General features: G+C 41.8%; 1 protein-coding gene across 1 annotated transcript; it reads left to right on the forward strand.

The window, feature by feature from the left end:
• The first annotated feature begins 3,060 nt into the window (after nt 1-3,060).
• NUAK1 (NUAK family kinase 1) lies at nt 3,061-59,805 on the forward strand. Its single transcript, XM_050926459.1, has 7 exons — nt 3,061-4,113; nt 32,610-32,730; nt 45,449-45,600; nt 47,206-47,271; nt 55,936-56,055; nt 56,718-56,850; nt 57,997-59,805. Exons 1-7 carry the CDS (start codon nt 3,760-3,762, stop codon nt 59,148-59,150), a joined length of 2,100 nt encoding a protein of 699 aa, XP_050782416.1. The 5' UTR covers nt 3,061-3,759; the 3' UTR covers nt 59,151-59,805.
• The last annotated feature ends 12,284 nt before the right edge of the window (nt 59,806-72,089 follow it).

The following is a 72,089-nucleotide window of genomic DNA, read 5'->3' on the forward strand; positions in this document are numbered from 1 at the left end:
CTCTTATGAAGAGAGTTTGAAAAGACTGGAATTGTTCACCTTGGAAAGGAAAGAAATAAGAGGGGACATAATAAAAATCTACACAATGACTCATCTGCAGAAGGTAGATCAGGGACTTCTGTTCTCCCTGTCTCATAGCACAGGAACAAAGGGCTGTTGAATTAAATAAAAGGTAGGAAATTTAAAAAATGAGAAAAAGAAATACATTTTGTGTAATGTGTGATTAGACTCATTACCACCTGAAGTTGATGAGGCCAAGAATTTAAGATTCCAAAAGGGACTGGGCATTTATATGGATATCAAGAACATACGATTATTGTTGTCAATGATAAATTTTGTGGAAGAGAAATTAAACCTCATGTGTCAGGGCTTAAACCAGTCTCTAACCATTAGAGATGAGGCTGAGACCCAATGAGAAGGGGCACATTATTCCACATCTGCCTGCTGTGGGGTTCTTACACTTTCCTCTGAAGCATCTGGTACAGGCTATTGTCAGAGACAGGATACTGAACTAGGTGGACCTCAGGTCTGATCCACTCTGGTAAGTCCTTTGCTCCTAAGATGAAACTGCAGCACCAATACTTGAATTAAAAGACTGCATAAGTAGCCTGACTAGCTCAGTTGGTAGACCATGAAACTTGTAATCTCAAGGTTGTGGATTTGAGCCCCACATTGGGAAAAGCCAAGCTACTTTTGGGGAGGGATAGCTCACTGGTTTGAGCATTAGCCTGCTAAACCAAGGGTTGTGAGCTCAACCCTTGAGGGGGCCACTTAGGGATCTGGGGCAAAATCAGTACTTGGCCCTGCTAGTGAAGGCAGGGGGCTGGACTCAATGACCCTTCAGGGTCCTTTCCATTTCTAGGTGATGGATATATCTCCATTATTATTAAATAACCTCATAGAGACCTGTGCTTTCACATCAGTCCATTAAACTATGGGTGCAGTCATTAACATCACCAAGACCCATTTCTTGTCATTATCTCGGCAAGCTAGAGGTGTGTCGGCAGACTTCACAGAAAGCTAAGCTCTCACATAAGCCCGGCAAGATGGAGGTGCTGATCAATAAACCTCACAGAGCCCTTGCCTAGACATCATCCCAGCATTCTAACACTGCTGAGCGAGCATCCTGAGCTTTTGCATTAGCCCAGCCAATTACACAAGTGGAGCCAGTGCATGCACAGAGAGCTGTGCCTTAACATCATCCCAGCAAGCAAGAAGAGTTGAGTTAGTGACCTCACAAAGGTACAGACATTGACACCAGTTTAGCAAGACAATGCTACTGAACCAGCAAATTCAAAAGGCCTGTGCCTTGTGACTATTCTAGCAAAGTAGAGGTACCTAGTAGCCAGTAACCTCAAAAAGGCCTGTGCCTTATTGTCAGCCAGCAAGATGAAAATGCAGAGCCAGTAACCTCGGAGAGACCTGGGTCTTTGCATGTGCCCAGCAAACGAGTCATGCTGAACAGAGGATAAAATAAGGGGGCAACACAGCTCCCACTCCTCTGCTAAAAGCAGGAGGTGCCCCGAACTTGCTCCTGGGCTTCAGGGGACATGCAATTTTTAGGAAAGATAAGTGATAAAATTTCAACCCTGGCAATCAGTTGACATATCTATTTTGATTTAAGTGTTCTAGACTATCTTTGCAAGGGAAAGGACTAGAAACTTACTTGAAAAGAAAAGAAAAGAAAAGAAAAGTTTATTTTCTCCTTTACATTTCTAGGTGCCCCAAACCAGGGATGATGGCTCTGCAGGCCCAAAGGTTGGCTCTGGGTTGCATGGAAAATTTGGGCACAGAAACCAAAGATTTTTCTTAAAGTTGAAAAACACCAGCCTGGATCATAAAAGGGATTATATGTGCTGCACGATGCCAATGCAGAAAGCTGATGGGTGTGCCCAGTGTTTTTCTAAAAGTTCTAATTACACAGAAACCTTACAGAGCTGTTAGGATACTGGGGAATATAATAGTTTTTTGGAAACACTTTCCAGACATAAATGGGTACATTTTCTTCTGGGCCTCTACCCAGCCTGTGTGTGTGCATTTGTGCACACAAAATTGTTGCATGCACACCTTTATGCCTGCACTTTGCAGATGCAAACACTAACACATGCTATAAAAATTCTGACACTGGTGTGCACATTTTAAATAACCCAATACCTGTGCACGCACGAGTTTTTGCAGTGTCAAATTTGAACACATATGCATGCTTTTGTGTAAGTCTGTTTAAATCGGGGTTCTCAAACTAGGGGCTGGGACCCCTCAGGGGGTTGCGAGGTTATTTCGGGGGGGGGCATGAGCTGTCAGCTTCCACCCCAAACCCTGCTTTGCCTCCAGCATTTATAATAGTGTTAAATATATACAAACATGTTTTTAATGTATAAAAGGGGTGGTCACACTCAGAGGCTTGCTATGTGAAAGAGGTCACTAGTACAAAAGTCTGAGAACCACTGGTTTAAATTGTATGTGCAAGCGTTTGCACCTGTAAAACACAGGCTATCTTCAAATGCCTTTTGTTTGAAATTGTGGGCTATAGCATTCTGCCTAATCTTCCTAGCTCTCTTACTATAACCCAATCTGTAAATGCTTAGAGATCCTTATACGAAAGTGAAAATAAAAGCATCCTGTCTATCCACCTTTATGATATCTCTCTGTCCATGGGATTTTCTATTGTCCCACTCTCCGCCCGTGGCATCTGTGTGTTCCTCCGTTGTCCAATCTGCCTGTCCTGGTATCCGTCCACCTGCCCCCTCATCTCAGTTTCCTTAACAGCAGGTTGCAGCTGAGTCCCTTTTGTGCCATGCTTTTTTCCTTGCCTCGCTGCACGCCGGCTGCTGGGCTGTGAGCTGAGTGGCTGGCTGGGCATTGCCAACCGCACCCTGCAAGCAGCGTGAGTCCCGCTTTGTGACCTGCAGGGCTGGGCACCGCCTCCCACTCCTGGCTGCCTGGTTCCCGCCTCCCAGTTCAGCGCCTGCACTGGAGAGGGGCGGCTCCCGGCTGCAGATCCGCTAGGCGCTGCCTGCCCCCCCTTCCCAAGCCAAGCCGAGCCCGCAGGGAGGCTAGCGAGGCAGGCGGCGGGCTGCCCGGGGCATGAGCGGGGCTGGGGCGGAGGGAGGGACTGTGGCTTCCGCTCACGGCCGCGGCAAAGCGGCTGCTCGCCACAGCCGGGGCTGGGCTGAAGGGAACATGAGGAGGCGGCTCAGGCGCCTGTTCCGCACCGAGAGAGCGGCTCGGCCGCCTAGCCCCGCCGCTGGCTCCAGCCCCAGCCCGGGCACCCTCCGCCACCAAATATAGCCTGCAGCAGAAGGGCCCCTTCCAGCCGCACATGTGCGGCGGGGCCGGCGGCAGGGGCAGCCAGCGCCGGGCCAGCGGGCTGTAAATACCGACCCCCCCCAGGGCCGGGCAGCCTGGCTGAGTGAGGGGCCAGGCGGGGCAGTCTGCTCGGCGGCCGCTGCTGTAGCACAAAGACGGAACTCGGCTCCCCGCCACCCCCAGAGCCGCTTCCCAGCCCGGGGCCACCGGCCAGGAGGGGGCTGCCCAGAGCGGCTGTAGCCGGGGCGGAGCGGGGTAGCTTCGGGTCGCTGGCTCCTGGGCGTCGCTTCTTCCCGGGGGGCGGAGTGGGGTGTGGGGGGGGGGACTTGCCAAGCGGGGCTGCAGCGGCCCCTGTTCCCCGAGTGCCAAATGTGCCTCAGCAGCCGGCGAGTGGGGTGAGGGGGGGGCGCTGCGGATCCCCACCCCAGTGGCGCAAGGGCTGGTGCACAGCAGATGTGGGCAGAGCGGAGAGGCGGCAGCTGCGCTCCCGCGAGTGCCCCCCGCGCCTTGCAGCCGCCGGAGATGGAGGGCGCGGAGCTGGATGCTGGCCGCGGCCCCTCTCCCCAGCGCTGCCTCTCCTGCGGCTCCCAGCCGGGCGCCGGCAAGGGAGCCGCGGCCCTGGAGGAGCCCGCGGAAGAGGCTCCATCCTCCGAGGTGACAGCGGCGCCGGAGCTGAGGAAACAGCAAGGGGTGAAGAGGCATCATCACAAGCACAACCTGAAGCACCGCTACGAGCTGCAGGAGACCCTGGGCAAGGGCACCTATGGCAAAGTCAAGAGGGCCATCGAGAGGTTTTCTGGCAGAGTGGTAAGGCAGCCTGAGCTGTTTTCCTTATAGCTTCCCAGGGGAAACCCCGCTCCTCGGGTGCATCTTCCCAGGAGCTCCTTAGAGACCAGTCCTCTGACCATTAACTCAGAGGAGCTAGAAAGGAAAATGTGGCATTCAAGAGGTGCCCAAGCCACAAAGCTTCGAGCTGAAATTTCCCCATTGGATGGGAGAATATGAACCCAGCTCTTTGGGGTTCTACATTATACAGCTAGTTATGGAGTTTAAAACTAGATCTGAATAGCCTTCAAATGCCTTTGGAACCAGTGTTTTGACTCCAGCCAAATACTCATGATGAAGCATGTGGGGTATTTATATAGTGGGGCATATTTACCTGGTGCCAAATGATATTTATGATTGGAATAAAATGCGTGTTTTTGTTGGCCTTCACAGATGTGGCCATCATCACCAGCAACCTTATCTTTATTTCTAAGGGTGGAAATTTATAGTGAAGTAAAGCTTGCTGTGTTCTCTAGCTAATTGAATTGACCTTCAGAATGGTGTCGGAATATTAATTGCTATTTTTAAGTGATACATTGCAGTGATTTGTTACAGTTAACTTTTGTGATCTGAACTTGGCTGACACCTTCAAAATGCTGGAACTGCAATCCAGCCCCATTGAATTTTACAGTTCAGTTCATGGCTCAGTTTTGTGGGATGGCTCAAGACCTAACACAGCCTTAAGGCCACCCTGTAATAACTGGAATCCAGCAAGACCTTCAGCATCTCCTTCAGCATCATACAGATGGGCTCTTGTAATGCATCTGAAGTAATACACACATTGCCATTTGTTTTCAATTGAAATACATCTCCAGTAGTAGGGTGATGGTACAAGATGCAGTGAGTACCTTAGGGATTGACTGCTGAGAGACATAGATGCTTTTCTGAAGACATCTTAACATATATTTCATTTGAGGTAGACTGATTTTCAGCAGACATTGTACAAAAGCAAGACATTACCCTAGTGAGATACAAATTTTGTTTAATTGCTGTTTTTATTTTGGTTGTCTGCAAACCTAGCACATACCTGAAGGAAGAAACAAAAACTGCCAGTGAGGTGGCTTTAACAAGGGACATTTACTTTACAACTAGATCTGTGTGTCAACAGTTAAAATGAGAGTTTCAACCAAGCTGTACAATTACATTATGTGTTCTTTCATTTTAGTAGCTCATTTGGAGGCTAGCTAAAAGAAACCAGAGATGAACATCTCTGCACATGCTCACTTCAAGTACAAGATTTTTAATGTTTGCTGTCTTGGCTGGTCTAAAATTTCAGACTAACAGAAGCTAATGATCTCTATTATGGAGACTGATTTATTTAAAGTCTGATGTTTTTTAGTTGCAAAAAGTAACAAACATCTGTTTTTTAAACTTGAATAACTTAAAGAAAGATGTTGAATGAGCTTTAATCCAATTTGTTTAGGGAAAATCCTCTTCTGAAAAGAGATGTAGTTTTTCAAATTTCAGTCTGAACTGAATCTATGTGGCTGAGGTAGCAGAACTTGGGGAAATAGGGAGAAAGGGTGAAAATCACAATACAGCTGGATTCTTAAATGAAATAAAAATGTTGCATGCAATCTGTTTACTGGTATCTAGAATACTTACTGGAGTATATTATAGCTTAATTTTATATTGTAAAACTTAATCCTTGCCACAATGCATTTATTTTTTATTAAGATACATTCAATTATAATGTAATATTTTTGCTTGAACTCTCCTGTTTGAGCACATGTGAAATACCTGCATTTTGTCTGTTCTAAAGAATTAGAGCTAGTGGCCCTGAACCCAACCAGACATGAAGTTAATAGAAATGACCTTTTTTTTTTCCAGTTTTGCCCCCTGACTCCAGTCCTTCGAGCACCAATTTCTCTCACAGACCACTTCACCCACAAGAGGAGAATGCAGCAAAAGGGGGCTGGGTCAGGAGAGGCACAGGGTTTTCATTCAACTTTTTTTCATTCTCTTTTCTTTCTTCCCTTCTATTCTCATTAGTCATCAGCATTTATGGCATCATTGAAAAGGCTTGAATAGATTCATACTGTGACCAGCAGGGGATGCACAGAGAGCAGTGTGGCAGGCACCATTCCATTATGTCTTAAGCACAAATTGTCCAATAACCAGAAGCTAGGTTTCAGGAGTCCCAAGGTCACTCTCTAACCTGGCTGTTTGCTTCCAATCATCTTTTTTCACTCAGCAGTATGTAAATAGTTCAAGCTGTATGGCAGCAGATTGCAAACCTGAACCTTGGAAACAACATTACATTCCCAGTTATTAGCCCTGTCCAAGTGATCTGCGCTAACATATTTGGCCTTTAAAATTTTTTATTACCCAACAAGCAATTTAGCTATACAATGTTTTGCTAAGGATTATTGCATGAGGAGCCAGACTATCATATAAAATGTAAGCTTTGAATTTTGCATTCAGTTGTTTCTAACTGTAATAAACAACTTAAGAACAAAGTCAGTCGACAGGTTTGACGGGCTGAGTCTGATTCTGATCTCACATTGCTGTAAATGAGAATTAACACCATAGAGGGCAATGGAGTAACATCAGTACAAAACCAGCATGAGAGGAGAATTGAGTCCTGTATACATAAATGGGCTCAGTCCTGCCCCAACTGAAGTCAACAGCAAGTCTGGATTGACTTCAGTGGGAATAGTATTTGGCTTTGGTTTAACAGATTATGTGTATTTAGTTTATCATTTTGGTTTTGGTTTTTTTTTTTTACCATTTTGCATTGAAACATCTTCACAAAGAGTTCTGAAAGTAAAACTGCTAGGTGGATTGTATGATATCTTTAGTTTGTTGCTGAAAACAATTTATTTGAATGTATACTACTTACTACATACAATGTTGTGTGTTGCATGAAACAGAAATTAATACCCCAATATGATATTTTGGGGCACCCTGTTTTCCAAACAAGATTTCCTTATTTAGTACAGATTGGGTATAAAATTCACATCTTATGATATCTTAAGTGAATGTTCCTATAAGTATAAGGGTGAAAAGAGGATATAGAAAGTCTGTGAAGTAGCATGTACATTGAAATTCCTGTAGGTGTTTTCTCCACTTGTCCTCTTGCACATGAAAGCAGTAGAACAAAGCTTTGCTCATGTATTATAATCAGTACTGGTTAGCCAAGGAATCCATAGTTACAATCATATAAGTGCAAGATGTGCTAGGTAGTGGTCATACGTGCCTGTACAGTGCACAGTGCATAATGAAAGGAAATGCTGCAAGATGCTCATGCTAGGAAATGCTTGGTTTTGGGGTAATTACCCTAAATTGCTGATAGGTCCTTTCAACTTTATTTCCATCTTTATGTAATTTTATTCTGGGATTACATATAAGCCAGTAAATGATATTCCGCTGATACAGTGCATGCTTTGGTTAATATCAGCACAAGAAGGTTTAGTATTGTGAAAATTGGCAAGAATCCAGATGAAAGCCTCTTACATTGCATGATGCACTCAAAGCAGAGCAGAACTGGATTTTTTTAAAGGAGGCACATCCAGAGCCCCCTGCAGGTCCACTCATTTAGAGGTTCCCTCTTGTGTCCTCATTCAATCCCCAATATCCCAATTATTAATAACACTGTATATTATATGTAACAATTTTTCACGTGCCCACTCTCCAAGCACCCAGTCTCTGTCCCCCTCAACATTCACTCACTGGACAGATTTTTCTTTCTGCAGGGTCCAGGAGTGGGCTAGGGGAGTGGGTGCAGCAGCAGGGAATTTTTTTCTCTGGTTCCTTCCTGAAAGTCAGGGCTTTTATCTTCCTCCTGGCCAACAGAGGGCAAACAACATTATTCTTCTCTCCCTACCCCTAAGACAGGCATATTATTCTCAGAACTGATGACAAGTTGTAGCACAACATAAAACACAGGCATTTCACGCATATTGGTACAGGTGTTTACATCTTATTTACTCTTCTATGTAGAAGTGCACTATGCAGCTCTCAGTCACAGGGACACTGCCAAATTAAATTTGGCCGCAACTTTACATTGTATAAAAGCAATCTCTTGCAAAATATTAGATCAATAGAAACATTTGCACAGTTGAAAAAATTCCAATGAAAAAACCTTGTTTCAAAACAAATCAGCATTTCCCTGTAGTGCTGGAAACTCAAACATTGCTTTTGAGAACCTGAAAGTGAAATGGTGTAAACAAAGGGAAATTGGCTTCATTGATTGTCATTGCCCTGACAGAGAGAAGTAGAAAACATAATTACAGTAGTGACAAGTAAATTGGATTTTTTTTAAGTTTGGTCATTTTAATAATTAGGGTCTTATTTGTAATGCATACATACGTTTGTTTACAACAAGATTTTTTAAGTGGAGTTTGACCCAATTAACAAGATAAGAGCAGTTGTGCAGATCACAAGGAGTAGTGCCCCAATTCTCCATTCTGCTGAGTTGATCTCAGTGTTGGAATGGACGGGTGGGAGTAATGGGGTTGTGCACCACTTTAAAGCCTTTCAGTATTCTTGGCCCAGTCAACATTCTGCCCAGTCCTGAGGGCTGCTCTAACGGACAATATGCTCTGGTTGCAGTGGCTGCAGGCCAAGAATAGCAGCACCCACTCTTCCTTCTGTCTTCCGGCATGCCCCATGCATGGAGAACCGAGAAGGGTCTGGTGCAGAGCAGTTCCAGTAGAGAGCTGTGCAAGTGAGGAACCACTTTATGGCAGGTCCAGTTTATGTAACTTTTACATCAGCAAATTACATAAAGTGTCTGTCAGACAACCCATAATTGAGCCCTTTAGGGGTAGATCAGTAATCCATTACAGCCAGAGGGGAAAAAATCTACATTAAAAGCGAGTTAATGTTGAAAAGTCAAGCACTCAAAAGTTAAGAAATGTCAGGGGTAAAGTTGTCTGTGGAACCTTAATTCAACTCTCTTGTTTGCTTTATTTTAATTATGTGATCACTTCCCGTTTTATCCACAGGACTCCTCCCTCATACAGTGAATGGGCAGTTGTTCAATATTTATTTTTATTCTCATTGTTTGTGTGTGGCCCCATGCATTATTTACTACACATTATTCAAACCAAATACAGAATTATAAATTTCCTTATAACTTTTCTATAGTGATCTCATTGTAGTAACTTAGTTCATGACAAACATTAATTAATGTGTCTTTGGAACACTGCTGTGATGTGAAGTGATATGATTATTATTCCCATTTTATGCATGGGGAAATGAGGAGCAGAGGTTAAATCCAAAATTGTCGAAAGTTTCAACATACTTTGGGTGCCCACTTTGAGATGCCGGGACTTGACTTTTTCAGAGTACTTAGCATTTTGTAGCACTTTGTATGTTCAGAGTAGAGCTCCTGCAGATTTCTGTTGCTGTTGTGAGTGCTCAGCACTTCTACAAATCAGACCCTAACACCTCAAGTCAAGCACTCAGAAAATGAGGAATACACAGTGGCCACCTATAACTTTTTTGGCTTAATTGACTTGCCCAGCATCACACAGGAACTCTGTGGCAGAGACAGGGATAGAATCTAGTTCTCCAAGGCAGCATTCAAGTGCCTTAGCTGTGAGATCATCTTTTATTTTCTTGCAGTTCCCTGTCTCTTTCACTACATACCTTTCAACTTCTGCAACAAATGAGGCATGGGTCCAACAGACAGCCCCCTTTGCTACTCAACCTTGACTCGTTCCTAGAGCAGTCTTTCTCCCACTTGGCTCTGGGCTTTAGCAAGGCTGATCTTACGGGCCCCATGATAAAGAGGCAAGGAGCGGGATGAACCTGGGGTGTGAGGCCACAGAAGGGAGCTTGGGGCAATGCGGGGTGGGTGGATGAGGAGAAGCAGCAGGGGCCAGGGACATCCGGGGGGGTGGGAGGGGCAGCGAGGGCCAAGGGCATCAAAATACAATTGTACTTTATTGAATCTGCAAAAAAAAAACCTGCATAAACAAATTATAGTGATTTGGACAAGTATATGTGCATATTAATTTGTTTTTCCTAAAGTTAATTAAGTATTTTAGGAAAATTTGTCAGAGCGGCCACCAGCAAGAGTTGGTGGCCGTACTTAGAGACCACCAAAAATTTTGTTGTGAAAACTCCCTATCTGCATTCGAGTCAAGCTGCATTCTCCTCTTCTGTACTGGCAGGGAACAAGCAGGGTGAGCATTGAGAGTACAGGAGAGAGTGTCTTCCTGCTCTCAGTTCCTGTGCCTGGTGCCATAGTGGGACCCAACAGTTGCATGAAGCAATTGCAGGGAAGATCTGAGCTCCTGCGGTGTCAGGATGGCGCATGCTCAGTCTTTTTGTGGAGACAGTGCATACAAGCTCCAGTCATTACACAGGAGCTGAGAGGGTTGCAGCATAATCTGTGAAGATGGAATCTTTGGCGAATTTAGCTCCAAACTCTAACAACACTGTATTGAGCATATGCAAACTGAGATTTTTCAGAGGCTTATGACTTTTGATAAATTTGGGCAAGTTTCCATACAGATGAGAGAAGGTGCATTCCTGACACCAGGGAGACCCCCTGCTAAATTTCAAGTTCCTGCTCCAAAGCATGGAGGCATTAGAACTTAGTGAAAAAGTTATAAGATTTTTTTTTTTAACATGGGCAAAACAACATTGTTCATAACCTCCTTCTTGGAAATGGCTGAACCGCTAAAACTTTCCAGCAATACTCATCCTGAGGCAGATACCTAGCATGGAAAATTGGCAGTCCAAACAATTAAAATTTGTCAAAAATATAAGCAACTGAAAACAGAGCCTTATAACAGAAAGTGTCAGACAACCTTAACTATGGGAATTGCTACCTGCACTGCCTATAATAAGCCTAAGTAAATTGGATTTGGGGACTGATTTTTGTTGTTTTGTTCCATCCCTACTTATTATGTAACTTTGTTCTAAAACAGTGGTGTAAATATTTCCTAATTAAATCCAATGTTGTATAATTTATTTTTATGTAAAGTCCTTCTTAGAAAGTACCACACATTTATTACAGTGGGAAGTATCATGAGGTAAGTGTCAAGTGGCTACATCCAACTCTCACATACATACTTGAGTATCTGAAATGTGCAGGAAGGGGTTGAGTTTCAGGGATTGAAATAGAAATTGATTGGCCTGTATTCTGCCATCCTTCCTAAAGCACAGCTCTCCAGATCCTCAAATTAGAGAGTGATTAGATCAAAAGAGGTGCTCCTAGCTAAAAATAACTTAAACGAATGGCTGAAAAATGTAGAAGCAAGTTAGTTTGGTGAAATAAATATTCTGTAAAAGTCTGCATCAATGAGTTGCCAGTAAGGACTCATAGTTGTCTGAATATGATAGTTTTCACAAATCTTTTAGTTCTTTTAGCTCAGTTGGAGCCAGACGCTAACTCTGACTCTTGGGTGGATATCGAGTGGGTGGCATTTACTGGAGGACTTTGGATCTATAAACAAGTGAATGGATTTCTAGGCTCTGGGATCCTATTTCTGGCTCTTCTACTGACTTGCTGTGTGATTTAGGGCAGTTCAGTTAACTTCTCCGTGCCTCAGCTTGTCCATCTATAAAATAGGGATACTGCTACTTTGCCACACAGAGAAGTTGTGTTAATTTATGGGTCAAATTCGGCCTTGATTTACACCCTATGCAATCTCACTGAAGTGAAAGTCATGATAGAATTTGTCCTAGTGTTTATAAAGCAGCTCTGAGTTAAAAAATGCTATAAGTGCTAAGTTTTTTTTACAAATGGTTTCTGTTGTGTATGAGAACACAACAGAATGGAAACTGTACAAAATATCTCTTGGTACCTATTGATCAAATGTATTATGGTGTTAGGGTGTGTGTGATTTTATTTTTGCCTAAGAATCACAATATGACATGTGGAGAGCACTTTCATACATATTCTAGTTTAAGCTCATCTGTGTTGGATAAAGCTTTTTGGAACTTACAGTTCCTGATATATATTGTTTATTCATTATAGAATTCTAATCACAATTACTATGTGAGTCAATTTTTGTTGTTGTTGTTGTAAATAAATAACTAGAAGGTCTTTGCTGGATTGGAGAACCAATAAGCAGCAGGTGGTAGCCACAAAATACCAGAGGAGAAAGCCATACATGGGTTAAAAACACTGACAGTATTTGGTAAACCTTGGCCACAGCGAGATCCACATGCACAGATCCATGAAAATCAAAGGAGAGAATGCTGGAAACATTCTAGTGCCCTTATAGCACACACAGATCTGCTGACATTTTTCTCTTGTTCTTTCCCCCCAGAAAGCAGAATTTGGCCCTACATTGTCAGGGCATGCACCTGACTCTAAAAAAATATTCTTGTTATATTTTTTTGTTTGAGACACACCTCTTTGCAACTCCAACTATATCCCATGTATGGACCAATCAGAAGTGTAATACTAGATATGCAAATTATTGGTTGATGCATCTTTTAGCTATCTTTTAACAGACAGGGATACCATGTGTCTCTATTTAACAAACGAAACCAAAAACTGTTTCCACATTTTGCTAGATATGTGAAAAAACTACAGAGCAAGGTAAAAACTGCATCTGTGTGTTGTTATATTTGATGACCAATTCACTAAAGCCATAAGTGTATCCAGGCTTTCAATAGTGTTCTCCTGCTGTTGCTTCCTGTACTCCCTGGCTATAGAATCAGGCACTGTGGCTCTCATTTGTCTTACCCACATGAAAGCCTTTAAGCATCTGTGAGTTATGATTTGAGAAGTATCTGCTTTTTAAACAGATTATATTTATCACCATGTCTGCACAGACAACATTGTACATTGTATAAATTAGAAGATCCTAGACCTCTGGACACTAGGGGGCTGGGTGAGGTATTCCATGAGAGTATAGCGTCTGGCCATACTGATCAAACATCCTGGACTCACACCAAAAATACCAGATGTTTAATTCATGTAGAGGCCCTTCCATCACCTTTAACTACATGTTCAAATGGGGAAAAAATGCCTGAATGCAGTTGTCCCTTGCTGTGGTGCTGTCTAATTTCTGATTGCAGCTAAATATAATTTTATACCTATCACCATGTGTACAAATTAAACAATCCCCAAGTTACACCATTAAACTAATATGGATTATTCATATTTGTAATATCCCTGCTCTCCAAGGACAGATAGCACTGCCACTAGCTTTGATTGTTCCCAAGATATCAGACCTTGTAACTGCCATTGGTCCAGGATGGAATACAAGTCCTGGATCTTGCTTGAGTGCGATTTTTCAAGTCCTGTTCTGAACACAGAGGAAAGGAATAAAATATTTTTATGGTTAGTTCCTTTTATTTTTAAAAAAATGGCTGATGTGGGAAAAGTGCTTGACAGGATTGGAATGTTAGGAGCAGACCCAGTGGAATTAGATTTGTGAGCCAACCGTAGGTAAACTCGAAATTCATTCCATGGGTTGTAGCTTATTTCATGGCCACAGTCCATTCCTTGGTGAAAATGATCACATGACTGTCATCCTTCTGTCCAAGACCAAAAGCTTTTTAAATAAAGAGTTAATCTTCCATCAGTACAACAATTAATCCGTAGGTAATTCCCCAATCATCCCTCACAACCTACAACAGTTGTTCCTTGTCCACATGACTTCAGCAACATCCACACCACAGCACTCTTCCCTCCACAACCCCATTGCCCACTGCACACCTCACATTTTGTTCACCTTCCATGTTCTCTTCCACATCCCTGCTTAGCCTCTCATGGTCTCCTTAAATGCACCATTCACCACCTCCTCAGTCCCAGTGTGGCAGTTTTATGGTGCACCAGGGAACCAAGGAGGACATGAGGTAGGATGTGGGGGAGCTTGATGGTGATTGGAGATTCAGTGGGGGGCAGGAGGGTGACTAGGGATCTCACTGTCTCTGTGACAAGGCATCAGTGCTTAAAGGGCTCCTTCAGGCCTGTTGCCTTGGCTATCTGGTACACCAAGTCAGCAGCACTGGATAAGCCCTTGATGTGTTGGTATTTTGGCATAGAAGCCCTTAGTTACCTTGGCACTGCTGCTGGCATATTGGAGAGCTCAGGCAGGAGCACTGGAGGAACCAAGTGTCTGAGCTGAGGCACTGGTGCTTGAAAGACTCCCCATGGTGTGAGTGTTTCAGTGTGTTGGAGAGCTGAGTCAGCAGTGTTTGTGGGGTGGAGGGGGCAGGGTGGCTTTAAGCACCAATGCCTTGGCACAGACACAGTGATTTGTACATACTTGACTGAAAAAAATAGAACATTTGTTTGTCTCACGAAAGATTATTATGCCAAAGTTGGAGTCATTAAGATACAGAGCAGAGAGATTTTTGGTCATGCTTTAGGTGGAAGTCACAGTGCAGTTTTGACAATGGAGTTGCTACTGATGCCTCCAGAATATATTTCCCCTACACAGAAAAGGGATCTAATCCCTAATATAACTATCAATCTTGACACAGTCCTAATGATGGACATGCTAGAGGACACCTCCATAATATTCACTGTACTTGGAAGATATTTGTTTAATTTAAAAATGAGTCTGAATATTTTCCTTGTAGAACCTGCTTCATAATCTAGCAATGAGGATTAGATAAAAACATCTCTGCAAGGCAGCATGAACTTTAGGATCAGTGTTTGCTAATGATCATAATTGAAAATAACTGGTTTGCTTATTATTCATACAAATGATTATCCATATTAAGCAAAAGATTAACAAAGAAAAATGACTGTGCATCATTTGTTTAAAAAAAACAACCCACTATCATACACATTTGGAATTTCTGTTTTGTTTTTGCTAGGCTTTGCAGACAAAGTCATAATACATTTTGGTTCCCTATTGGGGCTTTTAATTATGTTTGTCACAAGGAATGACATGCTTTAAATAGTGTAGTCCTGGAATTTAGAACCCTTGCATCTGTAGTTAAATCTGAAATGAAGACTTACCTCATAATCACCTTAGCAGTGTTCTGCGGTTTGTTGTTCCAAGTGGAACATTTTGGCATAGGAAAAAGTGACCATCAGGAGAATACTGAAGAGTGAAACCTCCTTGGTAGCTGAATGCTCAGCAAGAGGGTAGGTTAACTAAGACTGCACTCCCTGAGGCTTGAAGTAGTTGCATACCGATATGAAAGATTATAGCCTGTAAAAATACCAGCTAAAATACAGTACTGCTGCCTTACCACAAGAGTATTTAAAATACATTAGAAAGCAGTACAGCTGGGCCTACACCAATGGGTAAAAACATTTGATAACTCTATTGTGATAGTAGTGGTTAGCTAAACATGTGTTTGTTTGATGTTAGGTCTATTTTTATGGATTGTTGGTCCCAGTCATCTGAGAATGAGCTTTAGTTGGCTTTAATTAACCCAGATAAGGGTGTACATGAGGGGGGTACTCACCTCCCTCCCACAAGCAAGGAATATTTGAACCTTGTCTACATATGAGTAATAGGATGTTTATCCATTGCTTTATCCTGAGCTGCCTTTTCTTTATATAACTCAACTTTTCCTCATTCATTTTTATTTATAGGCTTTTTCTGTGCTTGTCATCACTATAATGTCGGAGCACCCCGCAGCCATTGACATAGCCTTGCTACATCCCTTTGAGATAGGAAGAATTATTTCTCCCATGTTACAGAAGGGGAAATGAGGTCTGGTTTATACTGAAAAGTTTTGCCAGCATAGCTATATCAGTTAGGATTATGAAAAAATAAAATCATACCCTTAACCAACACAGCTTATGCCAGCAAAAGCCCTACTGTAAACACAGTTATACTGGCAAAAAAGTCTATTTGCTGGTACAGCTTATTTCATTTGCGGGAACTGGACTGAGCTATACTGTTGAGTTTTTTTATTTTATTTGCTGGAATAAGCTGTGTCTCCATTAGGAGGATTTGACGGTATAGCAATACTGGTTTAACTATACTGACAAACCCTTCCTAGTGAAGACAAGGCCTCAGGCAATGCAGGATTAAGTGACTTGCCCAAGGTCACACATGAAATCTGTAGCAGAATCAGAAACAGAAGCCCAATCTCCCAAGTGTCACTCCAGTGCCTTAAACATAAGCCTAGCCGCCTTCTACTTGACTATATGTGGCAGCTTCATACATCCCAGGAAAAGGCTGCACTTCCTCTGTGACTAGTAAAGTGAACATCTTCATTTGAGACTGTAGTTGTAGCCCATGAGTGCTGTAGATGTTATCTTTTCTTCCACCCACGGACTGTCTCCTCTTCTTCATGCCCAGTCCCTACCCCATTATCAGCTTAAGTAGTTAAGACTCATAATGAACAAGGGCCTTCAGCAAAAAATTGTGCAACACATTGGCAGCCAAGTGATTGGCTGGCCCTCTTTTTCAGCAACAGTCTTATTCTGAGTATAATCCAAGAGTTTTCTATGCATCTCTTTATTTCAGTGAAATAAGTATAGTCTCAGTTCCTTCTGTCTAGCATTTCATTATAAAAATGTGTTCTAACAGGACCATGGAATGCTTCATTGTGGAGTGAATATTACCATGGAGGAATTCATTAGAGAAAAGAATTTAATTATGTACTTTAACCTCCCTCCTTCCAGCCTTCCTCACACGCGAATAAAACTGTAGCCATGAATGTTACTGGCGATCATTATTCACTCTCCCTGAATGTAAAACAGAAAATCACATTCCTTTGTGACGTCTTTGGGCCAAATTCTGCTCTTGGTTACACTAGCACTGTTGTAAGTTGAAGAATTTTGGCCCTTTGTTTCAGTTGATGTATTTGTTTAATGCAGGCAAGGGCTAAACTACACACTTGAAAAACAATCTGTGTTACTGTCTGTAGGACAGAGCTTGTGTTTTATGAACTGGCTGATCATAAAGGCAGAATAAATCATGTAAAGCATTCTCATTTGCTTTTTCTCTTTTTTTGCAGATGGGGCTCATAGAGTAGAATTGCAGTCAAATGTCTGCTCCAGGATATTTTAGTTGAACTGTATGAGTCCATTAAACAAATGTAATGGCTTTTTGGAAAGAATTGCTCTGTGTTTCAAACCAAATGTTTTACATAGAGAACATCTGGGTATTACTGGTGTTTGTGTGTACAGCACATCAGACTGCAGCCTTAGTGAGCTCAGCTGGGAGGTTGCCTGGGATGTGGTTGTAGGATATGACAGTTCAGTTGTTATAGGGAATAATTTGTATGAAGTATTGCCATAGACTGGATGTTTGGCACAGGCAGCTGTGTCTTTGTTTCACTGTACACCCAAATTCTTCTCATTATCTGCCCAACAAAGCCCTCTATGACACTTTAACAGCCTATTATATAAGCTAATTTAAATGTTGGCTCATTCTGAGCTAAGGCATGCACATTAAAGCACACTTCAGAAAGCAGTCACAGTAAAAGGAGGGCTAAGATTGCTTCATTTTCAACAAGGCAGCTCTGTTAATCCTTGTCATGGATTATCTGATACAATTGAGAGGTTAATGCAGTGCTTGCACAAGTTAATATAGGATTGAGCTGGAAGTTATCAGTATTCCAGTGGTAGCCATGTGCATTCTTGTTTTTAGGAATGTAAAAATGCAAAACCAGGAAAACACATAATTTAATACAATGCACGGTTTTATCCAGAGGCTAAAAAAAGGACTTAATTGCTGGTGTAATTCCACTGAATGTAATGTATTTGGTTTTATTTTAGCTAAGTCAGGATTAGTATCTTTCTAGGACATGGAGCCAATAATTTATGTAGAAAATGTCACAAATGTTTTTATTTAGACTCTGTTTTAAAAATTAAATTATTTCTGCCACTTAGCAAAGGAATGCCTGGCTCAAATGAGATAGAAGTGGTTCTGAGTTCCAGAGTAGCAATGCAACCTCCTCCTTCAGGGTAGTTTAAGGAAAAAGTTAAATAAAATGGGTTAGGCAGTGGCTAGCTCAGTCCCTCATGGACAGCAATTCACAGTGCACAGCACCTCTTAAATAGTTCTACGCAGCATGACATGATTTGTGGTATTTGCTGGGATGAAATTCTGGACCAAGTAGCATGAGAGGGAATTGTTCTCCACTCTGGGGACGGTGGTACATCCAAGTCTGTGTTAAGGTCACTGGCAGGGTGAAGTGGGAAGCCTGTGTTGCTGCTGGTGCTCTACCTAACTTTTTGGCAAAAGGATCTCAGAAATCTGAGCACTGACTCTCCCTTGTTCAGTTGACTCTGGCTAAGGCAGCTGCCAGGAAAAGGGGGTGTGCGTGTGATGGGGGTGGGGGCTACAGTCTGAGTGAAATTACACAGTCCAAGTGAGTTCAGTGCCAAAGGCTTTTTTACCCATTCCTTTGTTCTGGGTTGCCTCTTTTTCAAACTTAATTCTCCCTCAACTGTTCAGAACAACCCCCTTGATTTCTGAACAGGGAGAATAGGTACCCTTCTCTGTGGCTGCAAAATTGCTTGGTATCCAGCTGCTAGATCTTGTGATAGGACAATTCATTCTTCACCCTCCCTGTCACATCTTTGTCCAGTCCAGCCCTACTGGCCCAGGAGAACCTGAGCATGGTTGTTTCTGTATTACCCTTTCCACCAAGCCATTAGGGTGGCCCCTCTCATTTACTTTTGATAAATAGAAAGGAGCAGCAGCAGGTCCCTCACTTTCAGGGATACAGACATTTCTTAGAAATCAGAGATGGATGGAAAAAAAATGTTAGCAATTCCCTTCTTCCCTCTGTAATAATTCCATGGAACTCTGTAATAATTTCCAGGATGGTCCATAACCAAAAAGGGCAATTAAATTAATACCATTCAGGCTGAACAAGATGAAACCGAAGTAGAATTATTACAAAAACGAGAGGAGAGTTTAGTATTACAGAATGATCTGGAGACCTAGAACAAAAGGAAACTGAGTGAGGTTTAACTGACAAAGTTGCCAACATTTGAAAATATTTTCCAGGGTCAGTTCTCCAAACAGGATGGGGGACTGTGGGTTACTAGGCCCCCAATAGAGGATTGTATTTGCAGCCTGGTCCATTTTAGAAAATTACTATAATTTAGCCAACAGGGCCTCAGAGTTGATACTCCTGTGTGATAAACTGAAGCTCCTGCTCCTCCCTCTCCATTACATACCTTTGTGCACTTTATATCATATTCCCTGTATAGTACAGCACTCCTTGTATCATCATTGCTGCCCACAATTGGCAACCCTAAAAACTGAATTTCCTACCCACCCAAAACTCCCATTGACCTAACTGGAAATGTTAGATGCTCAAGAAATACAGATCTGGGCCTTGATTAACACAATCATAACCCAGGAATATGGATTCTTTAAAAATAAACTTTTCAAAGAAAACTTCTTCATGCTGTGGCGCTCAGACTGAAATAATCTCATTTCCCTTTTAATTAACTCTCATCCTGCTTCTACGACCACCAGTACTGGGAGAATAAAACAAAATCTACATAAAACCCAGGATGAGCACTGTAAAAGTGTATGCATGAGCACATAACTCCTTCACCCCCCCCCCATGTTTATACTATAAAATTACCTCTCGTTAATGATGGAGAAGAGAACCCCCAAAAGTCTGTGGTTTGATGAGCATACAGCAGTCCTGATGCTTCTCTGAATCTATAGGGGCCCTGTGAGCTGGTGCCCCCTTGTGTCAGCACCACCCTTTGGTCAGACAGAGTGTTGTACAGAGTCTGTTCAGTTCAGCAGAGCAGTCAGTCCACCCTTTGTGTCTGAATCTCTGAAGTCCTACTCTGCAGGCAAAGACGATAAATTCTGTCTCACTGGAGTGTATGGGCTTCCCCTTATGTTTGGCAGTGGTTAGCTGTTTCTTGTCCTCAAGAGGTCTGGAACCCCCTTTGGTTCTTAAGTTTCTGTTAAGGGATAGGTTGGAGAACCCAAGCCCACCCATCAATTGGTTTCCAGCTCAGGGCCCTCAACCCTGGCAGGCAGAATCAACCCTCAACAATTCTTCTGCTGTACCCTGAGCTCCATCCTACCTCGCTTGGTTCTGTCAGTTTCTGCAGTCTGGGGTGTTGTCCCTCTGGAACAGCTTCTCACCAGCTTGCTGGCAGGACCTACTTTCTCTAGTCTGCTTCTTCCTCTGGCAGCCACCCCACCCCTGTGCTTCTCAGCTCTTTTATTCTCCCAGCTGCTGTGAGGTTGCCAATCAGTGTTGGCTGGTAGTTCCTGCATTAACTCATTGGTTGCTAGGCCAGCATGTTGTCTATACACCCCATGAAACCACTTTACCTGTAGTGGAGCCTTATGGAAAACCTAGGTTGCTGCGGGCCATCTTTAGTGCATTAAGGGTGTGGCCAATAGACATTTTCCCTTCTCTGTGACATACTGAGAAGAGGATGGCAGACCTCTTCCCTCAGTAGTGTCTTCAGGGAGTACCATTTTCCTCTCACAGAGGGTTGGTCCTGCTCCCATTGAAGTCAAGGGCAGAACTCCTACTGGCTTCAATGGAAGCTAGATTTTGATTGTTTAGAGGAGCATGCAGTGCTTCTCCCATACTGTCTTTATTTTGAGAGAATGCTTTGTAGATTACTCCTTTGTTATAGCTCTGTTAGAGAAAGCCAAGTATTTTTATTTGCATGCATGTGCCCATGTAATGGGCCTTATTATTAAGATAGGTTTAATTATCTTAGTGGCAGTATACAGTAGAGAGAGAAAATAGGGTGAAGAGTTCCCTTAATGTAGGCAGTGTTAAACTTGTCGATCCATATCATCATCAGCTGGACCTTATGCTTGAAAAGAAAATGTACCTGCAGGTAGGTCCTTGGAAACTTCTAGTTAATTGTAAGAAAGAGTTTTAAAATCATCCAAACCGCGTCTTTTGTTTTATGTGTCATTTATCTAGCGTCTTTCACCTTAAACATATGCCAATATGTTACAGACTTTTCTAACTGATGAAGCACATTGTTGCAACTCTTTAACACACACAACAGAATGCAAGTTTCTAAGAGGATGTGAATAATATTTACCAGTTTAAATTTGGGGTGGGGGGAACAGTAGACAAGGAGAATATATTCAAACTGGAGTTTTGCCAAAACACCAAGGCAAGGACCCTTATGTTTGAGAAAAGTGTAAGGGATTTTTTAAATGACCACAAGTGACCAGCATCTTGCTTTTACATTTCATCCCAATTCAGCACCTCCAGAGGCAGAGTGCCTTCTAACATTGTATTTCAAGACCGATTCACAATGAAGATATTGCCTACTGAATCACTAAAGATCCTTTCCACTGCTTCAGTTTGCCATTTTTCACTGTATCATTGGCTATGGCAGGTGAGAAATCAAACCACAAAATAAATTTTGAAAACTGTCTTCCAGTATTTGGAGGAGGAATCTTTAGTAACCATGCAAAACTGAGCGCAGTGATCATGGGACTTGTGAATTATTTCACTCTCCTTTTCTCTGATTTGACAGTATTTTAAATTAGTAATAAACATTCTGCACGTGGACTCACAGACCTTAAAGGACTGGCACATGAGACACTTGCAGTAAGTTTTCCTCCCTTGCACATGTTCTGGATGGTGCTGTGCTGTGTTTGGAAGCTGATCAATAACAAAGATTTCACAATTGTAACCTTATTCAAACTATGATATAAACAGACATAGAAACAGATGCTACTAGGTTTTTTTCCTACTTATAAGTAAAGTCAGCTTTTTTTTGTTCCAACAAAATTGTAACCTGGAAGGAAAGCAGTTAGACATTGTGGAATCCCAATTCCTTGTTGCATTTGGCTTTAGTAAATGTGGAAGCCAAAAACAAACATCTGCTTGGCAACTTCACCAGAAGTTAATATAAATGCAGTTTTTATCCTTTCAGTGAAAATGGCGTTCAGTATTGTTTAACATTTCTTAAGGAAGAGTGACTGTGTAGTTAAGTTTGTAAGACAGTTTTTATTTTAATTCCAATTATGGACCTGTGGATCTCTACTCTTCAGTAGCTCCCCACACAATTCCACTTTGAGAAAGTAACAGCAATCTTCTTCCCTATTTTCTGAACTATCATTGCTCTCCACCACTCCCTCCTGGGGAGATGGAGTTTTTGTGAATGAGGTGAGATGGACATTGGAGTTCAAGGGAAAAAAAGGAAAATGACTGGAACTGTGTATTCTGTAGATACCATGGCAAACTTGCTTCACTGTTGATTGTGCCAGAGTGGAGTGTTTCTGGAACTGCAGTGGTATATTATAACTGATATAACGTGGGTGGATATCGAGAGGATGGATTAATGTTGATCCAGTGTTTGCAAAATTGGATAACACTTAAGTCCTAAGAATGTTTGATATATTTATTCTTTTGAACATAACTACTGCAATATGGAATTGTATTATTGCTGTATTTAAATGGGGAAGGTGGCTTTCTTTAGAGTTGTAAGGTCCATCAATTTATGTGTTGGTTTTGGGATGTGAAGTCTTCTGTGGCAACTGGATTGAGACTATCAAATGTAAGAGCTATCAGATGGTAACTGATTTAGGCTGGATTTGAACCAGCAATAATCTAGAAGTAGAAGGTTTTATTACTCATTGACTGAGCCCTCCAGTTGCCCCTTTCCAAGATCCACTGCACAGAGATGGAACATGAGTAACCAAACTGCTAACCCATATTTTAAGTCCTGTTGGGAAGAAGATTTATGCCAGACCATATGAATTGCCCTTTATTTCTGAGGGTAAATCAATCTTGAAATGGTTAATGCAGAGCTGTCATTTCCAACTGGAAATAATGAAAAGACAAGGCAGAGCTCCTTCCGAATGCCAAAAGAATGGGGCTGTCCATGGAATTTTATTAGAGGATGCACAGTAAAAAGATGCCAAGCTGCATTTACACAGCAGATTGAGGACAACAGATACCAAACAATGAAGGGATATAAATTTTCCAGCAGGGCATTACTCAGGAAATACACACATAAATCCTGTTAACATATACCATGGACAAGGATGAGGGCAGAAGGGGAGGAAGGGTGTTGCACAATATGCCTCCTGTCACCCACTTTGTATATGTGCAGCATAAATCTTGTGGTCTGATTGCTTCTAGTGCTCATACCTGGTTACACAGGCATTTTTCTGAGTCTGTGAATAAAGGAGGCATGATAAAGGCGATGAAAATCAACCTAATATTTCAGAATCACTAATTCCTCTTCTACTGCTGAGTCACCACTCATGATATGATAATGGCATTTACAGCCAACAAAATTGGAAAGGAAGAAGTAAAACACAGATAAAAGTATCCTGGTTCTCTCTAAAGGCACAGGCACACAATGTCTCATCTTATGCAAATCAAAGTTTGATTTGACATTTATCATCTAGACCCAGGACTTCCAGTGCCTGAGCAGGAGAGAGTTTCTCGACAAGCAGAGATATGGTGGCAGTAAATCAACTTCAGATTTGGAAAACAGAATCTTTTTTATATGACACATTGGGATGTAGAAGATGTTCTGTTTTTACTGAATGAGTTTGCTGTAAAAGTTACCTCACCTTTTAAGAGAGAAAAATCAAAGGTGCCTACATAACCTTTGGTTGGCATGTGCATGCTTGCCCTTATGTGCTTGTTGATGCAGCTGCTGGCTCTCAAACAACAGAATTCATCTTTGGAAACATCCATGTAATGACATGAACAAACATGCAAATAAAAAAAAAAGCAAAATCTCTGAGGTTTAAATCAGCAGGGTTCCATTGGGTACAGATTGCACCATTGCTTGCTTAGAGAAAAGCATTTAAGCAACTTCCCTGATTATGCCACAGTTTGCCAATCTACTAAACAATGGAGTTGGGTAGTTTATAAATAACTAATTAGGATTTTGCCGCATGATTGTCTCCCAGGCAGTATCTCCATGGAGATGATTTAGCTTGTGGGATCTGAAAAGTAACATTCTCCAAGATGATGGTACTGTGATGGCCTGATTCTCTCTGCCCCACAAAAGGAGAACACTCTGAGATGTATCAGTCCAACGTACAAGGCCAGGCACTAATTTTACAGCAACTCATATAATGCCTTTTTATTTGACTTTCCACTCAGCACATGAAGTGTTTTCTATGTCTCTGCAGAAGCCTCTTGTAAACAGTTTTCTGTTTATATTGAATATGGCTTGAAGTCAGATTGCCAAGAGAGCTGTACTTCTCCATCTCCAGCTAAGAACAGGAGTATGGCCCAAGACTATGGGAAGAAACACAGGAGGGGGCTCTAGGAGAGGAAATCTCCACAAGGATGCCCTTGTGGAGTACTTTCCTGATTGTTCACCTTCCCCATGGAATAACCCATGGGATCTGCCCCAAAACCCAGCAGATCCAGAAGAGCCCTTTACCTAGCTCTGATTCCTGGTGCCTCCCTGGACCCTGGCAGAGCAATTCCAATGGAATCACACTTGCGAGGAGCCCTTCCACTCCAATCGACTGCAGCTGTCCCAGAGTGCCTGGGGAAGGGGGGAGGCTCCATGAAAAATGTAATACAGTCCCAACCTTTATTATTTTTTCTGACTATGCTCCATAGGGTTGGAGGAGGAACATGTCTCCTTCTCCCTCCCCCTCACACACACACTGGCTCTACTCCTGGTCTGCCTCATCCTTCCACTCCTTGCATTTGGTCCACCCAATCTCTAACTCCACACATAGAACACAAGAACAGCCATACTGGGTCAGACCAATGGTCCAACCTAATACTCCTGGGGGGATTCTGTGCCAAAAATTTAAAAAATCTGCAACAAAAATTTAAAAATTATGCACACAATATTTTCAGATTCTACAAAATTCTGCATATTTTATTTGTCAAAATAACACAGTATAATCACACCAGTTTCAACTATTTTTGGTCATTTATTTCAAAATACCTGTCAGCAAGTATGTCTGTAACAATACAGACAACAAAAAAGAGTCAGGAAATGTTTTTTGATAAACAGATTCCTTACTAGGCATATTAATACAGAACTCTGAGTAATAATTCATTTAAACTATAATACAGAACCGTATTTTCCACACCCCTCAGAAGCAGTGCAAAGGCTTGGGGGAGTGAGGGGTAACAGAGAAGCTCAGGGAGAGGGAAGTAAATTGCTGGGAAGGAGCCTGGGTGTGAACTTGGAGGGCTGTTGGGTATGGGTGGGAAAAGTATGGAATAAGTTTGGGGGTGCAGGGAGGGATTATTAGGGGGCTTTCCCCATGCAGACCCTGGCTGAGCCCTAGCCTCTCCCATTCAGTCAGGCACTTCTTCTTCTTTACCTCGTCCCCATGTGTCCCTGCACCCCATCTGTCCTTGCACCCCTGTCTACAAGTGTCCCTCCACCCACAGTAATACACCTACTTGCCCCATCCCCATGTGGCCCTGCACCCCTCCCTCTGTCCCCATGTGCCTTTGTGCTCCCATTCAGCCATCCCATCCCCATGTGTCCCTTTGCCCCCGCCCCGTCCCCCATATGCATCTGTGCCCCACCTAGTCACTCCCTTGTCCCTGTGTGTCCCTGTACCCCTTCACCCATCCCCATGGGTTTCTGTGCCACGACTCAGACACTTTCTATCCCTATGTTGTTCTGCACCCTCTCCTCAATCACCATGTGGCCCTGCACCTCCCTCCTCCTTGAGGCTCTGTGCCTCCACTCCCTTTCAGCTCCTGTCCCAGTCTGTCCTCCCCCACTAGCCCTTATGAGCCCCTGTCTGACATCCCCCACCCCTGGCAGTCCCACACTGTCTATCTCCCCATAGCCCCTGTCTCCTGACCTGGCCTGACAGGAGCTACAAATAGGGCAGGCATTTTCTCTTTCCTAGCTGGCTGGAAGCTGCTGCTGTGTTCTATCACCATAGCGCCCTCTGGTGGGCAAAAGGCAGAACTGCACTAATATTTCAGCAGAAGTTTTTTTCTCTGCAAAAATTTAAAAATATGCATAGCTTATTAATTATGTGCACACACAGTAGCACAGAATTCCCCAAGGAGTAAACTAGCCCACTATCCTGTAATCTGACAGTGGCTAATGCCAGGGGCTTCCAAGGGAGTGAACAGAACAGGGCAATCATCAAATGATGCATCCCCTGTAATCCAGTCCCAGCATCTGGCAGTCGGCACTGGCTCCTGACCTACATCTTCCATGAAGTCCAGAGGAGGGGAAACAGAGCCACAGACCTAGCTGGACCTACTTTCCATCACACAGTGATGATCCCCTCTGGTCACAGATTTGAGGAAGTGGTGGCCTGTGAATGCTTTAAAACACTCCACACACACAGACCCAAAAAAAGAAGCAAACCCTATTCTGCTTTAAATAACTTTTTTTAAGCTGCATTTTTAACATATTTCCTAGTGACAGTAGTTGGTCTTCCTCCCTCAGGAGACTGCATTCTCTCCTGATGTCATTTTCTCTGCACTCTTAGAATGCTGTTGCAGTAACAAATTGGAATTTGCGCCACAGCCTAACTGGTACGCCTAAGGTTGAATCAACTTAAAATTTCCAGCCTCCACAATGAAATGGAACAGCTTGTGAGCACACAGATGGATCTTTCTTTGTTTATTTTTCAAACATAAAAATATTCTACAGAATAGACGATAGTTTTCTTATCAGCCAAACTGAACATATTGTATACAGAAATTATTGGGGGAGATTCTATGGCCTGTTATGCAGGAGGACAGGCTAGATAATCATAATGGCTCCTTCTGGCCTTAAAAATCTATAAATCTATGCCATAGAACAAATTCTGCCTTTGTTTACATTCGTGCAATCCCAGGGGGAAATGAGTCAGAATTTGGCACATTGTCTTTAAAAATCAGTTAGAAACAGCCAAAAGGAACTGTTTTATTCTTTCCTGAAAATATTGCTTTATTTTTCAAGATTAAGTCTGTATGGCTTAATCTCCACCCTCACCTGCCAATAACCTGATGGCCAGATTGGTCCCACAAACATACATATCTAATGGGAACTGAATGAGTGGCCAGGAGGTGGACATCTACTACCTACTTGTACACTTTACCAAATGTTTATAATATGTCATTTTTTGCTGTGCACAATGCTTTTACTGTATCTTTATGGAAAATTTCAACCATTTTGCTTTGCCCAGAAGTCTGGAAGAAGTGAAACATTTCTCATGAAGATAGCACTGAATGTACAGAAACCTTTGTAACTGTCATGAACCATCTATGAAATAATAACTTGATACAAAGTATTTGCAACAAATAAAAGCCAAATAAGTATGAAACATACTTGGGAAATTCTCCACGATACCTCCAGGTGGGCCCAGAGAATGAGTATAAATCCTCTTTCCAGCAAAATCAGACAGGTAATTTATTGTAGCCCTGCAAAGGGAGTAACTTACTTCCCCACACTTCATCCAACTCTGCTAGCCATTGCATGGAGGAGTGCCTCCACGGCTCTGCCCCATCTTTGCGTGTTTATTGGAGGGGGAACAATGGGTGACAGGACTCAGTGTCATGATGTGATCACCGGTGGCACAATTGCACTGGACCGTTGAGACCATATGGCCTTGCAGGGCCATGTGAGGGTTAGTGACAATCTAAACCAAAATGTTTAAACAGTAAAGTGTGGCATTGTGGGATTTTTTTAACTGAAAGCTTCATTTCCAAATGCACCTCACCCACGCGGCTTCACTCTTAACATTGCACATCACTGAACTGAGTCAGAGTGGGTGGAGCTCCACAGTGCAGAAGTTTCTACTTTAAAGTTATACTTTTAGGTACATTTTCTTTTCCTGTCAGTAGATCAGCAGATAGTGGGATTCACTCTTAAGATTGGAGTTAGCTACTTCCCTGAAAAAAGGTTCACTGTTGCTTAGATGTTTTTGTCTCTGTTGTTACTTTGTGTCTCTGAAGATTGCAGGTTTTATTCTGTTTACTTCTGGCTATCCTCAGAAGAGGGGAGTGGAGATTTTCCCAGCTGCTCCTCACGAATGAACTCAATCCTGACCAATTGTAGGACTGAAAGGGAAGTTCACATTCTATGCCCATATAATCCTTGGCCTCAGTATGTGACTGACAAAGATTCTAGTTAGTGCTACTTGTGATCCTTCTGTGTGCACATGTGCAACGGACACCTGTCCTCTAGGAAATGAATTGAGACCAACTCTTCCTATTGTGGTCCCCAAAGAAGCCATCTTGTGGCTACTACTTTTGGACCCAGTTCTGAAAATGCACATGCTTAACTTTGCACGTGTGAATAGTTCCACTAAAATCAGTGGGATCACTTATGTGCATAAAGTTAACTATATGCAGAGTCGTCGCTTGGGTATGGCGAATTGGGGCGACCGCTCCAGATCCACGCTTTCGGGGAGGCACATGGGCCAGTGAGATTGGCTGGTGCAGTCGGTCCCAGAAGTGACAGATCAGTCCTGGAAGTGACAAATTCGTCACTTCCACCATGGGCCCCGCACTCTCCTAGGGACGGCCCTGACCATATGCTTAAGTGTTTGCAAGGTCAGGGCCTTTGTCTCTATTGATCTTGAACCTGTAACATAGGAATGAAAGACTTATCTCTCTATTATGAACCAGATATGTTATTCTGTCTGCAACTAGGGTTCTTAGTTACCTGACGCATCTCATCCGTTCAGAAGGCTGAGAAAAACTAAACTGCTCTGCTAGTAAAGTTACCAAAAATACCATAATTACATATTCTGAGATATAACGCTAGAGGTGTTTTAAAATCAGCAAAACACAAAGAAAAAGTTTGGTAAGAATCATGTACTGTTTTCTGGAATTACCGTAGGGGCTAATCACACTTCCTCTGCAGTCAGATCTGGAACTGGGTTGTCATGAGCTGTTGATAAGGTTGGCATAAAATGCATATTGTATTTTATCCTACCAAATTTCATGTACTTTGACACTTAATATGTTGTGATGATGAACAGAACAGATCTCTTGCTTTCAAAGAAGGGCACCTGCAGGATGAACAAATTAGTGCTTTTTAAAATGTATTTTTCAATTAAGATAACTTCTTAGGTCTAAATTGTTCGGGTTCCTCATGTATTGTCTCTGGCATCAGTCTCATAATTAAGATTCTGACAAATGAAGCCTACAATACCTCTAGTGCTAAAAGAGTAAACACATTTTAGAAAGGCTGCTTTTTTCCTGAACGTATTTTTATATAAAATAAATGTCATAAACAGAAATCCATTAGCAGCATTTAGAGTACTTAGAAGAGACTTGTTTTACATTTTGATACTGTAACAAGCAGATAGAGATCTTGTTTTGTTCAATGAGACCAAAACAGTGACATGTACAATAATTTCCTAAAATGCCCCCATGGCACTTTAGAGAAACCATTGAACATGTTTCAATAAAATACTTCAAAAGCAATACAACTGAAAGATGCTGGGCCAGATCCTCATCTGTGTTGATTCTTTCAAGTCAGTGGAACTGTTCCAGTTCATACTAACTGACAATCTGACCCTATCTGTGTGAATTTGGTACTGGTGAAAGTGACAGTTTTGGAGAGTGAAGTTTCCTCTATCCACAAAAAAGCAACACCATGGATTCCAATGTAAGCTTCTGAACACTGTAAGTCTGAAGTGTGCAGTCTAGACTTGGGTACCACCTCTGTAGGGGAAAGATCAGTATCCAGGCCCAATACTTGGTCTTTAATATGAGATTGCCGACAGGATTGCTAGTCTTTGTGGATGTTGAGTCTATCCATTCCCATTTTCAAAAGTGACAGGTACTTAGGAAAGAAAGAAAGTGATATTCAATGAGACAGGCTCCTAAGTGCCTAAGACTCTTTTGGAAATTGGATTTAGGTTTCTAAGTCACTTAGGTGCTTATGAAAAATTTAGCCACAGGCAGCACATCTCCAAGACAAGTTCAAAGATACATTCTAATGTCTATATGCGGCCATAATACTTAGGCTTGGTCTACACTGGGGTGTGTGTGTGTCAATCTAAGTTATGCAACTTCAGCTACATTATTCATGTAGCTGAAGTCGACTTACTTAGATCTACTTACCGTGGTGTCTTCACTACGGTTGGATTGGCTGCTGCTGCTCCGCCATTGACTCTGTCTGCACCTCTCACCGAGCTGGAGTACAGGAGTCGACAGGAGAGCACTTGGGGATTGATTTATCGTGTCTAGACTAGATGTGATAAATCAATCCCCGCTGGATTGATCGCTGCCTGCCGATCTGGCCAGTAGTGAAGACATATACTTAGTCCTGCCATGAATGCAGGGGACTGGACTAGATGGCCTCTCAAGGTCCCTTCCAGTCCTATGATTCTATAATGTGAATCACTGTTGTGTATTTTTCATATAAAAAGTACATACTTCCATATTTAAAATAGAAGCTACTTATGAGAACTAATTTTCCTGTTTATCAAGTATAGAGTTAGGATGCTGGCAGGCTGTCATGCTCTCCTGGATGCCATTATTCCTTTCCTGACCCAGGATGGTGAAGAATTTGCTACCTGTTATATGCTTGACAATAAAATCCTTCTTAAATTCTTCTTGAGAGCCAAGTGCAAGGCTGTCTTACAGTAAAAGGCATGTTTTTACCCATGTCTAAATTTACTTTCAGGAATGCATGTGCTGCTCCAAGAGCCACCCACATCCTTCTTGTAAACAAGGTATGCACTTACAGCCTATCCAAGTGCAGAAAAATGGAAAGAGAGAAAAATCATGCGTTGTCTGCTAGTGTTAGCTGCGTTAGCCCTCTGCTTGGAATTCCTCTGATGAGGACTTTTTCTTGTTACCTGTACTAGAAAGGTGTGAATCCTAGATGAAAACATTGCATCGCACTGTTGCTTTTTAAACTTCTATCCCAAATGTTTGGGTCAAGAAGCAGAAAAGCATTGTTTAGCTTTTAGATATATGACTCCACTCATCCTTTACTGCCTGCTGTGCTCTCTTATTCACTCAGGTCCTGAATCAGGATAACATTTAAACACATGCTTAAAGTTAAACATGAGTTTAAGTCCTATTGACTTCAGAGGGATTTAGGTTTAAGTTTAAAGTTAAGCATGTGCTTAAGTTTTTGCTGAATAGGAATGCCTTCCCAGTTTGGGGACTCTGTAGTTCCCATTTAAGTACAGTTCATGTTAATATTCTTTTATATTTTTCCCTTTCCTGCCAATGTCCTTGATGTTACACATTATAATAATTAAAAAGGCACCAATAATGCCATTTGCAATTATTGATGCACACAAACAGTGTTTCACAATAGACTGGAGCACTGTAAACCCAAATACTTTTTCACAAGGCAAAATGTTTTCTCAGGAAAGTTCCATGTTATAATAAGCTTGTGGAATAACAAAAGTGTTATTCATCCACAAAAGGGTGGTCTCCATAGTAGGAACAAGGTCATTGGAGGAGCATTGGAGGATAATGATGTTAGACAAAAGGCTGATGTTTGATTTTAAACTAGCTGGTAATTTAGTATGTACCCCAAATGGCTTTTTTTTTTTTAAAGCCAGGGCACAAGGATCTGTGATCATAAAGTCAGTGTTGCCATTTGCTGTCATTCAAATTGCACATTCCCCCTATCAGGGTCCTCCCATTGTTGATTTATGCTTTTCTTCTGTAGCATGATCTGACCTCAGCAATTATTTATGAGCTTGCTCATAGAAGTCCTCTCTTTCACAGGCAACTCACACACTTGCAAGGCCTTTTTGAATCTGAATTTGTGCTGCAAGTTTGCCTATCACTTCCTCTGTTCCCACCCTGCTTTTTGGAAAGATACCCAGTCACACGATGTGCTTGTGAAAGGTGGCTGATTGAGGAAGGATGCAGGAAGGATATGGTTTTGGAGTGATTGTATAAGTGCTGTATAGGACATGAAAGTACAGGATTTATACAAGAGTAATTTTCGGAGTAATTTTCGAGGCAGTGGCTGCAAATATTACGGATTTCTTTATTTTTTACTTAGTCCTGCTCAGGACTTAGGACTTGTATTGTAGTTCATCATGTAATAACTTGTATTAATATTGTGCTCATTGTGTGAGCTTAATAAAAAAAATAAAATTAATGGAGATATCCTGTCTCCTAGAACTGGAAGGGACCTTTAAAGGTCATTGAGTCACTAGCAGGACCAAGTACTGATTTTTTGCCCCAGATCCCTAGGTGGTCCCCTCAAGGATTGAACTCATAATCCTAGGTTTAGCAGGCCAATGCTCATACCGCTGAACCATCCCTCCTGCTTAGTCCAATATATTTTGTTATCGGTACCCTAAAATTTCAGCATCTTTCTCTGAAAAACTAATAGGATTTCTAATGGGAATGGGCTAAAGCTTTTGTGTGAGATTGTCAAAAACAATCAACTCTGGCCAAATGCTGTTCTCATTGAAATCAATGGGGGCGGGCTTTACCATTAACTTCAGATTTAGGCCAACTCTGAGTCCTTTTGAAAACACCCACCCTTTTTTGAAGGATAAGGCCGTACAAATAAAATCTGAAAACTTAATGTGATTCACTACAGTAATGAGAGTGTATGTGCAGTGTTGTAATGAAGTGGAGGGGGCATGGGGTATGTATTTTAAAACTTTGTTTTGATCATTCCACATTCTGCCAGCATCTGACATCTGTATTTATTTTCTGAACACTCCTAATAGATTATTTGCATCTGTTCAGTTCCAAGAGTAATGCTCGATTTCCTGAATTTATAGGTTGCAATAAAATCCATTCGTAAGGACAAAATTAAGGATGAACAAGATATGGTTCACATCAGACGGGAGATTGAAATCATGTCATCCCTCAGCCATCCTCATATCATCACTATATTTGAAGGTTAGTGACTGCGATTCTTTTCACCATCTGTACTATTTGTTGTCTCAGACCTAGTTTTCATACGCTTTTAGATTAGGTCTTATACCATCTCTTAGTAGCGAGACAGTTTTGTGCACCAGTTCCCCTTCAAATCATACTCTACTTTGCAAATGTACACCACCTCTCTAGCAACCACAAGAATTCCTTGCATGGGGGAAGTTGTTAATGTGTGGCTGAAATGCTTCTGTCTGAGTGTAAGGAGAGCTGTGACACAAACCATCAAATCCTCCCTGTCCCAAACCAGAAAATCAATTTCATTTCCCTCCTCCCACTCCAATTCATTTCCTCCCCCGACCAATGTAAAATCAATTTCAGTTCATGCCCCTCAACCACATAGGAAGTCAAACTAGATGATTTGATCATCCCTTCTGGTCTTAAACTCTTTGAATCCCCCAAACATTCCCCACATAGTTCATTGCTTTAACTTCCCTGGAGCCCACCTGGTCAGTCTCAGTCTTCCCACACCCTGTTTCCTTCATTGCTGCCAGCCACTCTTGCTGGCTGTCTTCCCAGGCCCCTTTCCTCCCTGAATCCAAGGTTCAGCTTCCCACTGACTTCTCAACCCTTGCTCCCAACCCAGTCACTAGCTCATCACTCCTGTCTCCCAGTCCAGTCCCAACTCCTTCCCTTGTGCTCTGCATTCCTGCTCCCTCGCTCCCTTCCCTGCAGCATATGGCCGTCGGGCTAGTAGGTTTCTCCAGCTGATAGTTCCTGGCTCCAGGGCTGCTACTGACTCTGGGGAGCCTTTTTAAAAAATAGAATAGAGGCCTGTAGTGGAAGCTCCTCCTTCCTTTCTTCCTTAGGCTGTGATGTCCTGGCCAGACCTAAACAGGTTAGGAAGTGTACATTCTCTCTGGTCCTGAGTAGAAATGGAGCCACAGAGGACCTGTAGAGTGCAAACTCCAAAGGTGTTGAGCGAGCTTTGCCCCACTTAGTCACTCTTCTTTTCTCACATGCTTATATTGGGAAGAGGCACCTGAATTTGGCCCTAAGTATTAACTCTGCACACCCACTGTACATGCTAGGTGATGATAGGTATATGGCAACTCCATTCTGAGAGTTGATCTGACTGATTGAAACAAGGTCTGGCCTGGAATAATGTTACAATATCACATATTGAGTTATTCAAAAGCATGTTCTTTTACTTGAAAGGAGATGAATTCATCTGTCTTTTTATGGAATAAACACATAACAGGATCTGGGAACAGAAAAGGGGAGGGATGCTGTGTCAGCATGTGGGTTGCAAATGGAACCAAAGTTTTTTCCAGTGTGCACTTGAACTAAAAAAATTTGATGTGCTACAGTGCTTTGACCAAGTGGCCTTCTTATGTCCCCTGCTCTGTTTTAAATAATGTTACTGAGTTAAAATATTTTAAAGAGTTAGAAAGATTTTAAAAAAAATAGAAAATAATTTAAAGTTACCTTGAAGCAAAACCTTCCCCCACAACCCTCAGTTCCTTGACTCTAGCTGAAGATGATCCCTTCCCACAGCAGAACCAAGACAGGTTTTTAGTTCAGGGTTTTTCACCCTTTCCCCCCGCAGTGAAAGTGCATATGGCACATGAGAATGTTACCGTCAGTGAGATCCCATGCTGTTTATTCTGTTGTGATTCCTTAAGCATGAGTGACGCTTTTCTACATGGAAGCTGGAGGCAGCTTTCCTCTGGTCTTTAGAGGTTTTCAGGGTGTTCATTACATTACCGTTTTCTTCTATCCCTGGTGAAATAGCTACTCTGTTATTGAAACAAAATAATTACACCTCTATCCCGATATAACACGACCCGATATAACACGAATTCAGATATAATGCCGTAAAGCAGTGCTCCAGGGAGGTGGGGCTGCATACTCCAGTGGATCAAAGCATGTTTGATATAACACGGTAAGATTTTTTGGCTCCCGAGGACAGCATTATATCGAGGTAGAGGTGTATCTGTATTTCAGTCATGGCCTGTGGAGATGGGCAATGGGAATTCAGATGGACAGTGTGATCCTATCCATTATAAAATCAATCATGTGGCACTGGGAACAGAAGCATGGCAGCTGTAGCTTCATCAACTCCAGGTGGCCAAGAGAAATATTCTCCAACAGCCAACATCATACCATGGGTATTAAAGTGCAGGGCAGACCAGCTGAGACATAGCCATATTCACCAGGGGAATAGTTACATACTGCAGAATTATTAGGATTCCAATTCAGAAAGATCTCTCTTCATGTGCCTCACTTTAAGAATAAGAGGTAGTTCCAAAGAAATTAATGGGACTACTTCCATGTTTGAGATTAGGCAGGTTCTATAGCTTGCTGCATCAGGGCCTAGATTACAAAGCCATCTTCATGAATGAGCCATAAACATGATTATAGTGATTGTTATATATAAAGTTTATTTTTAGTTCTCTGTAGTCTATTTATAATTTATCTTTTGCTGTGGGTATTCAAGAAGAGATTTGAACTGCCATCAAACTCCCTAAAATCCATAAGCAGAGGTGCAGGGCTGCACTGAGTCTGGCTAGAATGAGTACTGCTCTCTCTGTCTGGAAGATCTTTAAAAGATCTTTGAATTGTACTTACAAACACATGTTTTCCTGAAATGGGATCCATGTTTTGGTATCCTCTTGACCTTATTGGCTAAAGGTGATTAACCTCTGAATTTGTCAACTCAGTGTAAACATAAGCCATTGGTTTTTAATGCTAAGCAAATCCAAATGCATGTAAACAGGCTTTCTGGTTTAATGATACTTTTTGTACCCAAATCAAAATGAATTTATCTCATGCACTATTTGCAAGAGGTAGACCTCCAGTTCTGAGTCAGAAGAAATTCCATCCTCTCAAGCAGGACTGTAATTGGCAGTCTTTAGAGTGCAGCTGGAAGGGAAGTGTTCTTTCGAGTGACTTTAAATTCCTTGAAAAGGACTGAATAGATGAAGCTGACTTTGCCAGAAGTGTTCTGATTTCAGGGCATAAATTTTAACTCAGAAAGTAAAGCCCTCCACCCCCTTCCCCCCCACACACACAAACTCCTGGACTTGGTAGCTAAAGCCTTTGAGAGTAAACATATTATTCCATTGGTAGCCTGACTGCAAAAAACATCCCATCTGGCAATACTTTATTTTATAAAAGTTAAAACATGGGGAGCGTATAGGGCCCAATCCTGTAAACACTTACACATGTGTAACACTGTTCATGGGTGTAAAGTTATACACATGGATGCACAGGATCAGGCTCATGGGTCTCTACGTGGTGAAGTACAGTGTTTGTGTAAGAGTTTCCATTGCGTGTCCTGGGTGTTGTCCCAGGTTTCAGTAAACACAAACAGAGAAGTTCCTCCATTTATGAAAAGGACAAGTTACTTTAAAAAAAGTAAACACATTGTTTGCAAACACTGTGGAAATGATTTAACAAAGATTTTCCCTACTGAAATAGAATATTATGAGCCCAATAGAAAGCCTATTGAAGTCAAAAGCTTTATTACTCCTGCACATAAAGTAAAACATGTATTAAGTGCTCTGCTGGGTTGGAGCCAAGGCACTCAGCACCTTGAAGGGTCAAACTCCTTTAAAACATCACAGTACTAAAATTGTATTTCCCTTTAAAAACACATTTCCTTAGGTCTTTGCAATTGCATTTTATTGATTAATAAAAAAGAGAATAAAAAGATTCTTCACACATCTCCACAAAGTGTAAATTACAAATGTAAACTGACTTGAATTAGATTTCCTACCTTTGCTAATCAGGAAATTAGTTTAGTTCTTTTAAACCTTTTAACTTCAATGTAAAACCTTTTAAATCTATCATATATTTACAAAGACAGTGTATTTTGCCTAGTTATAATAGTTGTTTTATTTACAAATACATGTTAAATCTAACATTTTATATCGTGCTTCTGCAGCAGTAACAGAAAATGATCGGTTAGTTGTCAGTCATTGTCAGTCAATTCCACCCTGCTTTTATACAGACAGAATCAAAATGGACCTGAGTGCCTGATCATGTGAGCCTCTGTGTGGAGAACTCAGTGAAGTCAATAGGTGTCCTGTAGTGTGAAGCACATGCGGGATTGGGCGCTTAACATGAATGATAAAAACTAGAAAGCTGAGATTTTTTTTTCTTTTTGAAATTTAACCACGGGAAAGTATTTCAGTGGTGACACCATTTAATCACATTGCTAATTGGCTTCCTCTATTTATATAGCTTTTTGACCTTCAAGTATATTATTTCCATTGTTTTCTTTTGATAACATCCAAGAATATAAAGCAAATTTTCTATGGTCTAGTGATTAGTAATGAAACAAGTATAAACAAACTTAACTCCTAGGTTATCATACTCCACCCACATGAATTTCCTTGCATTCAGTATGGTTTAACACCTAAACATCACCACTTGTGAGATGAACTCTCAGGTTCCTGAGAACACTGGGAATTTAAAATCACATTCTGACATGATCTCAAGCTACATTACGTTTAAAAAATAAAAACAAATTTCTAACTGCCACCTCATGGCATATGCTTGCTTGTCTGAGGTTACAAAGCAATCATAATTTAAAAATGTAATTAGCCAGTCTGTTCTTCACTCAGGCAAAATTGGGATAAAATAGTGTAACAGAGAGATTAAACGTTATGGCTCATTTAGTGATTCTCACATTTTTCTCAGCTCTTTTTAAATGGTGAAACATCAACTTCTATGTTTCCTCATCCATGTATACAGAAAATGGATATCAGCAAGGAGTATGGTTCTCATTTTGATTTAATCCACTCAGAGGGGATTAATTTTTAACCCACAGACTGATTTAAAATGATTATCACAGGATCTTAACTACATTCCTTTAATTTAAGAAGAAATGCATTGCATTTCCACTGTATGCAGCTGTGATTTAGGAAAGCAGTTTAAAACATGCTTAACTCTGAAGCATATGCTTTAAATCCTATTGACTTCAATGGTAATTAAGCTTATGTTTAAAGTTAAACATGTGCATAAATTCTTTGTTGAATTGGGCCCTGAAAGAGGAAGGCTACCCAAGCCCACTATGTACTTTATTTTAAAAAATTATATAACGATAAACATCTTGAAGATACTGATTTGGGGCTTTAGAACAAAGAGCTACACATTGTTTTTCCAAAGAGTCATGAACTGATGAGATATGTTAGGTTATAATTCTTAGGAAGAAGTTATTTCCCATTATTCGTCTTTCTGAGGAATAATTTTTGTCCTTTATAACATAAGTGTGCTAATTGGGCTTTAAATGATTTTATTGAATGAAAAGGTTATTCCAGCCCGTGTGCCTAAAATTAAAGATAAACTTGCTAGTTCTTTTGATTTGGCTGACCTTTAATAAAAGGGCACTTTATAGCGGAGGAAAGGTACTTCTGTCTGTGGCTGTTAGGAGAGTAATAAAAATACCGTGGAATGGAAAGACACCAGATGGAAGGAATGTCAACATACTGGAACTAATTTAGGAGATTGCTCTGATAGAGAGCAAAGGCATGAGGAGAATTCAAATGGTTCTAGTGGAAGGGAGATTGGCTGCCCCTCTTAAACCAACGAACTAAAATTCTTACTCCAGGGTTACATATAAAACAAAAGGAATCAGCCCATGAGGAGGTAGTCCATTTAAAACAAACAAACAAACTCCTGCCCAGTCTGAATTAGCATTCTGAAAACACAGAAACAAAGGGATCCGGGTATTTTTTGATATTAGATACCAAAGAAGTTCAAGACAAATTATCTTAATAAAAAGATGTCCACAACATCACTGAATCCTTTTGACCAGTCTTTGCAAAGGCATATTCATATGTGTTTCGCATATTCATGTGAGTTTCACATATTTAGGGCTATATTCTACTCTCAGGTACACTTTTGTGTAACTCCCATTTCTTTAAATGGATAATGAAGTGTGTTCATCCAACAGCAGAATTTAGCCCATACGGTTTATGTGGAAGTGTAACTCTTGTATTCCTAGAGGGGAATATTGCTCACTTTGGGTATAATAGACTCCCAGTGCTCTGAGCAGAGAGAGGTCTCTGCACTGCCAGTCCTATCTGGGAGTTGTAAAGCTCTGAATAGAGGCTGAGTTCATCATTTCAAGCCCTCTAAATATAGTTAAGTAGAAAGATTACATCCAGGAATTATTACTATAGCAGTACAGAGTGTGATGGAGAACAATTCTTGATGTTACAAAATGTACTTCAGCTCAAATATATCTTTGGTAGTGAGAAGTTAAGCATATGTCCAGTTGTACGTTTGTATTCTTCAATGAGCTCCCAAGCCAAGGGATTTGGCTTCAATTATCTGCCCAGAAATGTGGAGCTTTCTTTTTAACAAACAAACCTTTTCCTTAGAATTAACAGGAAAATTAAAAAAGAGAGAATGAGAAGCTGCAACACATACTTGAGTATTTGAACGTAAGCACCTTTTGCTGGTTGTGCACAGTTCTGCTCTTACTTTTAGGAAAGGCTCTTTGGAGTGGGAAGACTGAAACAAATGTATAGCTCAGTGAAAAATAATTCTCCTCACCTCCTGATACATTACTGCAGCACTCCCTCCACTTCCCAATACATAGCTTCTCCCTCCTAACATGTTACTGCAGTGCTCCCACCCCTCTTCTGATACATTACTGTAGCACTTCCCCCCCTCCCTCCGCCCTCCTTATATATTACTGCAGTGCAACCTCCACCTCCTGATACATTACCGTGGTCCTTTCCCCCGTCTACTGTGGCGCTCCCTCCACCACTTCCTGGGGCCTTGCTTCGTCTCTCCCAACATCACCCAGCATACAAGGTGTTGGAACTAAATACATGCAAAGTCAGTGTCTCAAAAATAAAAATGATAAACAGGTTCTAACAAGTATTTCTTCTCTCTGTCCTATAACAACCGTTGATATTGACAACTCTCTGTATCTTGCTCTTGATTTAACTTGCACTACCTGCATTGTTTCTCTCAAGGGACTTATGCATGGCTGTCCCCCCGCTGTTATGCATAAATAACCTTTCAAACTCCATGACCCTCATCAGCAGTTGAGGAGCAGTCCAGGGCAGCCTTTCATGAACTGGCCTCCTCATTAGCGAGCCATGGAGAGTTCCTGAAGCAATCTGTCCTGGCTAAACCCGCTTCCTTGAAATTGCCAGCTGCAGCAGAAGAGCAGAAGCACTTCAGAAGTGGAGTGAGCTTCAGAATGGCAGAGGCTGGCAGATAATAAATCAAACAGTGAAAACACAATGTGCACCAAACATTCACAGGAGCTATGCAGAGGCAATCAGTCCATCATCAGCTTGCAAGTCACAGCCCAGGTGTTAACAGGGTAGCGTATTTATTACCTCATTATTATTTGCAGTAAATAAATCCAGCATTTAGTTAATGCCCTCCTCTCTTCCCCCAACTCACAATCACATTATTTTCTTGGGGCATATATTTCTAAAACTACATTTGGTGCATGTCTGTGCGCCACACACACACACACACACTATGTTGTATCATGTTTGAAGATACATGTAAATAGATAGATATTCCCATACAAACACTACTTTCAGTGAATGTTTAACGTTGGACTCTTTATCTCTGAGTTCAGATTGCATATCTTACTCATGTGAACCCTAGAAAGTAAGGAAATCAGCAACAAAGCCATGCATTTCCATTCCGCTCATTACTTCCTCTTCTCAATCTAGCTATGTCCTTTCTACCACCATCTCCACCCTCATCCTGCGCAACCATTGTACACCCCTGTTTATAGGGTATGTGCTCAGGTGTTTTGGTGATTAATATAGGGTAGGTGTGGCTTTCATTACACTGTACAGGACTGTGTATTGGTGTATGTAAGCAATAAAATACCTTGGCAGACTGCAAATGGGGTATGGGGCCAAGGAGGTGCTATGCTTTTCTGTAACATTCAGGAGAATTTAGGCAAATGGGTGTTATGTGTTGGTGATTGTTCTAAAACTGGTATTAATTTTTATGTAAAAATTAGAGCACTGAAATCTGCATGCAGGGAGAGAATAAGGATGTGAGGGGCCGAGGTGTGAGTAAAGATGTGGTGGGTATGGGGCCAAAGATGCATGCAGGGATGTCCCAGGTGGGATGGAAAGGTCTGTATGCCAAGGAATCTGTGCTTGAAGGGTTTTCTCTGTGTTGCAGTGAGGAGTCCTTGTTGTATTGATGCCACAGTGCAGAGAGGTACTGCTGCCTATTCTGTGCTCATTCAGTATTGGTTATGTTGAGAGAGCTTCCACAGTGTCAGTGTAAGTCAAAGGGTAATGTCCCTATGAAAAGTCTCCTTCTTGGAGATAAATAATACACATCAGTGTATCCTTCAGAAGACAGTGCAGTGAATCCAGGATGCTAGGTATTGAAATGCTCTTTTACTGATTGGTTCCAATATGTTTTTCCCCCCAAAGGCAAAAATACGTAGTTGAGATTTAGTATTTTCTAACTTTAGCTTTTAAAAGATAAGCTCTGTTTGTTAGAGGAGAATAGAAAACATTAAAAATGTTATATAAATAATAACGTGCCTTTCCCAAACCAAAGACTATCTGTATATGCTTCTATGTAATTGAAAGGAAATATTCTTGGACCAAGACTCAAACTGGATGTCAAATTTTAGCCGAGAGGGAGATTTGGTCATGGAATTAGAAATTTCTAAATATAAAGGAAAATTTGACAAAACTTAAATGATTGAGTTGCTAAGGCACAACTTCAGTAAATCCATGTATCAAAAGAATGCTATCATCAGCCATGGAACACCAGGAAGTTACCATGTTTAGTGGCATCGAACAGCTTTTGTGACATCTTCATTCATGAGTGGAGAGTGTCCAAAGGCAAAAGGAGCCTTTCCACTTGTGCCCCTGTGCCATGGTTAACATTCTCCTGGGCAAACCCATTGGGATTAATCAAGCCCCATTGTATCCTTGCACATACATGGGCAGAATTCACTTTTGTTGTGAGTGAAACTCCATGGAGATCAGTGGGTCTTGGCCCACTTATACCAGTGGTGAATTTGTCCAGTTTAATTGTACATATAGTACACAATAAAGCCTGCTACACTGTTCAATAGCTCTTTGTGAACTAACTTCACTTCTGATTCAAAATGTTGAATTCATGTATTTTTAGTGTATTATCTAAGCATAAAGAATTATTCCTTTCCCCCTTCCTGGGCTGAATAGCGATTAGTTAGCAACTGTCTCTGTGCTCAGAGATATGGGTGCACTCATTAATGCTGTATCAATAACACGTCAGAACGCTTTTGTATAGAACACATATTATGTTGAGTCCTTTCCAGAGACTATCAGTCTATCATTCTTGGAGAGGATATTGTAGTATAATCCATCCAGAGACACCTCTTCCAGTTTCCGAAGGTTATTGTTAATGAGGATGCATGTAGGATGTAATCACTGGCAGGAGTCTGTGCGTTGGGGTACTCTAAGGCCAGCAGACAAGTCAGTGGCCAATTTTATCTGGCAGTTCCCTTTCCCTTTTATCAGAGCCATTTTGCTGAAGCTTAGGGGGATTTAGAAAGAACTGCAGAGAGGCTTTGTCTTGTAGAATTAAATGACAAGGTGTGAGGGGACAAGAGACAAAGCCCAAGAATAAAAACTATCTGTGTGTTGGGAGCTGCAGCTTCACACTGAGCTGCAAAAGCTGAAGTATGTTCCTTAAAACACTAATGGCCATGTTGGAAGACAACATTCCAGTTGTGCAGGTCCAGAATAGCCCTGGTTTGGAAGACTCCCAGTAACCTCGTTACTTTGGAGGAAGTTTCACTGCCAGCATGGTCTTGCCTCAGCAAGTTGCCTCTATAGTATGAAATACAAGGAAATTCAATACATTCTAAAGTGAACTGTGGTTATCCCGGCCAGGTACAGTGTTTCCTGTCTGTACAGTAGATTGTCAGAGTCAGAGGAAATTCTATGTATCAGCCAAAGCAGTGCGGCAATTTGAAACTAGTCACGGCCTGTTTTGTTTGTTTAAATGTTTATTTTTCATGAACTCCCAGTGGAGTCAGTGGCAGTCGATGGCACACAGCACAGGACCTTGCAGGATTGAGCTCTGAAGGAGCAGTCATGTCACATACGACCGTGAACGTACAGGTGTGATAGTACACACTGTGGGCCAGACTGCAGTTGGCCTTGCACAGGTGCACAAGAGACAGAGGCGGCATAAACCCCCAGTTGCAGGATGGTGAGCACAGGCAATGCTTGAGCCTAGCATCGGTGGCATTCACCCAGAGGAGGCAGGGAAGAATGAGTGAAAGCAGAACCATGGCCATGTGCCTGTTCTGTACCAGCCAAAGGAGCTGGATGTGCCTAGAGAGAAGCACACACGGGACACTTTTGAAGGGTGGCAGAGCTCCTGTTTTCACCTTTCCCAAGGCCCCAGGAGGAGTCCTAGCTGAGTCAGCCAGAATCCCTCTCGTAACTCCCAGGGCTAGATGGCAGCTCCTAACTCACACCCAATATAGAGCTGATCACTAAAGGCACAATTTAGTCCTTTGTAAACTTGTATGTCCATGAAGGTAAGCTTTCTGGAGTTCTTATCAGTGGCCATGCATTTGCCTTTACAGAATGTTGAGTTTCGAGGCAGTCACAAATATTTGATAGCCAACCCCCCCCGCCAACCGCCCCCCACCCCCACACACACATATGCACACTGTATGTGTGAGAGCTGTTGTGAGGAGGCCTGTAGGTGCTGAGCAGCCAGCCCTCCCACTGAAGTTCAGAATAGTGCGCTCATACAATTAAGTAATAATTAATAATACCTAGAATTGTGATAGTAAAGTCAGTCATAGGCATAGCCTCTTCCTGGGAGAAGGACAGGCAACAGTAAGGAAGTGAACCCCCTGCAGACATCCCAGACTCCCCTTGTATGCTAAATATGTAATACAATTGTTAAATTAAAATATTTGTACAGTATACATAAACCCTTAAGGCCAGAGCTTCAGCTGATAGAAACTGGCATTGTTCCATTGGTTTCACCGATTTAAACACGTGGAGAAGGGTGTGTTCCTTTGTGAGGGTGAGCTCTTTAGGACAAGGGCTAGGTCTTTGTCTGTCTGTGTTTGTACAGCACCTAGTGCAATGGGGCCCTGGCTCACTACTGTAATGTCTCTAATAAAAGTTAACAGTATAACTTCAAAACCCCTTTGAAGTGGCCTTTAAATGTGTGCTAGCGTGGCTGTTTTCAATTCTAATGAAAAACATCAAACATATGAAATATTGATGGTAAATATAGGCAGTAAAATAATTTTTCATGAATTTGACACATTTAAGACCTAACTGGTTATTTATGTATTGTTTGATTTATAAAATAACATATCCAACAGTCTCTAAGCATATTATGAGTCATGGTTACAAAAGACTTCTTTCAGACCAGACTTCTTTCAGACCAGTGTGACGGAGGGGTCTGGACTGTATTACTACTGGAAATAAATAGAAACCTGTTTGCAGAACTCTGGTTAAAGATATGACCCCTAGAACTCTTTGGGCCTGATTCTTCATTGGCAAACCGGAATGGCTTCACACTCATTTTGCATTGCAGTAATTGATGACACATGGTGCAGGGAAACAGAATCAGGCCCTTTTATCTTAATGGCTATTCAGTGGCACTGTGAGTACACAATAGCAAGAGTAGGGAAAAAGCTTGCTTTAACTGAACAAAATGATATCTAGTAGCAGTAATGATTTATAATATGAACAAGTGTAGAACATTAAGCACCTTTGCCTTTATCACAGGTCCTTTAATTATGCCTGCAGCAAAGAGCTCAGACCTAATCTTTATTATTGTTTAACTAATACTTAATTTATGTGTCTTAAGTTATCTGTATTTTTGAATAATCATAGTAATGATGAGTGCTTTACACTGTGTCTCTACAAGCAATAACTAATCTTTATGACACCCCTCTGAGGTGGGTATTGCTTCTGTCTTTAGTGGAGTTATTCTGAGATTTACATCAGTGCCCATGAGTTGAGAATTTGTCCCTAAGCAAAAGATCAAGGCCACAATGAGACTTAGGATCAGAGCTGGGACTCTAATGCCAGGAATTCCTGACTCCTAGCCCTGTGAACCAGCCTTCTCCCTAGGCAGCTCCTGGATTTACATGATTTGTTTGGATAAGTATTTGAAAAGATAACTTAGCCAAGGATTGAATCTGGTGCAGTATTGGCTCACGGAAGATGTCCAGGCATGAAAGTAGTTCTGTAAGCTCATCACTTGCATTTCAGTTCTGCCCATTGTTTCTCTAGCATGCCAGATAATTTAGGTTCTTCAAAAGATATGCAGACTGGCTAAGTGTGTTTCACAAGGATATAACATATCATTGTCAGACCTGGGATTAGAATTCAGGAGTTCCTGACTCTAGTACTTTGCTCAGACTGGTAGAACCTAGTGGTCTTGTTCATATCCCATATTACAGTGCCAGGATCCCCCTCCCATCTAGCTGTAGAGACAATGAGGACAGTTACAACCCTTCTTCCCTTGACCTGTTCATAATCCCCTTTGGGTTGTGACCTTCAAGTTTAGAACCAATGCACTTGACTAGCCCAAACCTTTGTCAAGCATGTTGGTGGCAGTATATTGGAAATCTCTCCATGCTCCAGTGATGGTGCATCAGATACCCCAAATCATTTTTAGTCTCTTCCCTCTTTTAAGTGTCAATTTTAAATCTATCAAATGAACAGTTTATTATCTTTTTTTATTGCCTCTGCAGTGTTTGAAAATAAAGATAAGATTGTGATAATCATGGAGTATGCAAGCAAAGGGGAGTTGTATGATTACATCAGCGAGAGGCGGAGACTGAGCGAGAGGGAGACGAGACACTTCTTCCGGCAGATTGTCTCTGCTGTACATTACTGTCACAAGGTGAGCACAGTATTTGATGTTAATAGTGTAACTGTTTGAGACTTTAACAGTGACTCTCATGCATAAAAGGACCAGTGAGGTAAAAATGTTCAGCTGCTGAAGTGGGAAGGTCCAGGTGCAGTATTTTAAGTGTTCAGCAAGGTATCACAGGTGCAAATATTCCACTAGTTCACCAACCATGTTTAGAGACTAAAGGCCATATCCTCGCCTGGGCCCATTTCCACCAGCTAACTCCCTTACACCAAGCCTAACTCCCATTTGAGCCTTTGAAAATTTTCTCCTTATATAACAGAATACTCCACTAGCTTTCTGTAGAAGAAAGACCACTCTTAGTGACACAGTCAATAGAAAAGGATTGATAGTTTTCCTGTAATTTGAATTCAGAACAATTTTTGACAGAAGAATAAGGTACAGTATATACAATAAAAAAAAAAGCAGAGCAGAGGTGTAAATGTGCTACTTCAGAACAAGGGAACTCTTTGAGATTGGAAGAAAGTGAGGATACCTGTCATGGAGTCATTTAAGTTATCCAAAAGTAACTCCTCCAGATATAATAGGAGCATCAGAAGGATTCCCCTTGTTGTTGTCTTTATCCTTCTTGGCATGCTTCCGAAGGACAATTTAAGTCATGAAAAACAAGCATCAGGCTGATTAACTTCATGGGCCCTTCATCCTCCCTTACGGGCTCTGGTTGTCCACATACCCTGTGACTGATGCAGTCATAGGGATGTTACATTCATGACATTTCAGTGGGTGTTGCTTTTATCTCAGCAGTGCCTGTCTCTTCTCCGGAACCTATTGAGGCAGGGAAGCATTATCACCCCCATTTTTACAGATGGGGAACTGAAGCACAGAGAGGTTAAGTGACTTGCCCAAGGTCACACACGAGGTCTGTAGCAGAACAAGGAATTGAACTTGGGTCTCTCAGGCCAGTGCCCCAACCATTGGGCCATCCTTCCTCATGTGGGCTATGGAGCCAAAATTTGCACCAGACTAAAGCCAACAAGCAGCTAGTGCAGCCCTTTTGTTAGAATTTTAAAACATTTTAATCTCCCATTAAATTCTGCTAAGTAAGGGAGGTTTGCAAAGTTCTCAGTGCACAGCACAGAAAACCCATCACAGTCTTTTGTGGAGGGTTAGTCTTCAGAACTTTAGGAATAAGATGCTGAGACTTAAATCCTTCTTGTTAATTTCCATCCCTAACATTTGCAGGCAGTAGCAATCTTTTAGGGTTATAACTCCCTTGCCCAAATGGCTGCATACTGGAGGAATTAGAGCTTTTCTAAGGACTAATGTCATTGACAGATTCTGTTTTCTGGTGCCTGGGAAGAATATATTGCTTTCACACAGTGGGGGTAGGATAGGAGTTGGAATTAAGTTCCGAAAAGAATCCCCCTGCTGTTTTACAGGCTTTGTGGGAGGACAGATTCCAGTCATTCTTCTCTTAACCACACAGCAAGTGACTAATACATCTTCTGTCACTAGTCACTGGGCCGTGAGTGTTATGACAGCAAACTCAGCCCTGAAATGTAGATACAAAGACCACCCTGATGGTTTAGTTCTTTAACCTATCCAATATTCCCCCCCCTTCTTTTTTCATTTTAGAATGGTGTTGTCCATAGGGATTTAAAACTGGAAAACATCCTTCTTGACGACAATTTTAACATTAAGGTAAGGTTCTTTCTGTCCTCTTCTCTGAATGGATTTGCAAGTTCCATAGCAATTTTTAGCCAAGGTGTTATAGGATCCAGTATTATAGAAGCAGCAACTGGCAAGTAACTGAGCGAGTGGGAGGTTGAGGAGAGAGAGCACTGTGTATTGTTAGCTTGAAGTGCAAAATGGAGCTTTGGATAATTTTGTGGGGAAACCGTTCTCGCCACCCAAGGGGCTCAGTTCCCAAAGCAATATTAATTTGCCAGTGGAAGACAGCAGAGTGTTTCAAGCGGTACAGTTTACATTACAAATGGTATTATTGCTGGCTGCTGCTAAGACTCGAAAAAACTTTCTTAGCCTAGAGGGTTCAAGTGCCTCCTACAGAACACTCCGAATGTCCTTTTGATCACGTCTGGAAAATAAGCAAATAAAGTTTCAAAATAAACCTAGTAAAGCACATGTGCTTCATTAGGAAATGGCCTTAGAACTCCAGACACAAATGTAGCTTTCTGACTGGTGGTCAGTGATGTCATATCCATGTCAGTAATCCCCAGTGAAAGCATGGGAATGACCTTCCTTCCTTTCTTCTTTTTTCTTCTTCTTCTTCTTCTTCTTTTTTTTTTTAAACAATAGCCATAAGACAGATAAGTAATGCAGTTCTGGGAGATTAGTGAAGTTCCTCGATGGTGAATCTGTTTCACCTTCAGCTTGATGTCAGTTCACTTTCATGAGGCATACAGTCACTGTCCCCTCCTGATGCAGCATAGATTGGTTAGGTGTAAAGATCTATGGACAAACAGAGAGGGAGATGATAGATGCCACCAACTGGCTGTTGTGCTTGATGGCTTAATTAAGAAAATGAAGCAATCAGGAAACCATTTACACAGCCAACTATCCCAACAGCTCAAGTTTTGTCTTTGTCAGTTCTCTGTTCTGTCTCTCCACTGTTAGCCACCATGCTCCTGCTCTGTCTTTTGTGCATCATACTGAAGAGATCCTGTTCATTTTAAACGTATGCACAATGGAAATGGAAATAGACAATAACATATGGTAGGTACCATCTGTGTAAAACTGATGACAGAAGCTACGTTGGATCAGCGGGTGGATTAAAGACACATAAATATGCAGTTTCTAAAAATAGCATTTTACAGAGGGCACATCCTATGCGACACTTGAATGTTTGTTGTTAACGTCAGGGTTGTAGTGCTAGAGTCAATCTCTCCCATTATGCGCCAACAGTGTCACCAGTGCTGGCAGCCCCACTGCCCCTTTTAATAGCACTGAAAACAAAAAATAGCCTTTTCTAGGACATTGCATGTAGTCCAGGCTTCTGCATGCAGGATGGCCTCTCTTTCGGCATTACGTACCGAACTATCTTCCCAGCTCATCAAGATTTCTTAAGAGAGATGAAGAATTTGGGGAATTTGTTAAATGGAGTGGGCTGTGTTCATCACATGCAAACCAGTCATTTTCTCAAGCCTGTAGGAAATTGCATCAAGACAAAAGGCCTGATTCTCTCTGTGTCCGTTTTATACCACTTCAACTCTTCTGATTTCAAGGGACTTAATCCTGATTTACACCCCAGAGAGAGGTGAATAATACCCAAACTCAGCGTGATCAAAGCACTTCAAAAATCACAGATTTGTTTCTCAGATACTACAATGGTTGGTGCTATTTTTGAAAGATGCTAGTCAGAAAATAAATGGGGGCCTGATCCTGCAAGTCCTCACCCACATGAAGCATCCTGTTGACTTTGATGGGTATGAGCCAGGACTGCTCTTGTGAGCAAGGGTTTGCAAGATGGGAGTGAAAGCCTAGCCCCACCAGCATCAGTGGAAAAACTTATGGACAGGATTTCACCCTGGGGCTCTAGACATATCAAATACTGCAGTGGTACTTTAACATAAATCTTGTGTTCATAGAATACCTGAAGAAATATTGGTAGCTGATGAATCTTTTAATAATTACACATTTCCTACAGCTCCCAGTAAAGAACAACTTGGGGTATTCATAGACTATTTTCTCAAGGACCCCCTTTGTTGGATTAAATTCTGCTTAGCCTACTGTGTGTGTGCCTTTTGCATATTTTCAGTTCTTCCTCACTCATTCCTTTTTTAAAAGTAATGCACATCTCTATATGTGCAAATATGCATGGGCATGAAATACACACAGGTGGTTAAAAGCTGTCTTGCTTTCTCATGATGCCTATATTTAAACAAAGAAGCTCTTGAGGTTTAAGGATTGGGATTTGGAAACGGTTTATATTTCACAATCCCACTATCAATGGTGTTTGAATTTGGATTCCTCTGAGGGAGGGTTTTTTGTACCTTACCTACCACATTGAGAACTACTTCCAGTACTTGATATTAAACAGGCAGCTGCTATTTGCCTTGATACTTTGGGGTTAGAATTTGTTATTGTGGTTTCTATGTTAGTGACACAGGGTTTTATTTCCCCTTTTTTCTCTGTTTCATAAACAGTGTTTGTTGGCAAGGAAACACATCTGGAGCTGTAAATTATTTATTTTCAGTTGAGTAACTCTAACAGGCCCTGATTCTGAAAATATTTATACATGCTTTATGCAGAAAGAGAGAAATGTGCAGTTTGGGGCTTTAGGAAGGGGTGGCTGGTTTTGAATGCTCAGTGGAAACACATCTACTAAAATGGGATGAGACTTACTGTTTTCTGTCTTTCTGAGATGCCCATCCTCATGAACTAATATTTATATATTTTTATTTTGCCAGTAGATCCCAAAGCTCTTCACAAATTTTACTAACCGGTTGTAAGAAATGTATATAAAAAGGAACCACTTTGTTCACGGGGTTGCAAAGTATAAACTTTTCAAATAACTAGTGACACATATAGTGCAGATTACACAATTGTACTATTCATCTGCTATGTAAACAGCTAACATCTAATAAAATGTCATTATAAGAAACCAGAACAATGTAGAGTAGCACCCTACAGTGCTTTTAGGACGAGAAGTGAAGAACAGTTCATCTATTAGAAATTACCCTCTGAGCTCAAGGATTCACTTAGCCATTTTATTCTATCCTTTCTATTTGATACCCTGGCAACTTTGGAGCCATCCTTAAATTTGATCCGATTAAATTAAAGTCATGAGGCAGATGAACAGTGTGCATAGAAATATTTAAGTTTTTGAGTTTAGTTAGCCAGTAAAGTCTCTGGAAACTTGCAAGAGTCATGGACTGAAGTACAACAAACGGGAAGCATCAATGTTTGACGATTGGCAAATGTAGCATCACTGGAATCCAGACAGTTGGGAAGATCCCCACTGTTCCACAGACCAGTGTGTGTAGGGGCCTCTAGTCTAAGTTACATGGTTAGATTACCAAAGGATTTTCTGTGTTGGTGGTGTTCCCTGAAAACTATTTCTTGAACACTCCCTGAAATGGGGGGAGCTGATATATATTAAGTCATAAATAATGTCTTGTTTCAGTCACTCATGAGAAGGATTGTGTGCTCAGATCCTTTGGAAGTAAAGAAAAACAACCATACTAGTTTTGACTTAGAACTGACCATTGCAGTCCTATAGCTTAGTACTTAATGTCCTTAGCAGTCAGTATTATGTTGCATTTTCAGAGCAAATGGCTGTATAATCAGTTTCTTGGTAAATTGTGCCGTAGCACAGAATCTCAATGGAGAAATCATATAACTCTGCGAAGTATGATGTTGCTAAGACCTCTGAACTGAACCACGGTATTATTTGGACCCAGAGTGTTACTATTCTGCATGTCAGTGATGGTGCTGACATCACCTAGCACAGCAGCAGTCCAGGTCCATGAATGAGGCTCTTAGACACTACTGCAGTACCAGTAAATGATTATAACAAATATGGACAGTCTGTTATGTCAGGAAAGAAAAAACATTTTTTAAACTAAGAAAGGAAACTGATAGTGATGAAACCTGTCTGATTTGGTTTCACCTAAGTGTTACCAGCAGATTGACCACTGAACTTCCCTGCCTCTGGAACAGAGTCACGGGTCCATGCTCAGAAAAGGTTCTCCCAGGATACTGACTATTTTTATCCTAGAGGAGAAAAATGGGGTGGAATCCAATGAGTTGATCCCTCCCAGGACTCCCCAAGTCAGCACAGTCTGCTATGTTGAAAAAATATTACAATCTTTGTTGCATTGTATACCGTGCAATATACATAAAGCAATAGTCAGTTTAAATCATGTGGTAATGAAGCGTGGGATCATGCAAAAAATATTAGCCTCTCCCTGTCCTGACTCATGTCCCAGCTGCTAGCAATACAATTTACTTTAAAATGACTTTACTACTACTTTGGGCTTCCGACCTTGGTCCAAACAACAGAGCTTCCTCCCTCTCACTGCTGTGCCTCCAGCTCTCCTTAATTTGAAACATTGTGTGGAATGCTGGGAACTAAGCTCCTCTGTATGTCGAATGACCTCACCCACCTTGTGAGGATTGATCTTTTATTGGATCAACTTCTGTTGATGAGTCAGACAAACTTTTGAGCTACACAGAGGTCTTCTTCAGCTCTGTCTAGCTCAAAATTTGTGTCTCTCACCAACAAAAGTTGGTCCAATAAACGATAGATCCTCACCCACTTTGTCTCTCTAATATCTTGGGACCAACATGGCTGCAACAACACTGCATACATAGATCCTCCCAATCAGCTACCTCTTCTGCTGCTCCCCTGAGCTCAACTGAATTGCAGTCTCCCACTAATGCCTTTTGAACCAATAGGAAGGGAGTCACCCTCTTTCATAATCATCCCACCTACGTGCCTGTGCAATCAATGGCTAGAAAGACAGTAGGGCTAAGGCAGCACCAAAAGACCAAAACTCCTGTTGATACAAGAAACTTAAAATGATACTGAGTGACAGCAGGAGAGAAAAATTTAAGTGTAGTAGTGACAAGAAGCGGCTAACTGCACCTTCTGTCAGGCTTTAAAATGGAAACAAGCCAGAATAAGTGCTGGTAACCCATGAGGATTATATATATGCAGAACAGGCAGTTTGCTCACAGTAGCACAGTAGATACATGTAATTCTTGAAAATTTCACCCCGAGCATGTAAATTCTTCAGTCATTCATCTGCTTTAATGGACCAAATATATTTTTAGTCTGCATTGAAATACAAAGAACCAGATCCTCATGTGATGTAAATCAGAACAGCTCCATTGAAGTCAGTGGAGCCATGCTAATTTATACCTGCTGAAGACCTGGCCCAAGTTCTTTAAATGAATGCACACTTCATGGAATTAACAATCCATACTTATAACCAACCAATAAATGACATCTAGGTTATCCTAGTTAACAGTAAACATGTAACGTGCACCTCCTGAAGCTAAGGGAAGAAAAGCCTGCTGCCAGCACTTCCCACTTTTGAAGGTTTTTTGACTTAATGCTTTAGCTCCATTTAAGTGCCAAGAACGTGAAGTAATCTTGGCTTCTATTAATCTTGTTTTGGGGGGCACGACAGCTTTTACGGGAAAAGCTGATAAATATCAGTCTGTGAGTATGGGAGTGGATTGTAATATAAATACCCTTTTCCTGAATGGCCAAAATGAAAACATGAATGTCCAAGTCTGGGAGTTCCTTGGTGTGAAGTGTGGTATGTGTATCCCTATATATGTCAATGCACATAGACACACATTTTATACATTCCATGGCCTTAAGGGAATATATTTTCTTAAGGAAGCATACTGTGCAGTGTCTGCCCCTGTTTTAGCTGTATCCTGAATTAAACCAAAGCTCAGGGACTAGCAGGAAAGTTTTAACACTGAATTGGTTCCACTCTTCTTCTGATTGACAGGACACACTTCATAAGACCTAAAACCAACTTCCTGCAAGCCAGTCAGGGTGACTTGATAAGAAAGTGGAATTTAGGGCAATTAAGTGCAATTTGAGCCATGAGACTATGTCTGCAGATTGCAGTAATATACCCCATTCAACAGTATTCCAGACATCCAGTGAAGATTTTACAAAACACACTTATTTAAGGGTTGAATTTGCTACAACAGATTGATAATGCACTAGTTGGGATATTGAGTAAATTCAAGTTGTAATAATTATACAGGAGTGGGATAAAGTACTATTAATGAACAGAAATCAGCTACTCCTTCAGGACTACTTTAGGAGCTGCAAACATCTGCACGACTCTCACACACACATGCACCCCAGCACAATATTAGAGGTGGGAGCTTGAAATTGGATAAATAGGATTTTAAAGGTGACCAAGGATTTAAGCAAAAAATCCACATGGCCCCCATTTTTTTTCTTTCTGATATGTAAAGAAAACCTGGAAATTCTCCCCTATCCTGCTGCTTATTTTTGGTTTTTGGTCTGGCATTCCCTAGTTTTGCTGCTAAACATTGGGGGGGGGTGGGGGATGTCTCAGAGAAAGGCAGAAGAGTGAGGGGTGTCAAAAAAGTTTAACAAGGACATCTTTTATCCTAAATGCTGATTAGACATTGCAGTTATGTCGATGTTAGCAATAGCAAACAACAACAAAAAGTTTTAAGCACTGAAAAAAAATCCTCTTTGCCTTCTGATTACAGTACTCTGCTTTTGCTTTTTTGTCTTTTGTGATGTCATAATATATCACTAGTTCTTCATGGTAGAAAAGGCCTGCATTTATAAGGTTAAAAAAAAAAAAAACCTCAACAGAAAACTCCTTCCTTTTTAGTATTTTTCTTTCTGGTCAGAAAAATACTTTTGAAGCTTCCTTTATACATCATAAAAACAGGGGCAAACCCAATTTATTGTTCTGTTTATTTGTTTTTTGTATTGTTTATTGTTTAAGCCATCTATTATCATGTCAGGAACCATGATACAAGTTGTCAGACTTGCCTCATGTATTCTCTGCATGCTTTATACCCTTCTTGCATTACTGGCAGCCATTATTGTGTTTGTTCGTTAGCTCCACTCCACTGCACCCCTAAACCATCTTCTGCTGGCTGAATGGTCTTTTGCATTTTATGGGCCCAACCCTCTGCCCCATTTTTTTCTATGCTGTTTTTCTGCTATGGTGGGAGGCTCAGCTTCTGTGCCTCCCTTTCCAAGAGATTTGCAGAAAGGGAAGAGGAAGCAGCTTCTGCTACCCTGTTACTGTGTTGGATTAATTTTTATAATGTAATTTAAATAACTAAATAAGAAAAAATGTCTATCAAGGCATTTAAACCCAGCAAAGCCCTAGCAATGTAATTCCTAGCAACATAATCCTAGATGGTAATCCACCCCCTCTACAGAATCTCACATGGGTTGGCAAACTACTCCCCCATCCCAGGATCTCAAAGGAAGCCACATCCCGACTCACAGGATAGTCCCACTGAAGCCACGATAGTATGGTGAACAGGATTTGTCCCATGAAGGGATAGCTTGACTGTGCCCGCAGCTGCAGTGTGGCTCAGGGACTTCTGGGGTAACTGCACAGAAAGCTATTGTGAATATTACCAATTCTAAGTTTTGTGAGCCAGCATTTTTGAGTCAATAGCATACATGAATAAAAAGATGGATCTCTATGACACAGACATTTGGGTCAAAAACAAGATAAAACTGTGAGCTGTGTTGCCTTGTGCTGGGAAAACAATGAAAATGTAAGGGATGTGTGAGTTTTTAAGCCACAGTGTTACAATCCTCAACTTTTGTTTGATAAGAACAAGAGCAGAGACTGGACCAGGGGCTCTCATCCTTTTAATTTCTGAGCCCTCGCCCCCCAATAAGCTATAAAAACTCCATGGCTCACCTGTGCCACCACCACTGGTTTTCTGCATATAAAAGCCAGGGCTGGCATTAGAGGGTAGAAGGCAGGGCAATTGCCTGGGGCCCCATGCCACAGCGGGCCCCACAAAGCTAATTTGCTCAGGCTTCAACTTTAGCCCCAGGTGGCAGAGCTCAGGGTCCCGGGCTTCTGCTCTGCACAGAGGGGCTTTGGCTCTCTGCCCTGGGCTTCAGTGAGTCTAACACTGGCCCTGCTTGGTGGACTCCCTGAAACCTACTCGTGGGCCGCCAGGGGGCCCAGACCGCTAAGTTGAGAGCTGTTGGACTAGAAGAAGTACAATCACAAGGGGCTTTTTTAGGAATGCAGGATTTGGATCCATTGTTTCAAATTCAGAATGGACTTCTGTTTATTGCCTTACAGAGGGCACTCTGGTTTGGTTGGCCATTCAAATCCATAATGGCATAATTGATCAAAGCCTATTGAACCTGGAAAGGTTAGACAATGTGTCACTCTCTTTCTCCCCCTACTATAATTGGCTCCACATGACTTCAGATGCCACTTCCTTCTGGAACCTAGTCCCCAGGACACCACTGCCTCACTTCTCCTGTTGAGTTCTAAGGGCCTGACTCTCAGTTTGCCTGCACCTTGTGTAGGCTTTTAGACCAGTGCAGCCACATCAGAATGGTAGCACTTTATGCTCAGTTTGCACTGATGTAAATGACTACACATGGTGCAGGGCAACCAGAGGATAGTAAGGTCCAGGTTCTTCCAGTTATCCTTGCAAAGATATGTGAGGTATCCAGGATTAAATGATTTACTGATGGCCATCCAGGGAATCAGTGACTGAGCTGTGAATAGAAACCAAGAGTCCTGGTGCTTAATCCTGAAGATTTAACCAGTAGATCTCACTCCATCTCTATCTTTTCTTAAGGTAAATGTCAGTACTACCGACCCCTTTTGTCCTTTACAGATTGCAGACTTTGGTCTTTCCAACCTCTATCACAAAGACAAGTTTCTGCAGACCTTTTGTGGGAGCCCATTGTATGCTTCCCCAGAAATTGTTAATGGAAGACCCTATCGAGGCCCAGAGGTAAGTGGGCACAGGGGAGAAGGAAAGTGAAATTAAAATTAATCTTGTGTTGGTGGTACAAATGCGATGTGTATTTGGTAATATTGAGCATGAACATTAGTTCGGTCCTGATAGTATCTTACACATAGACTATGTTGGGTCTCTCCTAGGTTGGAAGTATTCAAGCTGCCTTCTGTTACTTTCATTTGCTTTGCTTACATTTTGTCAGCTGTTAAATACCTGCATGCTGGCAGGGCCGGCGCTTCCATTTAGGTGGCCTAGGCAATCGCCTAGGGCGCCAGGATTATTGGGGGGCGGCATTTTGCTGGAGTGGGGCGGCAGGCAGCTCTGGTCGACCTGCCGCAGTCGTGCCTGTGGAGGGTCCCCTGGTCCCGCGGCTCCAGTGGAGGTGCCGCAGTCATTCCTGCGGACAGTCCGCTGCTCCCGTGGCTCTGGTGGACCTCCCGCAGGCACGATTGCGGCAGGTCCACCGGAGCCACAGGACCAGCGCGCGGGGCGGCGAAATGGCCATGCACCTAGGGCGCTAAAAACACTAGCACCGGTCCTGCATGCTGGTAACCAAGCACAGCTGGATGTTCCATTGCTTTTGTGGTGCTAATGGTCTGGAAGACTGCAGGAATCAGCTTTTCTATCCTTTACGCGTCTTGTCTATGTATTTTTAGGTTGACAGCTGGGCCCTTGGTGTATTGCTTTACACTCTGGTTTATGGAACGATGCCCTTTGATGGCTTTGATCACAAAAATCTGATCAGGCAGATCAGCAGCGGAGAATATCGTGAGCCAACACAGCCCTCAGGTATAAAAAAGACGCTGGTGTAATGCATTGAGATGACAGGAGTTCAGAATAGCTGGCTGACTTGGCCTCTACCAGCATTTTCTGGTGTGTCACTTTAGAATGATAAGTAAAAGGATCTCCCATCCCCTCTCAAAACATCATCTGCCATCAGTTCCCATCTGGATAGAGCCCTTACCAAAATATATGTACCTTTTGAAATGAAAGTTTTACAGCAGATAGATTTTATTGCCTTGTGGAAGCTTTAGCAGGGTCTTTTAACTAGATCTATGACAATGGAAAGTCTGTTAGCTATTGCAAGCAAAATTGTTCAGACAAGCTGTAAACTGATACAAGGTCCTGATACAGATCAGTCTTCTAGTCTAACTACATTGTGTAATATATATCAAAAGCAGAGATAAGATGAATAGTCATGGGGACGCAACCACTTGGCCCAAGAACCCATTCTGAATTCTAAATTTAATACCAATATGTTCACAATTATCATTACACAAGGGGATGCCACCATGATCAGAACCCTAATAGAAAGGCACCAAAGAATTCTAGCCCAGCTACATGATCATAATGGTCCCTGGCTATGAAATCTACAAATCTATCAATAAATTTCACTAGGCATTTATTTTTCATCATTTGTTTGCCACCATTTCTCATATTCTTCCTCTTGGTTATTCCTACCTAATTTGCTTTGTGGAAATTTACCTTTAAAAATACATAAAAGACTATATTATAATTGCATTTTACTTTCTGTCCCCCTCTTTTTAAAAAAAAAAGATACAAAATTAATAATGTACATCATTTGAAATACCTGAGTGCCCTTTTGTTTTTCTCTAAGGCTTATACTAATCTGAGTTGATGTAAAGTTCAGTATCTACACTAGATTCCTTCACTAATATGGAAAAACACTCATCTACTTGACAAGCCAATGGTACACTTGTTTGGGTGTATCATGTGGCTTCAGATATGAAATGGCACTTAATTTCATTTCCTGAAGTTGAATTGATAGTCAGAGTCTTCCCACACAGCATGTTCACTTCACCTGTTTTGCAAAGCATGATTTCTGTTAAAATGTCTTGCCCATATGTCCATTTTAAAATGAAAAAACAAAGATGTCTATATTTTGACTATTTTAATGTCATTCTTTGACGGTAGATGCTCGTGGTCTAATCAGGTGGATGCTGATGGTGAATCCTGAGCGCCGAGCAACTATCGAAGACATAGCCAATCACTGGTGGGTTAATTGGGGCTACAAGAGCAGCGTTTGTGACTGTGATGCCTTGAGAGACTCAGAGTCCCCACTGCTGGCTAGGTTTATTGATTGGCATCACCGTTCGACAGGTCTCCAGCCAGAGACTGATACCAAAATGAAGTGCCTTTCCAAACCCAAAGGTTCGGAAGTTACGCTGGAGCGACAGAGGTCCCTGAAAAAATCAAAGAAGGAAAATGACATTGTGCAATCTATCCAGGAAGGAGGGGCTGAGAATGCATCCAAACCAACCTCCAAGAGGCCCAAAGGCATCTTGAAGAAAAGGAGCAACAGTGAGCATCGGTCTCACAGTGCAGGATTCATCGAAGGAGTGGTCAACCCAGCCTTACCCTCCGCTTTTAAGATAGAGCAAGAACTGTGTAGGACTGGTGTAGTCATTAAGAGTGCCATGGAGGGAGAGATAGCAAGCAAATATGGCACTAAAGCATCTTCCCTCATGCCAAAAAAAGGAATCTTAAAGAAGACTCAGCAGAGAGAGTCTGGCTACTACTCTTCCCCAGAGCGAAGTGAATCTTCTGAATTGTTGGACAATAAGGATGAGACAGGAAACAGTGACACTTCCCCAGGCATCAATGAAACATCAAGAATTGGGTCTCATAGCCATTCCTATAGACGTAAGGGCATCCTAAAACACAACAGCAAGTATTCCACCAGCAGCACTGACTCTGCTTTGGTCAGTCCTGAAACACCAATGGTGGAAGGCATGGAAGAAGGGGTCCTGCCTGGGGATAGATTATCTCGAAGTTACAGTCGCCCTTCTAGTGTTATTAGTGATGACAGTATTTTGTCCAGTGACTCCTTTGACTTGCTAGATTTGCAAGAGAGCAGGCCAAACAGGCAAAGGATAAGGAGCTGTGTCTCTGCTGAAAACTTCCTCCAGATCCAAGATTTTGAAGGACTCCAGAACCGCCCACGCCCACAGCATTTGAAACGTTATCGAAATCGCCTGGGGGACAGCAGTTTTTCCCTTCTCACAGACATGGATGATGTGACTCAGGTCTACAAGAAAGCTCTGGAGATCTGCAACAAGCTCAACTAGCACAGTGAGAGGGTGGGAAGGGAAGGGAGTTGTCATGTGTACCTTTATGATGGAGTTAGCCTGTTACCAATTTGCTGACAGTGGTAGGATCATCAAAATGGGTTGAATGCGCATTCTCAGCTGAAAATCGTGAGATATGTAAAAACCTCAAAGTCTTCTCTTGAGCATTATGCAAACTCTCTTTTAGTTTGCTTTATTGAAGTATTACCTAGTTGCCCAAAGAAAATATTCATATGAGATGCAAACATACCGTGCCTAGCACAGTGGGGTCCTGGTCCATGATTAGGATTTCTATGTGCTGCGATCGTACAAAGAAATAAATACCACCACCACTACCAGGATCTGGCAGACAAAGGCATAACATAGACAAATTCAAATTGGAAATAAGGCAGGTATTTTTAATATTGAGGGTAGTTAACTAGTAGAGCAACTTTACCAAGGGAGGTGGTGGATTCTTCATCACTTAAATCTTTCTCAATATTGGATGTCTTTCTAAAAAATATACTCTAGTTCATCCTGAAGTTATTTGATTTGATGCAGGAATTATGGGGTGAAATATCTATGGCCTGTGTTATTCTGGAGGCCAGAGTAGATGTTCACAGTGGTCCCTTCTGACTTCAAAAATCTCTGAACGTGCTATAGGAAGGGTAGTTTTAAATAGTCACCCTCAGTGTGGTATGCCTAGAAAATTTGAGGCATGTGGCTACAGATTCACATTTTCCAGCTACCATGTCATTCTCCTCACTAGCAAGGAGCACAGTACTAATAGTGAAAAAATTCAGGAACTGAAACCATAGTATGAGCTAGAAAAAGTTATACATTGCAAATGGCTAGTTGATTTCTGCTCCCCACCCGTAACATATTTACTAGGTTTGTGACATTTTCCAGATTGCCAGCCAAACAAATGCCTAGGAAGGGGTGTGTTTATCACATTCTCTCAAAGATTAATTAAGCACAAGATCCAGATTTCAGTCACTTTCACTGTCAGCAAATTGTTCCACCTTGCTTATGAGCATGTATCTGAGAGTGGAGAATAGTTTGCTTCTAGAATGTTAGCTTAAGAAAAGGTTGTAGCATGTAGTAAATGGACGGAGGACTGAGAATCAGTGAGAATGTGCCTTTTTCCAAATAAGAATGTTTTGAAGTAGGTAGTAGCGGAACAGAAGGAATTTGACTATAAGTGCTGGAATGAGAACAGTAGACGCGACAAGGGATTTGGTGTAAAAATGCAGGTATCTATCTCTATTTGTAATTGGTACTGCGTGAGCAGTGGTATCAGTCTGAAAAGGAGAAAAATGTATATGTTTCCTTGGGTATATCTAAATATCCAGACTTAAGGCTTCAACTCCCATAAAGGTACCACTTGGGTCTACTGGATTACCTGAATGTAAGCCTCAGTTAGCAAGGCACTATGCGTTAGACAGGCCTGGGCAAACTGGAGTCATATGGCCAGTTTCAGATCTCATTTACATAAACATACGGCCCTGGGCTTCACTGGGGCTGCATTGGTGTGACTGGGGGCAGAATTTGGCCTGTGAGGTCAAATTGGCTACAGCTCTAACAGTCCAAACACACAAACAACTGGAGGTTAATGGGCCAAATTCTGCTCTCATCTTTACCCCAAGACTTCAGCTGGAAGCAGAATTTGCCCCACTCTCTCTGGGCATGCTCTAAAATCCTAAAAGCCATAGAAAAATAGTACCAAGCTCCATTTGGATTAGCTGAGAATCCAGAATAGCAATGTGAATAGATTTAAGATAGAACAAAGAGCTGCTTTACTGCTCGTTGCTTCCCAGCTTGCAAACTCCTTATTTTGTATGTCACAGTACTTCACTCTGTCAGCTCCTCCTTAAAATCAGCAGGATTAACAGCACAAAGGTGGGTGACTCTTAATTTCCTGAAGCGCCTCCTCTATCTCAATGGAAAGGTTTTTCCTCCAGGAGACACTTGGCCAAAATCAGCCCAGGTGTAAAAGGCATCCATAGTGGTGTGCTCACACAAAGCAAATGCTCACTGTTCTCTTAAGAAGGTAGGTTTCAGTATGATAGTGAGGCATCCTGTCCTCCCAAGGGTTTACATGTGATGTTTCTGCCTTTTCAAAAATCCATGTACTATTTTGGGGGGTGCAAAGTTAACAGTTTTGCCATATTCCATTTTAGGGAAATGTGAACTAGAGACCACATGGTTTCAGCAATTCAGGTGAGCTTTGCAGCCAGGGCTGGCTCCAGGCACCAGCTTAGCAAGCAAGTGCATGGAGCAGCCACTCCGGAGATGGGTGGCAGGTCCAGCTATTCGGCGGCAATTCGGCGGAGGGTCCCTCACTCCTGGTCGGAGCGAAGGACCTCCCGCTGAATTGCTGCAGATTGTGATCACAGCTTTTTTTTTTTTTTTTTTTGTCTGCTTGGAGTGGCAAAAACCCTGGAGCTGTCCCTGTTTGCAGCTTTGGGCAAAAGATGTTCTTTTAACTTTATGCCCTGGAGTGTAAGATGCCAGACCCTGAGCTGGTGTAAAACAGCCTTCTTCCCTAGACCTAATGAAGCTTGACTTCAGTAGACCAACACCGATTGAAACCAGCTTTGAATCTGGCTCTAAATGGGTAAATGATTTATACAGGTTTCAAGATGAAGGAGACGGACCTCAGCTTGCTGTTGTGAGGAACTGAGAAGCACCCCAAAGGCTCAGATCTCCTTAGATTTTTGCCCAGGCCTGCCATCTTTTGTAAAAATGTGAATGAATGATTGACTGCTTGCTGCCAAACTGGAAATGTCATGTAGGGATTTACTGGCATGTTATCATTCCTAGAAGAATAGAAAAAAAAAAACTTGACTGCACATTATTATTAGTGTTGTGGTTTTTATTTAATTTTTTTGTAATACGAAGTTGACTTTTTTTTATTTGAATTTGTCTTTTTTATTTATTGGTCTGAAAGCCATTTCAAAAAGGTATAATAATATATTTGGTGTAATTTAATTGTTGCAACATTATTTTACAGCTGCAGCCAAAATGGTTTGGTTTTGTTTTCCACTCATTGGTTGGCTTTAGAAGGCACACAGGGAAAACGCTGGATAATCACCCAAAGTGTTTGTATTTTTAATCTGATACTGTTTTGTATTAAATAAAAATAAAATGAACTGAATGTAAGATTTTTTTTCTCTTTAAATAAATGTAGATCAGCTGTGGCCAAATACCAATGAACTTCTCATGCAACAATACAGCAGCATCTCCAGCAAACTGTACTGAGTTGTTTACTGAAAGCTTTTGGTTTATTTGTGTATTTGAAGAGAATATGGGTGGCTACTGAGACTTGCATGCTGAGCCATGGTCTATACTGGCGGGGTGAGGGGGTCGATCTAAGTTACACAACTTCAGCTACCTGAATAATGTAGCTGAAGTCGACATACTTAGATCGACTTATCGTGGTGTCTTCACCGCGGTGAGTCGACTGCTGCTGCTCCCCATTGACTCTGTCTGCGCCTCTCGTGGCACTGGAGTACAGGAGTCTACGGGAGAGCGCTTGGGGGTCGATTTATCGCGTCTAGACTAGATGCGATAAATCAATCCCCGCTGGATTGAGGGCTGCCTACTGATCCGGTGGGTAGTGTAGACATATCCTAAGAGAGATTTGGCATGAACAAGCCACGGTTTTCATCTGTATTAAAATAGCACAGAGAAGAATAGCTAACTGGGATCTCCTTTCTTCAAGATTGAGATCCATGAGCTAGGCATGTTGCAGGTGAGGGCAGAACAGACTGTTTTACAGCCAGGCAACAGCACATTTATTTATGCCAAGCAACACCCCCAACAGTAGTCCCTTCCCCTCCCTGGTCAGAGAAGGAAATGTATTATTATTTTAAATCTTCCTGCTGATGTAATCCAAGGCCTGTTTGGACAAAAGGCTGTCAGCCGTATGTTGCTATCAGATGTGCTGTGGTTTTCGTCATACGGCTTTCAGCAGGCCGAGCGGTCAGCTGGTGGAAGACAGAAAGGGAGTTTCATTTTGATTTAATTGGTTGGAGTCCACTTGAAAATTGGAGGCTTTTGATGCTAAGAGATTAAATCTTGGTGTTTTGTCTTAGCAATATGGGGTCCTAGTGAGGGAAGCCGGAGATTGGGTCTCCCATTGGTGTCAAGGACCTATTTCAATAAAGTGAATGGTGGTAATAATGGCCTGCTATTGGCTCTGACTGAAGCTGCATAAAACCTCTTGCTTGAGTTAGGTGCCTTTTTGGTTTTTTACTTACAGGTGGTTTGGGTGCCATGTGAATTCATTCTCTAATTAATTCTACTCTGATCTGGTTGGAACTCAGGACTTTCATTGCAGGACTTATGTAACATAACACTACCCAACAGAGCAGGGTAATAGCAACCGCAAACCAATAAAGCACAAAAGGAAACATACATTACTACATTACAAAGGGAGTAATTAAGCCAGCTTTACAGTAATTGACACACGAAAGCATTAAGTGCATATTCAGAGTCAGCTATAACATTAATATACCTGATGCTGATAAGGACTAAATTGTGTGGTAAGGGAGAGGGCATGCCTTGGAGTCTTCTTACCGATAAAGTGGTGGGGGAGGTGGTTATGATGAGAGGAAAGCAGACTATGCTGTGACAGCACTTGCGAAGCCGTGTCAGGATTCCCTCCCTCCTTCCCGCCCCCCCCCCCCGGCCACACACACGCACTACAAAAAGGGAAGTTGAGACAACATTTTGTTTTAATTTTTGACTTTTGGAAGACAAAATCTAAACAGCTTGGCCCTGGGGCAAGGAAGTGAAGAGCATTTACTACTAATTGCAAGTGTGTTTATAGATCTCCAAGCACATACACTTCACAAAGATGGGTATCTTAGCCCCATTTTAAAATTGGGGAAACTGAGTCACAAAAGATGAGTGACTTGCTGAAGGTCATGCAGCAAATCTGTGATTTAGCCAGGAATAAAAACCCAGGTCATCTCATCCCAGTCCTCATCTGCTGGATCAGATTGCTTCCAAATAACTATTGGCATTTCATGGAGTAGATAAGATGGGAGAAGGGCATTACTGCCCTGAGAGATATGGAGCACACAGGCAAAGCACACGTTATTACTGTTTATTTTATAGAGTCCATAGCCATGCTTGGAGCGTCCTAGTATGCCTGAGTCCTCGCCCTGAGGAATTTAGAGTCTAACACCCTGAGCCTGAAAATAAGTGCAAAGCTCTGCTCATGTGTGTCGTCCCAATGATTTCAGTGTCACTACTTACCAACATCTAGAGGACAACTCACATGAGTAAAGTGTAAACATGTCTACATTTTTTCAGGATCAGAGCCTAAATGATGGACCCACAAGTGAGGATGTAACATACTCCAAGAAGCAGAAGGGGCAAATAAGGCCTGAGCTACATCTATAACAAGACTACTCAGTTTAGGCAGACCTGTATCTTGGTGGTTCAAATGTGCTTCTTTAACGTGCACAGATAGTTTCTGTAGGCAATGTGGCAGAAGTACAGGTCCATCGCTACAGATGGATAACAATTCTTGAAGAACTATGTGCTTGGTAGTGTCATCCCAGGCTCCACTAACATCTTCAGCAGTCCCCATTTCAGGGTGTTACATAGAAAAACTACTGATGCTTCTTCCCTTGAACAATGACTTTCACTATCTAGCTATGTATTGGCTCTAGTACTCCATGAGGGGCTGTCTGCTTCTGCCTCAAGTCAAGACAACTTTGTCATGAATAACTAAGTAGCTGAACTTGGGTTGGGCTAGAGCTTTTCTGGATTCCCTCCCTAGCTCTATTTCTGGTCATGAAGATCTATTCTCCTTTTTGAAACATTTTATGGACTTTGCATACAATAGTTGACATACATACCATTAGGGCATACACAATTCTGCATATCTTTGGCATAAAGGATATTATATTCATTCCTATTTGCATATGCATATAAATGGTCCTTGAGATGGCATTTAAAGGTGCAATTTTATCCAATACGGGATGGAGCTTTCACGAACGCCAGCTCTCTCTAGGTACTTATATGGGTCTCATTGCTAGTAGCTGAGTGCCTCTGGGGATTGGTTACATGGATAACATGACTGACCCCCCCCTGCTCATTCCATGGACCATCCAATAGCAGAGACTATTTGAAAAATTTGGCATTAGCTGCCCTTCTGTTTTGGTTCTCTCTCCCTGTGTATTACGCTATATAATTTACACAAGTAATGGCATTCCCTGTCAATTTAAACCTAGCTTGTTATATCCTTTAAATTTTCCAACATTGACTCAGTGACACCCTGCCATATGCTGGGCTGGCTTTTACTAACTAAATTCTTTTTGGGTACTCAGCATGGCTGTGGTATTGATTTGGTAATTGGCATCTCTTTAGATCATTAGCCTATGGCAGGAGTCTGCTGCCAGGTTTGGCTCAATTTCTGGTGGCCAGTATCAGGTAATTTTTCTTTCTGGATGTTGAACTTAGGGAGAACAATTGGAAGACACCTTGCACTAATAGTGGCTTGTTCTCTACAAAAAATGGAACCATGTGGAGAAGCAATTAAGAAGCTAGGTGGCTAGGATAGACACACCAACAATCTAACTCTGCAGAAGTTATTATGAGATTCTACAATCCTCAGCAGGAGTCCACTTAGAAAAACTATGTGCTTTTCATACATAGGGACAAAGCTGTTGCATTTGGAAAATACAGAAAGTTGAGCAAGGAGCTGCCAGAAAAGAACTGGCTAGTAAGTGAAAGCAGGAGCGACTGGAGACAGTTTATTCTATTGCACTGCAATGATACAGTTTATTAACCTCCCACACCCCCATTCCAACTTTCAGCCTCAGAGATAATAGGACAAGGCATACTGTAAATAGAAACAAAAGGAGAACAAATTCAAACCAGATGCCAGGAAATTTTTGTTTGTTTGTTTGCAAACTGCTGTAACTGCATGTAAAGGCCTGCTGGGAAAGCTTGCTGGAACTAGCCATATGTCAGCATTCTGTATGCACTGGGATTTACCAAAGAAATAAGCCTGGATAGGCTGGATTTTTTTTTCATGTTCCTTGTTTTCTTTAGTGGCATGCACCAGATCTTACTAGGTAAATGAGAAGTCTTCTTCAGCAGAACCTGCTGCCTCACTGGGAGGAGGTGGTTTGCAAAGTTCTAGTATAACCCAGTGCTGCATGTAGTTTGCAGACTTACTCCAACCACACAGTAGTATGAAGCTTCGACCTGTACTTCCAGGAGTGATTTCTGTCACAGTGACAAATGCAATGGATAGTGAGTGATTGAGTGCCTGAACTGAGGTAAATTGGCATAACTCCATGGACATCAATAGAGCTATGCTGATTTGCACAAGCTGAGGATCTGGCCCTAAAAGATAAATAATTATAATATTGTAAAAAGTCTTTTGGGTTGAATGGGAGCAGGGCATGCCCTAAAAGTTGGTTGGCAAATTCCCATGTACAGGTCCAAATTTTCACAAGTGATCACTTGTTTTGGGTACCTCAATTTCTGGGTGTCCAGTTTGAGACAACTTGGACCTGATTTTCAGAGTGTAGAACACCTTCTGGTCCTCTTGATTTTAGTCAGAGCTGCAGGGCTCAGCACCTCTGAAAATCAAGTCCCAAATGTGTCGGATAGGACAGCCAAAACTGAGGTATCCAAACTCAATGACCACTTTGAGAACGGTTGGCCTTAATTTCACAGACTCATAAAAATGGAGTACTGGACAGGACCTCAATAGGTCATCTAGTCCAGTCCCCTGCTCTGGGGTAGGACTATCTAGAAGATCCCTGACGTGATATTTTAACTGTTCTTAAAATCCTCCAGTGATGGAGATTCTACAACCTCCTTAGGTAATTTGTTCCAGTGCTTAACCACCCTGTTAGTTAGGAAGTTCTTCCTAATGTCTAACTTAAACCTCTCTTGCTGCAATTTAAGCCCTCTGCTTCTTGTCCTGTCCTCAGTGGTTCAGGAGAACAGTTTATCACCTTCCTCTTTATAACAGCCTTCTACTTACTTGAAGACTATCATGTCCCCCCTTAAGTCTTCTCTTCTCCAGACTAAACAAACACAATTTTCCTAATCTTTCCTCTTAGGCCATGCATTCTAGACCTTTAATCATTTTTGTTGCTGTCCTCTGCCAATTTGGCCACATCTTTCCCAAAGTGTGGGGCCCAGAACGGAACACACTACAGTTGAACCCTTATCAAGGTTGAGTAGAGTGGAAGCACTACTTCTTGTGTCTTGCTTACAACACTCCTGCTAATACATCTCAGAATGATGTTCACTTTTTTTGCAAACGTATTACTTTGTTGACTCATATTTAGCTTGTGGTCCACTATGACCCCCAGATCCTTTTCTGCAGTACTCCTTCCTAGGCAGTCATTTCCCATTTTGTATTTGTGCAATTGATTATTCCTTCCTAAGCGGAGTACTTTGCATTTGAATTTCATCCTATTTACTTCAGACCATTTCTCCAGTTTGTCCAGATCATTTTGAATTCTAATCCTATCCTTCAAAGTGCCCGTGACCCCTCCCAGTTTAGTATCATCTGCAAACTTTATATGTGTACTCTCTATGTCATTATCAAAATCAATTGAATCTTGATTCAATTATCAATATATTGAATAGAATCAGACCCAGGACAGATCCCTGAGGGATCCCACTTGATATGCCCTTCCAGCTTGATTGTGACAACTGATGACTACTGTCAGTACACTTTTCCAATCAGTTGCATGCCCACCTTATAGTAGGATCGTCTAGGAGGCTATATTTCTCTAGTTTTTCGGTATCAAAAGCCTTGTTAAAGTCAAGATATACCACATCAACTGCTTCCCCCCATTCACAAGACTGGTTAGTCTGGCAGAAAAGGATGTTAGGTTGGGTTGACATGATTTGTTCTAGACAAATCCATGTTGACTGTTACTTATCACCTTATTTTCTTCTAGATGCTTACAAATTAATTATTTGCTCCCATTATCTTTCCAAGTACCGACATTACGCTGACTAGTTTATAATTCCCTGTGTTGTCCTTGTTTCCCTTTTAATAGATAGTTACTATATTTGCTATTTTCCAGTCCTCTGGGATCTCTTCCATCCTCCACAAGTTCTCAGATATTCACTAATGGCTCAGAGATCTCTTCAGTCAGTTCCTTATGTATTTTAGGATATATTTTTATCAGGCCTTGCTGACTTGAAGACATCTAATTTGTCCAAGTAATTCTTAACTTGTTCTTTTCCTATTTTAGCCTTGTTTCCTACTCTATTTATACTGATGTTCATTATGTTAGTCATCCAATCATTTTTTTTTTGGTGAAAACTGAAACTAAAAAGGCATTTAACACTTCTGCCATTGCTGCATTATCTGTTATTGGCTTTCCCTCCTCATTGAATAGTGTGCTGACCCTGTCCTTGGTCTTCCTCTTTCTTCAAATGTATTTGTTATATGTTTTCTTGTTACCCTTTATGTCCCTAGCTAGTTTAATCTCATTTTTTGTGTTGACCTTTCTAATCTTGTCCCTAGATGCTTGTTGTTTTTGTTTTTAATATTCTTCCTTCATAATCTGACCTAGTTTCCACTACTTGTATGGCTTTTTTGAGTTTCAGATTGTTGAAGATCTCCTGGTTAAGCGAGGGTGATCTCCTACTATATCTTCTAACTTGCCTATGCACTGGGATAGGTTGCCCTTGTGCTCTTAATAAGGGTAGGTTTTTAAAGAGACAACTCTCCTGAACTCCTTTTTCCTTAGACTTGCTCCCCATGGGATCTTACCTACTGATTCTCTGAGTTTGGTGAAGTCGGCCTTCTTGAAGTCCATTGTCTTTATTCTACTGTTTTCCCTCCTACCATTCCTTAGAATAGTGAACTCGTCATTTCATTTTCACTGAAGCTGCCTTCCATCTTCAAATTCTCAACTAGTTCCTCCCTTTTTGTCAGAATCAAACCTAGGATAGCCTCTCCCTTACTCACTTTCTCTATCTTCTGTAATAAAAAGTAGTCTCCTATACATTTTAAGAATTTGTTGGATAATCTGTGCCCTGCTGTATTATTTTCCCAACAGACCTCTGGGTAGTTGAAGTCCCCCATGACCACCAAGTCCCATGCTTTGGATGATTTTGTTAGTTGTTTAAAAAAAGCCTCATCCACCTCTTCTTCCTGGTTAGCTGATCTATAGCAGACACCTACCATGAGATCAATCTTGTTTTTTACCCCTATTATCCTTAGCCAGAGACTTTCAACAAGTCTGCCTCCCACTTTTATCTCCGCTTCAGTGCAAGTGTATACATCTTTGATATACAAAGCAAGACCTCCTCCCTTTTTTCCTGCCTGTCCTTCTGAACAAGCTGTACCCTTCTATATCAATATTCCAGTCATGTAAATTATCCCACCATGTTTCTGTGATGACAATTATGTCATAATTGTGATCATTCACTACTTTTTAGTTCTTTCTATTTATTCCCCATACTTCTTGCATTATTATACAGACATCTAAGATGTTCATTAGATTTTGCCCCTATAATTCCTCTTTGTCTCTCCTTTGTCCCTGCTGCGATTGCCCATCTTCCCCCCAGATTCTGACCCTTCATCCAGGTGTCCATATTTAGACATACCTGTGGGCTTTTGTCTCCTGCCCTCATCAAACCTAGTTTAAAGCCTGCCTTGCTAGGTTAGCCAGTCTGCATCCAAAGATTCTCTTCTCCTTCCTTGATAGGTGGATTCTGTCACACTGTCGAGTGATACATGAATACTAGCCTCAGAGCAGACTCTTAAGAAGAGGGCACAAATCTCAACTGGTTGTGAGTTCTATAATTAGATTTCACTAACCAAGTGTAAACTCCTCAGGCACTATACAGGCTTAAGATGGAGTCACAGACAGTCCCCTTGGGCATTCCAATCTAGTTTGCCACCCAGGCAAGCTTGACTCTGTGATAGATGGTCACTTGACACCACAGATCACAAAATATTCAGGTTACTCCCAGTCTCAGAGGTCCTGTCACTTACCTCAGGTCAATTTGCACCTTAGATCTCACCCCAAAGCCAACACTTGTAGCCAATCATGTAATAAACTAACTAAAGGTTTATTAACTAGGAAGGAGAAATGAGAGTTATTTACAAGGTCAAAACAGATAAACACACACACACACAAATGAGCTGCAGTCTTAGGTTTCAGATGGTGACAGAGCAGCTGAAATATGCCAGCTCTATATGTCCATGAGAGAAAACTCGGATTAATCTTGGGGATCTCCTGCTTATATTTAGGAATCTTTGTCCCACAGAATCCAAACAGCATAAAAAGCCTCTTCTGGTCAGAGATTTTTTATTCCTCCCCTCCCTAGAGTCCAAGCTGATGGGATGAGCACTTCCACACATAACCTCACTGTGGGTGGGTAGGGGGAGCAATTGACAAAACCTTTGTTCCACAAAGGCCCATTTGGATTCAATAGTCCTTCTTGAGGAGCAGGAGATAACACCTTCTGTAGCAATCCAGAATTTTGCATTAGGTGTGTTTTTCCTATTTTGTGAATTACAGAGTTTCATAACAAACATTTTACAGTTACAGAGCAAACTTCAGTATTACCTTATAGCATGGGATACAGATATAAGTAGGATTAATACATACATTCCATAAAGTCTACAAACTAAACACATTCTTAGAACATTAATATCCATTTTAACTATACTAACCCACAGGTGAGCCAGACTGGTTTCCAGATATGCATTTGTCAGCGTTCAGGGAGACTTAGGGCCTTGGCATGAGCTGGCACCTGGTCTGCCAGTGTCACAGACCTCATCTCTGCCCAGCAATCCTCCATGGAATACTTCACATTATTTATACAGTAGAGTGGAGGAGAGCTCCAGCAGGTTATATAAGTTCCCTCCACTAAGATTTTGGATAGTTAAGTAATTTTTCAGGTGCATATGAAAAATCATGATAAATATCTTTCAAGTAGCAGGACTGGGTGGCTGAGGGTACTGGTAATGGAATGCAGAGCCTTTCACCTCTGCAATTCCAGTTCAAATGATTTCCAGATTGCCAGCGGTCCAAAGTCATCATTCCAAGACTGTTTGGTGTTCTGTAGGAATGAACTGATGGCCTCAGCTAAGTTCCTAGTGGACAAGAATCCATGTGACAACCTCGCCCCCAATCAGAACCTCTCTTGGTGATTTCAGTGGAGGTACTCAGGTTTGGATGGTCTTGAGACTACTTTCCCATGCGTAGAGATGGTCCCGATAGGCCAGAGCTGGGGGACGAACAGCATGGCGGAAACTCATGACACTTCTACCTATCCTGTACCTCCTCAGCGAAGAGACAACTGCAAACCAAGGCTTTGCAACAGTACAAAATTCAGTTTTTGAAACATACCAAATTAATGCCCTAATCCTGCAAAGACTTACTTATGCCCACACTGCAACAGAAACTGCTACTCAAGTCAGTGGGATGGCTCACAGTGCATAAAATGAAATATGTGTTCACAGAATGGAGGCCTACATTTTCAGCTCCTTGGAGGAATGGAAGGGGGCAGGCAGGGACATGGGCTTTTCCTGCCATGCACATCCATTCTAAAGTTTGAGAGCATTCACCTGGGTCCTCCTCATTCACACACTTGGGCTATTGGCAGCAGAAGTGCTATAGTTTGTGGAACACTGCTCAGAGCAGAAGCAGGCTGGGTTCCCCAAGTCCCTCACCAGAACCTTGGCACACAGCGAGACAGGGCCTGGAAGCAGTAATGTGCTGAAAGGGGCTCTTGGAGACCCCAAGGAGCCTCTTGTTAAAATTCTGCCACTCAAATGAAGGGAGGGTTTAGATGATTTTGCTCTTTGGCAGCCTTCCTCCCCTCTCAAAGTTCTCCTAAGTCACCCCTGCCAGAGATAGTCTAAAAATACTTTTGAAGAGCATGTTTGCCTCTGGAATGGACCAAATTGCTTCAAATGGCAGAAATACTAAAACAATTTTCCTG

This window comes from Gopherus flavomarginatus, chromosome 1 (genome assembly GCF_025201925.1).
Source record: "Gopherus flavomarginatus isolate rGopFla2 chromosome 1, rGopFla2.mat.asm, whole genome shotgun sequence".
Classification (NCBI taxonomy): Eukaryota; Metazoa; Chordata; order Testudines; family Testudinidae; genus Gopherus; species Gopherus flavomarginatus.

Bases quoted from the DNA above. Each gene is read 5' to 3' on its own strand.
- NUAK1 (XM_050926459.1), top strand. From the start codon at position 3,760: ATGTGGGCAGAGCGGAGAGGCGGCAGCTGCGCTCCCGCGAGTGCCCCC. The intron at 45,601-47,205 runs GTGAGCACAGTA...TTTTCATTTTAG, and splicing joins CTGTACATTACTGTCACAAG to AATGGTGTTGTCCATAGGGA. The intron at 47,272-55,935 runs GTAAGGTTCTTT...TGTCCTTTACAG, and splicing joins ACGACAATTTTAACATTAAG to ATTGCAGACTTTGGTCTTTC.